Raw genomic sequence first — 71020 nt, forward strand, 5'->3', positions numbered from 1 at the left:
TCTCAGAGGGCTGAAAGGCAACCACGGACAAGGCCTGTTTTCCAGGAGGAAGCCGACATGAAGGAACAGGCGGCGTTGGAGGCGGAAGGCTGGAAGGTTGACGGATAGAGAAAGGAAAAGAGGGACAAGAGGGACGGGTGGACACCTGGGTGGCTCAGTGGTTGGGCGGCTGCCTTCCTCTCAGGGTGTGATGCGGGGGCGGCGGGGGGTTGGGGAGGTGGAAGGGATACCCTGGGGTCCTGTGCCCGCATCCGGTTCCCTGCCTGCGTGGAGCCTGCTTCTCCCTCTGCCTGTGTCTCTGTCTGCCTCTCTCTGTGTCTCTCAGGAGTAAATAAAGAAATCCTTAAAAAAAAAAAGGAATAAAATAAAAACCTTTAAATCTGTCTCAGTCCTGGCGGGGGCGGGGACTGCCTGGCCGCCTCTGCGCCTCAGCCTCCCCCGCGGCCCCCGCACCCCCCCCCATTTCTGCAACACTCCTGTGGATGGAGTGGTCAACTCCTCTGCCATCATCCCGGGTGCCTCCAACGCCATCGCCGCCCCCCCCTCCTCATCCCGCCGCCCCCCTGTAAGGAGCAAAAATCACCCGAGCCGTTGGGCCACCACGGGAGCCTGACAGTGGGAGTGGGGAACACATAGATTGAGTTTTTAGAGGACGCGGGGCGGCGGGGCGGAGGGGCGGCGGGGGGGGGCGGCTGGGGCGACATCTACGCCTTTGGAGCCAATGCATGGTTGTTGGTTTCCTTTATTTTTTGGAGGGGGGGTGCGGTGGAGTTTGAAGATATTTCTTTATTAGGATGCTCACCAGAATGACAGGCTGGCACTGTCCGTCTGATGTGATAAAGGATACATACATCTGATCCGATTCTGGCAGGAAACAGGCATAAGGCCTCTCAGACCTGGTACCGAGCGTCCGTGAAAGACGACTCCATTCACCAGAGAGCATGTTTCCTTGATTCCGAGGTCTCTGCTGTAGCTTCCGGTCACGTCCCGTGACTTGCTCAGACTTCATTCCGGCATCATCAGTGGACCCTCTCTTTCTTTCTTTCTTTCTTTCTTTCTTTCTTTCTTTCTTTCTTTTTCTTTTCTTTTTTTTCCCTAGCCACTTCTCAACTCCTTACGTCAGCTGCCGCCTGTCTGACTCACCCAGGTAGCCTCGAATTCTGCAGCACATCTCTTTGGTAGGCTGCTGCCCTGCCACCCTCAGGGGCATGGGTTGGGATTTGGGGGGGGAAGGGGAACGACGTCACGTTACCGAAGCAGACGGCAGGAGCGTATTGGCAAATGACACTAGGACACCCGGACACCCCGCAGGCCCGCCCGAGGGCCTGCTTGGAGCGCACGAACACACGTAGGGCACGTTCTTCTCTTCACGCGGCGCGGCGCGGCAGGCAGCGGAAGGTGCGGGATGACCTCCAGGGGCTCGGCGTCTGCAGCCAGCCATCAGGATGAACTCAGGGATGCCTCCGTGGAGGGTTTTGGTGGCTCCGTGAGCTCCTTTCCGAAGCTGCTTGTAGTTACAGGACTGCTGAACAAGCGTCCAGGAGTTTCTTGGTGAGGTGGGCATCTGCCACGGGGTAGGCCTTCGGATTTACATCGGCCTCAGTCATCTCTGCGTATCCGCGGTCCCTGTGGGTTTCCTGTAAAAAGACGTGTCCTGGGAGCTATCACCGTCACACTTCATACGGATGACCAGCTTTGCCCCCACCCACCCCCACCCCCGCCGACCTTGGGGTTGGGGTGGGCGGTGGGATGCGCTGTGCTCCCGTCACAGTTTGTGGGCCCTGGAATGGTGGTGATCGAGATACACCCCTCCGCCACCTCATTACAAAGAAACAAGACACTGTGGTGTCTTGCTAGACCCCACAGGCACAGCAAAGAAAAGGAGAACTACTTATCCCCTTGTTCCACCGGGACCGACCCGGATGGATGCCCGAGGGTCCAGGCCCCGAGGGACGGGCGTACTCAACTTTTGCTGTAAACTCAACGGATTAGTTAAGTTGTGCCTCTGAGGATTTGTCCACGGAAACTACTCCAAATGATCGATTTTGTCTGTCTCGTGTACTTTTCCTTGTTACGAGCAAGCAGGTAAAAGAAAGAAAGAAAGAAAGAAAGAAAGAAAGAAAGAAAGAAAGAAAGAAAGAAAGAGAGAAAGAAAGAAAGAAAAAGATGAAAAAAGGTCTATAGGTTAAACTTTTACAATACCTTCCCAAATCTTTGGTGACCTGGAACTTTGAAGGTGTAACTAGCTTAATTGATAAATTGGGTTCAGTTCACCGGATACCTGGCATCTGTCTTTCCAACAGAAGGTAAAATACTAGAGTGTGAGTCAATGAGACACCCAAGGTGGTTTTTTTTGTTCGGTGGTGTTGTGTTTTCCTCCTCCACCCCTTGCCCTTTTCTTCCTTCCCCCCCTCCCCCCACCTCAGTTTTTGTGTTTCTCTTTTGTCTGATTCAGGAAACCTGCCGATACCTGGGTGTGTTAGTAAACGTGTTTCAGGTTTGTTTGTTTCTTTTTTCCTTCCTCTTTTTTTTAAATTTTAATTCACAATTCATGAGACATACATACACACACACACACACACACACACACAGGAAGAGACACAGGCAGAGGGAGAAGCGGGCTCCCTGCAGGAACCCCCGATGTAGGACTCGATCCCGGGACTCCAGGATCGCGCTCTGGGCCAAAAGCAGGCGCTAAACCGCTGAGCCACCCAGGGATCCCCTTGCGGACATTTCTACAACCGATCGGGAACGACGCCCGCCGTCCGGTGTCCCGGATCTTTGGGGGTGAGGGCTCCAGGACGCCTCGGATGACGTTTCCAAGTGCGCCCTTCCCGGGGGCTGGAACCGGAACCGGAACCGGAACCGGGGCGGCATGGGTAGTTCGGAAGACGCTGCCGCCGCCGGCGGCGGCCGGTGCGCCCCCTAGCGGAGAAGATGTCCCCGTCCCGGGGAGGGGGAGGGGGAGCGAAACATCCCTAAGGAAGGCCCCGCTTGGGCGCCCGACGTTTTCCTGAGTCGGGAAACGCTACTGGACCTGGGTGGATCCGGACCAGGCTGTGTCCCAGCTGCCCTGCGATCCCATATGCCTCACACCTGGACTCCCCGGGCGGGCGAGCCAGCTTTCTGGCCCTGCCTGCCTGAGCCTACCTCTCTATCTCTGGCATCCAACTTGCAACTTCAAGTCCCTGAGGTCGAGACCTTCGGCTCTCTGGGTCCTGCTAGTAACCCAAACAGACAGACACGTTTGCCATGCCATGCCATGCCATGCCATGCCATTCCATTCCATTCCATTCCATTCCATTCCATTCCATTCCATACCACTTGCAATCAGGCATCTGCGAAATGAATATTGAGCAAGGGAATTCTCAGCCTTGAACGTTTCTGGGCCCCGCTCCCTTGGCTTTCGCACCGGCCAAAGGTCCAAAGGGCTCCGAGAAACCTCAGCACACGGGCTCTGTTTCCGTCCCTCTGAACACACGTTGCCTGTCTGTCTCCCTTATAATACAGAAACGGGGACGCTTGGGTGGCTCCGTGTGGAGCATCTGCCTTAGGGGCACGTCGTGATCACAGGATCCGGGGATCCAGGCGACATCGAGCTCCTTGCATTGGAGCCTGCTTCTCCCTCTGCCTAGGTCTCTGCCCCTTTCTCTCTCTCTCTCTCTCTCTCTCTCTCTCTCTCTCTCTCTCAAAATCCGGTAAAAATAGAAAGGAAAGAAAGAAAGAAAGAAAGAAAGAAAGAAGAAAGAAAGAAAGAAAGAAAGAAAGAAAAGAAAATTCCCTACGTTCGGACTTCCAGGTCACCCCATCAGAAAGATGCCTCGTGGGATGGGACCCAAGAGGTGGTCCAGAGAAATAAGGACCCGACTCCCCCCCCCACACACACACACACTTCCCATGAGTCCAAATCATGAAGAAGACGGGGAAAGCAGGCCAGGCAGGCAGACAACAGAAATCCGAAGTCCGCACGCACGCACGCACGCACGAGCACCAGAACCGATGCCCAACCCACTGCCTGCGTCTCCACCTCTCTCAGAGGGCTGAAAGGCAACCACGGACAAGGCCTGTTTTCCAGGAGGAAGCCGACATGAAGGAACAGGCGGCGTTGGAGGCGGAAGGCTGGAAGGTTGACGGATAGAGAAAGGAAAAGAGGGACAAGAGGGACGGGTGGACACCTGGGTGGCTCAGTGGTTGGGCGGCTGCCTTCCTCTCAGGGTGTGATGCGGGGGGGGCGGGGGGTTGGGGAGGTGGAAGGGATACCCTGGGGTCCTGTGCCCGCATCCGGTTCCCTGCCTGCGTGGAGCCTGCTTCTCCCTCTGCCTGTGTCTCTGTCTGCCTCTCTCTGTGTCTCTCAGGAGTAAATAAAGAAATCCTTAAAAAAAAAAAGGAATAAAATAAAAACCTTTAAATCTGTCTCAGTCCTGGCGGGGGCGGGGACTGCCTGGCCGCCTCTGCGCCTCAGCCTCCCCCGCGGCCCCCGCACCCCCCCCCCATTTCTGCAACACTCCTGTGGATGGAGTGGTCAACTCCTCTGCCATCATCCCGGGTGCCTCCAACGCCATCGCCGCCCCCCCCTCCTCATCCCGCCGCCCCCCTGTAAGGAGCAAAAATCACCCGAGCCGTTGGGCCACCACGGGAGCCTGACAGTGGGAGTGGGGAACACATAGATTGAGTTTTTAGAGGACGCGGGGCGGCGGGGCGGAGGGGCGGCGGGGGGGGGCGGCTGGGGCGACATCTACGCCTTTGGAGCCAATGCATGGTTGTTGGTTTCCTTTATTTTTTGGAGGGGGGGTGCGGTGGAGTTTGAAGATATTTCTTTATTAGGATGCTCACCAGAATGACAGGCTGGCACTGTCCGTCTGATGTGATAAAGGATACATACATCTGATCCGATTCTGGCAGGAAACAGGCATAAGGCCTCTCAGACCTGGTACCGAGCGTCCGTGAAAGACGACTCCATTCACCAGAGAGCATGTTTCCTTGATTCCGAGGTCTCTGCTGTAGCTTCCGGTCACGTCCCGTGACTTGCTCAGACTTCATTCCGGCATCATCAGTGGACCCTCTCTTTCTTTCTTTCTTTCTTTCTTTCTTTCTTTCTTTCTTTCTTTTTCTTTTCTTTTTTTTCCCTAGCCACTTCTCAACTCCTTACGTCAGCTGCCGCCTGTCTGACTCACCCAGGTAGCCTCGAATTCTGCAGCACATCTCTTTGGTAGGCTGCTGCCCTGCCACCCTCAGGGGCATGGGTTGGGATTTGGGGGGGGAAGGGGAACGACGTCACGTTACCGAAGCAGACGGCAGGAGCGTATTGGCAAATGACACTAGGACACCCGGACACCCCGCAGGCCCGCCCGAGGGCCTGCTTGGAGCGCACGAACACACGTAGGGCACGTTCTTCTCTTCACGCGGCGCGGCGCGGCAGGCAGCGGAAGGTGCGGGATGACCTCCAGGGGCTCGGCGTCTGCAGCCAGCCATCAGGATGAACTCAGGGATGCCTCCGTGGAGGGTTTTGGTGGCTCCGTGAGCTCCTTTCCGAAGCTGCTTGTAGTTACAGGACTGCTGAACAAGCGTCCAGGAGTTTCTTGGTGAGGTGGGCATCTGCCACGGGGTAGGCCTTCGGATTTACATCGGCCTCAGTCATCTCTGCGTATCCGCGGTCCCTGTGGGTTTCCTGTAAAAAGACGTGTCCTGGGAGCTATCACCGTCACACTTCATACGGATGACCAGCTTTGCCCCCACCCACCCCCACCCCCGCCGACCTTGGGGTTGGGGTGGGCGGTGGGATGCGCTGTGCTCCCGTCACAGTTTGTGGGCCCTGGAATGGTGGTGATCGAGATACACCCCTCCGCCACCTCATTACAAAGAAACAAGACACTGTGGTGTCTTGCTAGACCCCACAGGCACAGCAAAGAAAAGGAGAACTACTTATCCCCTTGTTCCACCGGGACCGACCCGGATGGATGCCCGAGGGTCCAGGCCCCGAGGGACGGGCGTACTCAACTTTTGCTGTAAACTCAACGGATTAGTTAAGTTGTGCCTCTGAGGATTTGTCCACGGAAACTACTCCAAATGATCGATTTTGTCTGTCTCGTGTACTTTTCCTTGTTACGAGCAAGCAGGTGAAAGAAAGAAAGAAAGAAAGAAAGAAAGAAAGAAAGAAAGAGAGAAAGAAAGAAAGAAAAAGATGAAAAAAGGTCTATAGGTTAAACTTTTACAATACCTTCCCAAATCTTTGGTGACCTGGAACTTTGAAGGTGTAACTAGCTTAATTGATAAATTGGGTTCAGTTCACCGGATACCTGGCATCTGTCTTTCCAACAGAAGGTAAAATACTAGAGTGTGAGTCAATGAGACACCCAAGGTGGTTTTTTTTGTTCGGTGGTGTTGTGTTTTCCTCCTCCACCCCTTGCCCTTTTCTTCCTTCCCCCCCTCCCCCCACCTCAGTTTTTGTGTTTCTCTTTTGTCTGATTCAGGAAACCTGCCGATACCTGGGTGTGTTAGTAAACGTGTTTCAGGTTTGTTTGTTTCTTTTTTCCTTCCTCTTTTTTTTAAATTTTAATTCACAATTCATGAGACATACATACACACACACACACACACACACACACAGGAAGAGACACAGGCAGAGGGAGAAGCGGGCTCCCTGCAGGAACCCCCGATGTAGGACTCGATCCCGGGACTCCAGGATCGCGCTCTGGGCCAAAAGCAGGCGCTAAACCGCTGAGCCACCCAGGGATCCCCTTGCGGACATTTCTACAACCGATCGGGAACGACGCCCGCCGTCCGGTGTCCCGGATCTTTGGGGGTGAGGGCTCCAGGACGCCTCGGATGACGTTTCCAAGTGCGCCCTTCCCGGGGGCTGGAACCGGAACCGGAACCGGAACCGGGGCGGCATGGGTAGTTCGGAAGACGCTGCCGCCGCCGGCGGCGGCCGGTGCTCCCCCTAGCGGTGCAGATGTCCCCGTCCCGGGGAGGGGGAGGGGGAGCGAAACATCCCTAAGGAAGGCCCCGCTTGGGCGCCCGACGTTTTCCTGAGTCGGGAAACGCTACTGGACCTGGGTGGATCCGGACCAGGCTGTGTCCCAGCTGCCCTGCGATCCCATATGCCTCACACCTGGACTCCCCGGGCGGGCGAGCCAGCTTTCTGGCCCTGCCTGCCTGAGCCTACCTCTCTATCTCTGGCATCCAACTTGCAACTTCAAGTCCCTGAGGTCGAGACCTTCGGCTCTCTGGGTCCTGCTAGTAACCCAAACAGACAGACACGTTTGCCATGCCATGCCATGCCATGCCATGCCATGCCATGCCATTCCATTCCATTCCATTCCATTCCATTCCATTCCATTCCATACCACTTGCAATCAGGCATCTGCGAAATGAATATTGAGCAAGGGAATTCTCAGCCTTGAACGTTTCTGGGCCCCGCTCCCTTGGCTTTCGCACCGGCCAAAGGTCCAAAGGGCTCCGAGAAACCTCAGCACACGGGCTCTGTTTCCGTCCCTCTGAACACACGTTGCCTGTCTGTCTCCCTTATAATACAGAAACGGGGACGCTTGGGTGGCTCCGTGTGGAGCATCTGCCTTAGGGGCACGTCGTGATCACAGGATCCGGGGATCCAGGCCCACATCGAGCTCCTTGCATTGGAGCCTGCTTCTCCCTCTGCCTAGGTCTCTGCCCCTTTCTCTCTCTCTCTCTCTCTCTCTCTCTCAAAATCCGGTAAAAATAGAAAGGAAAGAAAGAAAGAAAGAAAGAAAGAAAGAAAGAAAGAAAGAAGAAAGAAAGAAAGAAGAGAGAGAGAGAAAGAAAGAAAGAAAGAAAGAAAGAAAGAAAGAAAGAAAGAAAGAAAAGAAAATTCCCTACGTTCGGACTTCCAGGTCACCCCATCAGAAAGATGCCTCGTGGGATGGGACCGAAGAGGTGGTCCAGAGAAATAAGGACCCGACTCCCCCCCCCACACACACACACACTTCCCATGAGTCCAAATCATGAAGAAGACGGGGAAAGCAGGCCAGGCAGGCAGACAACAGAAATCCGAAGTCCGCACGCACGCACGCACGAGCACCAGAACCGATGCCCAACCCACTGCCTGCGTCTCCACCTCTCTCAGAGGGCTGAAAGGCAACCACGGACAAGGCCTGTTTTCCAGGAGGAAGCCGACATGAAGGAACAGGCGGCGTTGGAGGCGGAAGGCTGGAAGGTTGACGGATAGAGAAAGGAAAAGAGGGACAAGAGGGACGGGTGGACACCTGGGTGGCTCAGTGGTTGGGCGGCTGCCTTCCTCTCAGGGTGTGATGCGGGGGGGGCGGGGGGTTGGGGAGGTGGAAGGGATACCCTGGGGTCCTGTGCCCGCATCCGGTTCCCTGCCTGCGTGGAGCCTGCTTCTCCCTCTGCCTGTGTCTCTGTCTGCCTCTCTCTGTGTCTCTCAGGAGTAAATAAAGAAATCCTTAAAAAAAAAAAGGAATAAAATAAAAACCTTTAAATCTGTCTCAGTCCTGGCGGGGGCGGGGACTGCCTGGCCGCCTCTGCGCCTCAGCCTCCCCCGCGGCCCCCGCACCCCCCCCCATTTCTGCAACACTCCTGTGGATGGAGTGGTCAACTCCTCTGCCATCATCCCGGGTGCCTCCAACGCCATCGCCGCCCCCCCCTCCTCATCCCGCCGCCCCCCTGTAAGGAGCAAAAATCACCCGAGCCGTTGGGCCACCACGGGAGCCTGACAGTGGGAGTGGGGAACACATAGATTGAGTTTTTAGAGGACGCGGGGCGGCGGGGCGGAGGGGCGGCGGGGGGGGGCGGCTGGGGCGACATCTACGCCTTTGGAGCCAATGCATGGTTGTTGGTTTCCTTTATTTTTTGGAGGGGGGGTGCGGTGGAGTTTGAAGATATTTCTTTATTAGGATGCTCACCAGAATGACAGGCTGGCACTGTCCGTCTGATGTGATAAAGGATACATACATCTGATCCGATTCTGGCAGGAAACAGGCATAAGGCCTCTCAGACCTGGTACCGAGCGTCCGTGAAAGACGACTCCATTCACCAGAGAGCATGTTTCCTTGATTCCGAGGTCTCTGCTGTAGCTTCCGGTCACGTCCCGTGACTTGCTCAGACTTCATTCCGGCATCATCAGTGGACCCTCTCTTTCTTTCTTTCTTTCTTTCTTTCTTTCTTTCTTTCTTTCTTTCTTTCTTTTTCTTTTCTTTTTTTTCCCTAGCCACTTCTCAACTCCTTACGTCAGCTGCCGCCTGTCTGACTCACCCAGGTAGCCTCGAATTCTGCAGCACATCTCTTTGGTAGGCTGCTGCCCTGCCACCCTCAGGGGCATGGGTTGGGATTTGGGGGGGGAAGGGGAACGACGTCACGTTACCGAAGCAGACGGCAGGAGCGTATTGGCAAATGACACTAGGACACCCGGACACCCCGCAGGCCCGCCCGAGGGCCTGCTTGGAGCGCACGAACACACGTAGGGCACGTTCTTCTCTTCACGCGGCGCGGCGCGGCAGGCAGCGGAAGGTGCGGGATGACCTCCAGGGGCTCGGCGTCTGCAGCCAGCCATCAGGATGAACTCAGGGATGCCTCCGTGGAGGGTTTTGGTGGCTCCGTGAGCTCCTTTCCGAAGCTGCTTGTAGTTACAGGACTGCTGAACAAGCGTCCAGGAGTTTCTTGGTGAGGTGGGCATCTGCCACGGGGTAGGCCTTCGGATTTACATCGGCCTCAGTCATCTCTGCGTATCCGCGGTCCCTGTGGGTTTCCTGTAAAAAGACGTGTCCTGGGAGCTATCACCGTCACACTTCATACGGATGACCAGCTTTGCCCCCACCCACCCCCACCCCCGCCGACCTTGGGGTTGGGGTGGGCGGTGGGATGCGCTGTGCTCCCGTCACAGTTTGTGGGCCCTGGAATGGTGGTGATCGAGATACACCCCTCCGCCACCTCATTACAAAGAAACAAGACACTGTGGTGTCTTGCTAGACCCCACAGGCACAGCAAAGAAAAGGAGAACTACTTATCCCCTTGTTCCACCGGGACCGACCCGGATGGATGCCCGAGGGTCCAGGCCCCGAGGGACGGGCGTACTCAACTTTTGCTGTAAACTCAACGGATTAGTTAAGTTGTGCCTCTGAGGATTTGTCCACGGAAACTACTCCAAATGATCGATTTTGTCTGTCTCGTGTACTTTTCCTTGTTACGAGCAAGCAGGTAAAAGAAAGAAAGAAAGAAAGAAAGAAAGAAAGAAAGAAAGAAAGAGAGAAAGAAAGAAAGAAAAAGATGAAAAAAGGTCTATAGGTTAAACTTTTACAATACCTTCCCAAATCTTTGGTGACCTGGAACTTTGAAGGTGTAACTAGCTTAATTGATAAATTGGGTTCAGTTCACCGGATACCTGGCATCTGTCTTTCCAACAGAAGGTAAAATACTAGAGTGTGAGTCAATGAGACACCCAAGGTGGTTTTTTTTGTTCGGTGGTGTTGTGTTTTCCTCCTCCACCCCTTGCCCTTTTCTTCCTTCCCCCCCTCCCCCCACCTCAGTTTTTGTGTTTCTCTTTTGTCTGATTCAGGAAACCTGCCGATACCTGGGTGTGTTAGTAAACGTGTTTCAGGTTTGTTTGTTTATTTTTTCCTTCCTCTTTTTTTTAAATTTTAATTCACAATTCATGAGACATACATACACACACACACACACACACACACACAGGAAGAGACACAGGCAGAGGGAGAAGCGGGCTCCCTGCAGGAACCCCCGATGTAGGACTCGATCCCGGGACTCCAGGATCGCGCTCTGGGCCAAAAGCAGGCGCTAAACCGCTGAGCCACCCAGGGATCCCCTTGCGGACATTTCTACAACCGATCGGGAACGACGCCCGCCGTCCGGTGTCCCGGATCTTTGGGGGTGAGGGCTCCAGGACGCCTCGGATGACGTTTCCAAGTGCGCCCTTCCCGGGGGCTGGAACCGGAACCGGAACCGGAACCGGGGCGGCATGGGTAGTTCGGAAGACGCTGCCGCCGCCGGCGGCGGCCGGTGCGCCCCCTAGCGGAGAAGATGTCCCCGTCCCGGGGAGGGGGAGGGGGAGCGAAACATCCCTAAGGAAGGCCCCGCTTGGGCGCCCGACGTTTTCCTGAGTCGGGAAACGCTACTGGACCTGGGTGGATCCGGACCAGGCTGTGTCCCAGCTGCCCTGCGATCCCATATGCCTCACACCTGGACTCCCCGGGCGGGCGAGCCAGCTTTCTGGCCCTGCCTGCCTGAGCCTACCTCTCTATCTCTGGCATCCAACTTGCAACTTCAAGTCCCTGAGGTCGAGACCTTCGGCTCTCTGGGTCCTGCTAGTAACCCAAACAGACAGACACGTTTGCCATGCCATGCCATGCCATGCCATGCCATTCCATTCCATTCCATTCCATTCCATTCCATTCCATACCACTTGCAATCAGGCATCTGCGAAATGAATATTGAGCAAGGGAATTCTCAGCCTTGAACGTTTCTGGGCCCCGCTCCCTTGGCTTTCGCACCGGCCAAAGGTCCAAAGGGCTCCGAGAAACCTCAGCACACGGGCTCTGTTTCCGTCCCTCTGAACACACGTTGCCTGTCTGTCTCCCTTATAATACAGAAACGGGGACGCTTGGGTGGCTCCGTGTGGAGCATCTGCCTTAGGGGCACGTCGTGATCACAGGATCCGGGGATCCAGGCGACATCGAGCTCCTTGCATTGGAGCCTGCTTCTCCCTCTGCCTAGGTCTCTGCCCCTTTCTCTCTCTCTCTCTCTCTCTCTCTCTCTCTCTCTCTCTCAAAATCCGGTAAAAATAGAAAGGAAAGAAAGAAAGAAAGAAAGAAAGAAAGAAGAAAGAAAGAAAGAAAGAAAGAAAGAAAGAAAGAAAAGAAAATTCCCTACGTTCGGACTTCCAGGTCACCCCATCAGAAAGATGCCTCGTGGGATGGGACCCAAGAGGTGGTCCAGAGAAATAAGGACCCGACTCCCCCCCCCACACACACACACACTTCCCATGAGTCCAAATCATGAAGAAGACGGGGAAAGCAGGCCAGGCAGGCAGACAACAGAAATCCGAAGTCCGCACGCACGCACGCACGCACGAGCACCAGAACCGATGCCCAACCCACTGCCTGCGTCTCCACCTCTCTCAGAGGGCTGAAAGGCAACCACGGACAAGGCCTGTTTTCCAGGAGGAAGCCGACATGAAGGAACAGGCGGCGTTGGAGGCAGAAGGCTGGAAGGTTGACGGATAGAGAAAGGAAAAGAGGGACAAGAGGGACGGGTGGACACCTGGGTGGCTCAGTGGTTGGGCGGCTGCCTTCCTCTCAGGGTGTGATGCGGGGGGGGCGGGGGGTTGGGGAGGTGGAAGGGATACCCTGGGGTCCTGTGCCCGCATCCGGTTCCCTGCCTGCGTGGAGCCTGCTTCTCCCTCTGCCTGTGTCTCTGTCTGCCTCTCTCTGTGTCTCTCAGGAGTAAATAAAGAAATCCTTAAAAAAAAAAAGGAATAAAATAAAAACCTTTAAATCTGTCTCAGTCCTGGCGGGGGCGGGGACTGCCTGGCCGCCTCTGCGCCTCAGCCTCCCCCGCGGCCCCCGCACCCCCCCCCCATTTCTGCAACACTCCTGTGGATGGAGTGGTCAACTCCTCTGCCATCATCCCGGGTGCCTCCAACGCCATCGCCGCCCCCCCCTCCTCATCCCGCCGCCCCCCTGTAAGGAGCAAAAATCACCCGAGCCGTTGGGCCACCACGGGAGCCTGACAGTGGGAGTGGGGAACACATAGATTGAGTTTTTAGAGGACGCGGGGCGGCGGGGCGGAGGGGCGGCGGGGGGGGGCGGCTGGGGCGACATCTACGCCTTTGGAGCCAATGCATGGTTGTTGGTTTCCTTTATTTTTTGGAGGGGGGGTGCGGTGGAGTTTGAAGATATTTCTTTATTAGGATGCTCACCAGAATGACAGGCTGGCACTGTCCGTCTGATGTGATAAAGGATACATACATCTGATCCGATTCTGGCAGGAAACAGGCATAAGGCCTCTCAGACCTGGTACCGAGCGTCCGTGAAAGACGACTCCATTCACCAGAGAGCATGTTTCCTTGATTCCGAGGTCTCTGCTGTAGCTTCCGGTCACGTCCCGTGACTTGCTCAGACTTCATTCCGGCATCATCAGTGGACCCTCTCTTTCTTTCTTTCTTTCTTTCTTTCTTTCTTTCTTTCTTTCTTTCTTTTTCTTTTCTTTTTTTTCCCTAGCCACTTCTCAACTCCTTACGTCAGCTGCCGCCTGTCTGACTCACCCAGGTAGCCTCGAATTCTGCAGCACATCTCTTTGGTAGGCTGCTGCCCTGCCACCCTCAGGGGCATGGGTTGGGATTTGGGGGGGGAAGGGGAACGACGTCACGTTACCGAAGCAGACGGCAGGAGCGTATTGGCAAATGACACTAGGACACCCGGACACCCCGCAGGCCCGCCCGAGGGCCTGCTTGGAGCGCACGAACACACGTAGGGCACGTTCTTCTCTTCACGCGGCGCGGCGCGGCAGGCAGCGGAAGGTGCGGGATGACCTCCAGGGGCTCGGCGTCTGCAGCCAGCCATCAGGATGAACTCAGGGATGCCTCCGTGGAGGGTTTTGGTGGCTCCGTGAGCTCCTTTCCGAAGCTGCTTGTAGTTACAGGACTGCTGAACAAGCGTCCAGGAGTTTCTTGGTGAGGTGGGCATCTGCCACGGGGTAGGCCTTCGGATTTACATCGGCCTCAGTCATCTCTGCGTATCCGCGGTCCCTGTGGGTTTCCTGTAAAAAGACGTGTCCTGGGAGCTATCACCGTCACACTTCATACGGATGACCAGCTTTGCCCCCACCCACCCCCACCCCCGCCGACCTTGGGGTTGGGGTGGGCGGTGGGATGCGCTGTGCTCCCGTCACAGTTTGTGGGCCCTGGAATGGTGGTGATCGAGATACACCCCTCCGCCACCTCATTACAAAGAAACAAGACACTGTGGTGTCTTGCTAGACCCCACAGGCACAGCAAAGAAAAGGAGAACTACTTATCCCCTTGTTCCACCGGGACCGACCCGGATGGATGCCCGAGGGTCCAGGCCCCGAGGGACGGGCGTACTCAACTTTTGCTGTAAACTCAACGGATTAGTTAAGTTGTGCCTCTGAGGATTTGTCCACGGAAACTACTCCAAATGATCGATTTTGTCTGTCTCGTGTACTTTTCCTTGTTACGAGCAAGCAGGTGAAAGAAAGAAAGAAAGAAAGAAAGAAAGAAAGAAAGAAAGAGAGAAAGAAAGAAAGAAAAAGATGAAAAAAGGTCTATAGGTTAAACTTTTACAATACCTTCCCAAATCTTTGGTGACCTGGAACTTTGAAGGTGTAACTAGCTTAATTGATAAATTGGGTTCAGTTCACCGGATACCTGGCATCTGTCTTTCCAACAGAAGGTAAAATACTAGAGTGTGAGTCAATGAGACACCCAAGGTGGTTTTTTTTGTTCGGTGGTGTTGTGTTTTCCTCCTCCACCCCTTGCCCTTTTCTTCCTTCCCCCCCTCCCCCCACCTCAGTTTTTGTGTTTCTCTTTTGTCTGATTCAGGAAACCTGCCGATACCTGGGTGTGTTAGTAAACGTGTTTCAGGTTTGTTTGTTTCTTTTTTCCTTCCTCTTTTTTTTAAATTTTAATTCACAATTCATGAGACATACATACACACACACACACACACACACACACAGGAAGAGACACAGGCAGAGGGAGAAGCGGGCTCCCTGCAGGAACCCCCGATGTAGGACTCGATCCCGGGACTCCAGGATCGCGCTCTGGGCCAAAAGCAGGCGCTAAACCGCTGAGCCACCCAGGGATCCCCTTGCGGACATTTCTACAACCGATCGGGAACGACGCCCGCCGTCCGGTGTCCCGGATCTTTGGGGGTGAGGGCTCCAGGACGCCTCGGATGACGTTTCCAAGTGCGCCCTTCCCGGGGGCTGGAACCGGAACCGGAACCGGAACCGGGGCGGCATGGGTAGTTCGGAAGACGCTGCCGCCGCCGGCGGCGGCCGGTGCGCCCCCTAGCGGAGAAGATGTCCCCGTCCCGGGGAGGGGGAGGGGGAGCGAAACATCCCTAAGGAAGGCCCCGCTGGGGCGCCCGACGTTTTCCTGAGTCGGGAAACGCTACTGGACCTGGGTGGATCCGGACCAGGCTGTGTCCCAGCTGCCCTGCGATCCCATATGCCTCACACCTGGACTCCCCGGGCGGGCGAGCCAGCTTTCTGGCCCTGCCTGCCTGAGCCTACCTCTCTATCTCTGGCATCCAACTTGCAACTTCAAGTCCCTGAGGTCGAGACCTTCGGCTCTCTGGGTCCTGCTAGTAACCCAAACAGACAGACACGTTTGCCATGCCATGCCATGCCATGCCATGCCATGCCATGCCATGCCATGCCATTCCATTCCATTCCATTCCATTCCATTCCATTCCATACCACTTGCAATCAGGCATCTGCGAAATGAATATTGAGCAAGGGAATTCTCAGCCTTGAACGTTTCTGGGCCCCGCTCCCTTGGCTTTCGCACCGGCCAAAGGTCCAAAGGGCTCCGAGAAACCTCAGCACACGGGCTCTGTTTCCGTCCCTCTGAACACACGTTGCCTGTCTGTCTCCCTTATAATACAGAAACGGGGACGCTTGGGTGGCTCCGTGTGGAGCATCTGCCTTAGGGGCACGTCGTGATCACAGGATCCGGGGATCCAGGCGACATCGAGCTCCTTGCATTGGAGCCTGCTTCTCCCTCTGCCTAGGTCTCTGCCCCTTTCTCTCTCTCTCTCTCTCTCTCTCTCTCTCTCTCAAAATCCGGTAAAAATAGAAAGGAAAGAAAGAAAGAAAGAAAGAAAGAAAGAAAGAAAGAAAGAAAGAAAGAAGAAAGAAAGAAAGAAAGAGAGAAAGAAAGAAAGAAAGAAAGAAAGAAAGAAAGAAAGAAAGAAAGAAAAGAAAATTCCCTACGTTCGGACTTCCAGGTCACCCCATCAGAAAGATGCCTCGTGGGATGGGACCCAAGAGGTGGTCCAGAGAAATAAGGACCCGACTCCCCCCCCCCCACACACACACACTTCCCATGAGTCCAAATCATGAAGAAGACGGGGAAAGCAGGCCAGGCAGGCAGACAACAGAAATCCGAAGTCCGCACGCACGCACGCACGCACGAGCACCAGAACCGATGCCCAACCCACTGCCTGCGTCTCCACCTCTCTCAGAGGGCTGAAAGGCAACCACGGACAAGGCCTGTTTTCCAGGAGGAAGCCGACATGAAAGAACAGGCGGCGTTGGAGGCGGAAGGCTGGAAGGTTGACGGATAGAGAAAGGAAAAGAGGGACAAGAGGGACGGGTGGACACCTGGGTGGCTCAGTGGTTGGGCGGCTGCCTTCCTCTCAGGGTGTGATGCGGGGGGGGGCGGGGGGTTGGGGAGGTGGAAGGGATACCCTGGGGTCCTGTGCCCGCATCCGGTTCCCTGCCTGCGTGGAGCCTGCTTCTCCCTCTGCCTGTGTCTCTGTCTGCCTCTCTCTGTGTCTCTCAGGAGTAAATAAAGAAATCCTTAAAAAAAAAAAGGAATAAAATAAAAACCTTTAAATCTGTCTCAGTCCTGGCGGGGGCGGGGACTGCCTGGCCGCCTCTGCGCCTCAGCCTCCCCCGCGGCCCCCGCACCCCCCCCCATTTCTGCAACACTCCTGTGGATGGAGTGGTCAACTCCTCTGCCATCATCCCGGGTGCCTCCAACGCCATCGCCGCCCCCCCCTCCTCATCCCGCCGCCCCCCTGTAAGGAGCAAAAATCACCCGAGCCGTTGGGCCACCACGGGAGCCTGACAGTGGGAGTGGGGAACACATAGATTGAGTTTTTAGAGGACGCGGGGCGGCGGGGCGGAGGGGCGGCGGGGGGGGGCGGCTGGGGCGACATCTACGCCTTTGGAGCCAATGCATGGTTGTTGGTTTCCTTTATTTTTTGGAGGGGGGGTGCGGTGGAGTTTGAAGATATTTCTTTATTAGGATGCTCACCAGAATGACAGGCTGGCACTGTCCGTCTGATGTGATAAAGGATACATACATCTGATCCGATTCTGGCAGGAAACAGGCATAAGGCCTCTCAGACCTGGTACCGAGCGTCCGTGAAAGACGACTCCATTCACCAGAGAGCATGTTTCCTTGATTCCGAGGTCTCTGCTGTAGCTTCCGGTCACGTCCCGTGACTTGCTCAGACTTCATTCCGGCATCATCAGTGGACCCTCTCTTTCTTTCTTTCTTTCTTTCTTTCTTTCTTTCTTTCTTTCTTTTTCTTTTCTTTTTTTTCCCTAGCCACTTCTCAACTCCTTACGTCAGCTGCCACCTGTCTGACTCACCCAGGTAGCCTCGAATTCTGCAGCACATCTCTTTGGTAGGCTGCTGCCCTGCCACCCTCATGGGCATGGGTTGGGATTTGGGGGGGGAAGGGGAACGACGTCACGTTACCGAAGCAGACGGCAGGAGCGTATTGGCAAATGACACTAGGACACCCGGACACCCCGCAGGCCCGCCCGAGGGCCTGCTTGGAGCGCACGAACACACGTAGGGCACGTTCTTCTCTTCACGCGGCGCGGCGCGGCAGGCAGCAGAAGGTGCGGGATGACCTCCAGGGGCTCGGCGTCTGCAGCCAGCCATCAGGATGAACTCAGGGATGCCTCCGTGGAGGGTTTTGGTGGCTCCGTGAGCTCCTTTCCGAAGCTGCTTGTAGTTACAGGACTGCTGAACAAGCGTCCAGGAGTTTCTTGGTGAGGTGGGCATCTGCCACGGGGTAGGCCTTCGGATTTACATCGGCCTCAGTCATCTCTGCGTATCCGCGGTCCCTGTGGGTTTCCTGTAAAAAGACGTGTCCTGGGAGCTATCACCGTCACACTTCATACGGATGACCAGCTTTGCCCCCACCCACCCCCACCCCCGCCGACCTTGGGGTTGGGGTGGGCGGTGGGATGCGCTGTGCTCCCGTCACAGTTTGTGGGCCCTGGAATGGTGGTGATCGAGATACACCCCTCCGCCACCTCATTACAAAGAAACAAGACACTGTGGTGTCTTGCTAGACCCCACAGGCACAGCAAAGAAAAGGAGAACTACTTATCCCCTTGTTCCACCGGGACCGACCCGGATGGATGCCCGAGGGTCCAGGCCCCGAGGGACGGGCGTACTCAACTTTTGCTGTAAACTCAACGGATTAGTTAAGTTGTGCCTCTGAGGATTTGTCCACGGAAACTACTCCAAATGATCGATTTTGTCTGTCTCGTGTACTTTTCCTTGTTACGAGCAAGCAGGTGAAAGAAAGAAAGAAAGAAAGAAAGAAAGAAAGAAAGAAAGAGAGAAAGAAAGAAAGAAAAAGATGAAAAAAGGTCTATAGGTTAAACTTTTACAATACCTTCCCAAATCTTTGGTGACCTGGAACTTTGAAGGTGTAACTAGCTTAATTGATAAATTGGGTTCAGTTCACCGGATACCTGGCATCTGTCTTTCCAACAGAAGTTAAAATACTAGAGTGTGAGTCAATGAGACACCCAAGGTGGTTTTTTTTGTTCGGTGGTGTTGTGTTTTCCTCCTCCACCCCTTGCCCTTTTCTTCCTTCCCCCCCTCCCCCCACCTCAGTTTTTGTGTTTCTCTTTTGTCTGATTCAGGAAACCTGCCGATACCTGGGTGTGTTAGTAAACGTGTTTCAGGTTTGTTTGTTTCTTTTTTCCTTCCTCTTTTTTTTAAATTTTAATTCACAATTCATGAGACATACATACACACACACACACACACACACACACACAGGAAGAGACACAGGCAGAGGGAGAAGCGGGCTCCCTGCAGGAACCCCCGATGTAGGACTCGATCCCGGGACTCCAGGATCGCGCTCTGGGCCAAAAGCAGGCGCTAAACCGCTGAGCCACCCAGGGATCCCCTTGCGGACATTTCTACAACCGATCGGGAACGACGCCCGCCGTCCGGTGTCCCGGATCTTTGGGGGTGAGGGCTCCAGGACGCCTCGGATGACGTTTCCAAGTGCGCCCTTCCCGGGGGCTGGAACCGGAACCGGAACCGGAACCGGGGCGGCATGGGTAGTTCGGAAGACGCTGCCGCCGCCGGCGGCGGCCGGTGCGCCCCCTAGCGGAGAAGATGTCCCCGTCCCGGGGAGGGGGAGGGGGAGCGAAACATCCCTAAGGAAGGCCCCGCTTGGGCGCCCGACGTTTTCCTGAGTCGGGAAACGCTACTGGACCTGGGTGGATCCGGACCAGGCTGTGTCCCAGCTGCCCTGCGATCCCATATGCCTCACACCTGGACTCCCCGGGCGGGCGAGCCAGCTTTCTGGCCCTGCCTGCCTGAGCCTACCTCTCTATCTCTGGCATCCAACTTGCAACTTCAAGTCCCTGAGGTCGAGACCTTCGGCTCTCTGGGTCCTGCTAGTAACCCAAACAGACAGACACGTTTGCCATGCCATGCCATGCCATGCCATGCCATGCCATGCCATTCCATTCCATTCCATTCCATTCCATTCCATACCACTTGCAATCAGGCATCTGCGAAATGAATATTGAGCAAGGGAATTCTCAGCCTTGAACGTTTCTGGGCCCCGCTCCCTTGGCTTTCGCACCGGCCAAAGGTCCAAAGGGCTCCGAGAAACCTCAGCACACGGGCTCTGTTTCCGTCCCTCTGAACACACGTTGCCTGTCTGTCTCCCTTATAATACAGAAACGGGGACGCTTGGGTGGCTCCGTGTGGAGCATCTGCCTTAGGGGCACGTCGTGATCACAGGATCCGGGGATCCAGGCCCACATCGAGCTCCTTGCATTGGAGCCTGCTTCTCCCTCTGCCTAGGTCTCTGCCCCTTTCTCTCTCTCTCTCTCTCTCTCTCTCTCTCTCTCAAAATCCGGGAAAAATAGAAAGGAAAGAAAGAAAGAAAGAAAGAAAGAAAGAAAGAAAGAAAGAAAGAAAGAAAGAAAGAAAGAAAAGAAAATTCCCTACGTTCGGACTTCCAGGTCACCCCATCAGAAAGATGCCTCGTGGGATGGGACCCAAGAGGTGGTCCAGAGAAATAAGGACCCGACTCCCCCCCACACACACACACACTTCCCATGAGTCCAAATCATGAAGAAGACGGGGAAAGCAGGCCAGGCAGGCAGACACCAGAAATCCGAAGTCCGCACGCACGCACGCACGCACGAGCACCAGAACCGATGCCCAACCCAATGCCTGCGTCTCCACCTCTCTCAGAGGGCTGAAAGGCAACCACGGACAAGGCCTGTTTTCCAGGAGGAAGCCGACATGAAGGAACAGGCGGCGTTGGAGGCGGAAGGCTGGAAGGTTGACGGATAGAGAAAGGAAAAGAGGGACAAGAGGGACGGGTGGACACCTGGGTGGCTCAGTGGTTGGGCGGCTGCCTTCCTCTCAGGGTGTGATGCGGGGGGGGCGGGGGGTTGGGGAGGTGGAAGGGATACCCTGGGGTCCTGTGCCCGCATCCGGTTCCCTGCCTGCGTGGAGCCTGCTTCTCCCTCTGCCTGTGTCTCTGTCTGCCTCTCTCTGTGTCTCTCAGGAGTAAATAAAGAAATCCTTAAAAAAAAAAAAGGAATAAAATAAAAACCTTTAAATCTGTCTCAGTCCTGGCGGGGGCGGGGACTGCCTGGCCGCCTCTGCGCCTCAGCCTCCCCCGCGGCCCCCGCACCACCCCCCCCGTTTCTGCAACACTCCTGTGGATGGAGTGGTCAACTCCTCTGCCATCATCCCGGGTGCCTCCAACGCCATCGCCGCCCCCCCTCCTCATCCCGCCGCCCCCCTGTAAGGAGCAAAAATCACCCGAGCCATTGGGCCACCACGGGAGCCTGACAGTGGGAGTGGGGAACACATAGATTGAGTTTTTAGAGGACGCGGGGCGGCGGGGCGGAGGGGCGGCGGGGGGGGGGCGGCGGCTGGGGCGACATCTACGCCTTTGGAGCCAATGCATGGTTGTTGGTTTCCTTTATTTTTTGGAGGGGGGGTGCGGTGGAGTTTGAAGATATTTCTTTATTAGGATGCTCACCAGAATGACAGGCTGGCACTGTCCGTCTGATGTGATAAAGGATACATACCTCTGATCCGATTCTGGCAGGAAACAGGCATAAGGCCTCTCAGACCTGGTACCGAGCGTCCGTGAAAGACGACTCCATTCACCAGAGAGCATGTTTCCTTGATTCCGAGGTCTCTGCTGTAGCTTCCGGTCACGTCCCGTGACTTGCTCAGACTTCATTCCAGCATCATCAGTGGACCCTCTCTTTCTTTCTTTCTTTCTTTCTTTCTTTCTTTCTTTCTTTCTTTCTTTTTCTTTTCTTTTTTTTCCCTAGCCACTTCTCAACTCCTTACGTCAGCTGCCGCCTGTCTGACTCACCCAGGTAGCCTCGAATTCTGCAGCACATCTCTTTGGTAGGCTGCTGCCCTGCCACCCTCAGGGGCATGGGTTGGGATTTGGGGGGGGAAGGGGAACGACGTCACGTTACCGAAGCAGACGGCAGGAGCGTATTGGCAAATGACACTAGGACACCCGGACACCCCGCAGGCCCGCCCGAGGGCCTGCTTGGAGCGCACGAACACACGTAGGGCACGTTCTTCTCTTCACGCGGCGCGGCGCGGCAGGCAGCGGAAGGTGCGGGATGACCTCCAGGGGCTCGGCGTCTGCAGCCAGCCATCAGGATGAACTCAGGGATGCCTCCGTGGAGGGTTTTGGTGGCTCCGTGAGCTCCTTTCCGAAGCTGCTTGTAGTTACAGGACTGCTGAACAAGCGTCCAGGAGTTTCTTGGTGAGGTGGGCATCTGCCACGGGGTAGGCCTTCGGATTTACATCGGCCTCAGTCATCTCTGCGTATCCGCGGTCCCTGTGGGTTTCCTGTAAAAAGACGTGTCCTGGGAGCTATCACCGTCACACTTCATACGGATGACCAGCTTTGCCCCCACCCACCCCCACCCCCGCCGACCTTGGGGTTGGGGTGGGCGGTGGGATGCGCTGTGCTCCCGTCACAGTTTGTGGGCCCTGGAATGGTGGTGATCGAGATACACCCCTCCGCCACCTCATTACAAAGAAACAAGACACTGTGGTGTCTTGCTAGACCCCACAGGCACAGCAAAGAAAAGGAGAACTACTTATCCCCTTGTTCCACCGGGACCGACCCGGATGGATGCCCGAGGGTCCAGGCCCCGAGGGACGGGCGTACTCAACTTTTGCTGTAAACTCAACGGATTAGTTAAGTTGTGCCTCTGAGGATTTGTCCACGGAAACTACTCCAAATGATCGATTTTGTCTGTCTCGTGTACTTTTCCTTGTTACGAGCAAGCAGGTAAAAGAAAGAAAGAAAGAAAGAAAGAAAGAAAGAAAGAAAGAAAGAAAGAAAGAAAGAGAGAGAGAAAGAAAGAAAGAAAAAGATGAAAAAAGGTCTATAGGTTAAACTTTTACAATACCTTCCCAAATCTTTGGTGACCTGGAACTTTGAAGGTGTAACTAGCTTAATTGATAAATTGGGTTCAGTTCACCGGATACCTGGCATCTGTCTTTCCAACAGAAGGTAAAATACTAGAGTGTGAGTCAATGAGACACCCAAGGTGGTTTTTTTTGTTCGGTGGTGTTGTGTTTTCCTCCTCCACCCCTTGCCCTTTTCTTCCTTCCCCCCCTCCCCCCACCTCAGTTTTTGTGTTTCTCTTTTGTCTGATTCAGGAAACCTGCCGATACCTGGGTGTGTTAGTAAACGTGTTTCAGGTTTGTTTGTTTCTTTTTTCCTTCCTCTTTTTTTTAAATTTTAATTCACAATTCATGAGACATACATATACACACACACACACACAGGAAGAGACACAGGCAGAGGGAGAAGCGGGCTCCCTGCAGGAACCCCCGATGTAGGACTCGATCCTGGGACTCCAGGATCGCGCTCTGGGCCAAAAGCAGGCGCTAAACCGCTGAGCCACCCAGGGATCCCCTTGCGGACATTTCTACAACCGATCGGGAACGACGCCCAAGTGCGCCCTTCCCGGGGGCTGGAACCGGAACCGGAACCGGAACCGGGGCGGCATGGGTAGTTCGGCAGACGCTGCCGCCGCCGGCGGCGGCCGGTGCGCCCCCTAGCGGTGCAGATGTCCCCGTCCCGGGGAGGGGGAGGGGGAGCGAAACATCCCTAAGGAAGGCCCCGCTTGGGCGCCCGACGTTTTCCTGAGTCGGGAAACGCTACTGGACCTGGGTGGATCCGGACCAGGCTGTGTCCCAGCTGCCCTGCGATCCCATAAGACTCACACCTGGACTCCCCGGGCGGGCGAGCCAGCTTTCTGGCCCTGCCTGCCTGAGCCTACCTCTCTATCTCTGGCATCCAACTTGCAACTTCAAGTCCCTGAGGTCGAGACCTTCGGCTCTCTGGGTCCTGCTAGTAACCCAAACAGACAGACACGTTTGCCATGCCATGCCATGCCATGCCATGCCATGCCATGCCATTCCATTCCATTCCATTCCATACCATACCACTTGCAATCAGGCATCTGCGAAATGAATATTGAGCAAGGGAATTCTCAGCCTTGAACGTTTCTGGGCCCCGCTCCCTTGGCTTTCGCACCGGCCAAAGGTCCAAAGGGCTCCGAGAAACCTCAGCACACGGGCTCTGTTTCCGTCCCTCTGAACACACGTTGCCTGTCTGTCTCCCTTATAATACAGAAACGGGGACGCTTGGGTGGCTCCGTGTGGAGCATCTGCCTTAGGGGCACGTCGTGATCACAGGATCCGGGGATCCAGGCCCACATCGAGCTCCTTGCATTGGAGCCTGCTTCTCCCTCTGCCTAGGTCTCTGCCCCTTTCTCTCTCTCTCTCTCTCTCTCTCTCTCTCTCTCTCTCTCAAAATCCGGTAAAAATAGAAAGGGAAGAAAGAAAGAAAGAAAGAAAGAAGAAAGAAAGAAAGAAAGAAAGAAAGAAAGAAAGAAAGAAAGAAAGAAAAGAAAATTCCCTACGTTCGGACTTCCAGGTCACCCCATTAGAAAGATGCCTCGTGGGATGGGACCCAAGAGGTGGTCCAGAGAAATAAGGACCCGACTCCCCCCCCCCCACACACACACTTCCCATGAGTCCAAATCATGAAGAAGACGGGGAAAGCAGGCCAGGCAGGCAGACACCAGAAATCCGAAGTCCGCACGCACGCACGCACGCACGAGCACCAGAACCGATGCCCAACCCACTGCCTGCGTCTCCACCTCTCTCAGAGGGCTGAAAGGCAACCACGGACAAGGCCTGTTTTCCAGGAGGAAGCCGACATGAAGGAACAGGCGGCGTTGGAGGCGGAAGGCTGGAAGGTTGACGGATAGAGAAAGGAAAAGAGGGACAAGAGGGACGGGTGGACACCTGGGTGGCTCAGTGGTTGGGCGGCTGCCTTCCTCTCAGGGTGTGATGCGGGGGGGGGCGGGGGGTTGGGGAGGTGGAAGGGATACCCTGGGGTCCTGTGCCCGCATCCGGTTCCCTGCCTGCGTGGAGCCTGCTTCTCCCTCTGCCTGTGTCTCTGTCTGCCTCTCTCTGTGTCTCTCAGGAGTAAATAAAGAAATCCTTAAAAAAAAAAGGAATAAAATAAAAACCTTTAAATCTGTCTCAGTCCTGGCGGGGGCGGGGACTGCCTGGCCGCCTCTGCGCCTCAGCCTCCCCCGCGGCCCCCGCACCCCCCCCCCGTTTCTGCAACACTCCTGTGGATGGAGTGGTCAACTCCTCTGCCATCATCCCGGGTGCCTCCAACGCCATCGCCGCCCCCCCTCCTCATCCCGCCGCCCCCCTGTAAGGAGCAAAAATCACCCGAGCCATTGGGCCACCACGGGAGCCTGACAGTGGGAGTGGGGAACACATAGATTGAGTTTTTAGAGGACGCGGGGCGGCGGGGCGGAGGGGCGGCGGGGGGGGGCGGCGGCTGGGGCGACATCTACGCCTTTGGAGCCAATGCATGGTTGTTGGTTTCCTTTATTTTTTGGAGGGGGGGTGCGGTGGAGTTTGAAGATATTTCTTTATTAGGATGCTCACCAGAATGACAGGCTGGCACTGTCCGTCTGATGTGATAAAGGATACATACATCTGATCCGATTCTGGCAGGAAACAGGCGTAAGGCCTCTCAGACCTGGTACCGAGCGTCCGTGAAAGACGACTCCATTCACCAGAGAGCATGTTTCCTTGATTCCGAGGTCTCTGCTGTAGCTTCCGGTCACGTCCCGTGACTTGCTCAGACTTCATTCCGGCATCATCAGTGGACCCTCTCTTTCTTTCTTTCCTTCTTTCTTTCTTTCTTTCTTTCTTTCTTTCTTTCTTTCTTTTTCTTTTCTTTTTTTTCCCTAGCCACTTCTCAACTCCTTACGTCAGCTGCCGCCTGTCTGACTCACCCAGGTAGCCTCGAATTCTGCAGCACATCTCTTTGGTAGGCTGCTGCCCTGCCACCCTCAGGGGCATGGGTTGGGATTTGGGGGGGGAAGGGGAACGACGTCACGTTACCGAAGCAGACGGCAGGAGCGTATTGGCAAATGACACTAGGACACCCGGACACCCCGCAGGCCCGCCCGAGGGCCTGCTTGGAGCGCACGAACACACGTAGGGCACGTTCTTCTCTTCACGCGGCGCGGCGCGGCAGGCAGCGGAAGGTGCGGGATGACCTCCAGGGGCTCGGCGTCTGCAGCCAGCCATCAGGATGAACTCAGGGATGCCTCCGTGGAGGGTTTTGGTGGCTCCGTGAGCTCCTTTCCGAAGCTGCTTGTAGTTACAGGACTGCTGAACAAGCGTCCAGGAGTTTCTTGGTGAGGTGGGCATCTGCCACGGGGTAGGCCTTCGGATTTACATCGGCCTCAGTCATCTCTGCGTATCCGCGGTCCCTGTGGGTTTCCTGTAAAAAGACGTGTCCTGGGAGCTATCACCGTCACACTTCATACGGATGACCAGCTTTGCCCCCACCCACCCCCACCCCCGCCGACCTTGGGGTTGGGGTGGGCGGTGGGATGCGCTGTGCTCCCGTCACAGTTTGTGGGCCCTGGAATGGTGGTGATCGAGATACACCCCTCCGCCACCTCATTACAAAGAAACAAGACACTGTGGTGTCTTGCTAGACCCCACAGGCACAGCAAAGAAAAGGAGAACTACTTATCCCCTTGTTCCACCGGGACCGACCCGGATGGATGCCCGAGGGTCCAGGCCCCGAGGGACGGGCGTACTCAACTTTTGCTGTAAACTCAACGGATTAGTTAAGTTGTGCCTCTGAGGATTTGTCCACGGAAACTACTCCAAATGATCGATTTTGTCTGTCTCGTGTACTTTTCCTTGTTACGAGCAAGCAGGTAAAAGAAAGAAAGAAAGAAAGAAAGAAAGAAAGAAAGAAAGAAAGAAAGAAAGAGAGAGAGAAAGAAAGAAAGAAAAAGATGAAAAAAGGTCTATAGGTTAAACTTTTACAATACCTTCCCAACTCTTTGGTGACCTGGAACTTTGAAGGTGTAACTAGCTTAATTGATAAATTGGGTTCAGTTCACCGGATACCTGGCATCTGTCTTTCCAACAGAAGGTAAAATACTAGAGTGTGAGTCAATGAGACACCCAAGGTGGTTTTTTTTGTTCGGTGGTGTTGTGTTTTCCTCCTCCACCCCTTGCCCTTTTCTTCCTTCCCCCCCTCCCCCCACCTCAGTTTTTGTGTTTCTCTTTTGTCTGATTCAGGAAACCTGCCGATACCTGGGTGTGTTAGTAAACGTGTTTCAGGTTTGTTTGTTTCTTTTTTCCTTCCTCTTTTTTTTAAATTTTAATTCACAATTCATGAGACATACATATATACACACACACACACACACACAGGAAGAGACACAGGCAGAGGGAGAAGCGGGCTCCCTGCAGGAACCCCCGATGTAGGACTCGATCCCGGGACTCCAGGATCGCGCTCTGGGCCAAAAGCAGGCGCTAAACCGCTGAGCCACCCAGGGATCCCCTTGCGGACATTTCTACAACCGATCGGGAACGACGCCCGCCGTCCGGTGTCCCGGATCTTTGGGGGTGAGGGCTCCAGGACGCCTCGGATGACGTTTCCAAGTGCGCCCTTCCCGGGGGCTGGAACCGGAACCGGAACCGGAACCGGGGCGGCATGGGTAGTTCGGAAGACGCTGCCGCCGCCGGCGGCGGCCGGTGCGCCCCCTAGCGGTGCAGATGTCCCCGTCCCGGGGAGGGGGAGGGGGAGCGAAACATCCCTAAGGAAGGCCCCGCTTGGGCGCCCGACGTTTTCCTGAGTCGGGAAACGCTACTGGACCTGGGTGGATCCGGACCAGGCTGTGTCCCAGCTGCCCTGCGATCCCATAAGACTCACACCTGGACTCCCCGGGCGGGCGAGCCAGCTTTCTGGCCCTGCCTGCCTGAGCCTACCTCTCTATCTCTGGCATCCAACTTGCAACTTCAAGTCCCTGAGGTCGAGACCTTCGGCTCTCTGGTTCCTGCTAGTAACCCAAACAGACAGACACGTTTGCCATGCCATGCCATGCCATGCCATGCCATGCCATGCCATGCCATTCCATTCCATTCCATTCCATTCCATACCATACCACTTGCAATCAGGCATCTGCGAAATGAATATTGAGCAAGGGAATTCTCAGCCTTGAACGTTTCTGGGCCCCGCTCCCTTGGCTTTCGCACCGGCCAAAGGTCCAAAGGGCTCCGAGAAACCTCAGCACACGGGCTCTGTTTCCGTCCCTCTGAACACACGTTGCCTGTCTGTCTCCATTATAATACAGAAACGGGGACGCTTGGGTGGCTCCGTGTGGAGCATCTGCCTTAGGGGCACGTCGTGATCACAGGATCCGGGGATCCAGGCCCACATCGAGCTCCTTGCATTGGAGCCTGCTTCTCCCTCTGCCTAGGTCTCTGCCCCTTTCTCTCTCTCTCTCTCTCTCTCTCTCTCTCTCTCTCAAAATCCAGTAAAAATAGAAAGGAAAGAAAGAAAGAAAGAAAGAAGAAAGAAAGAAATAAAGAAAGAAAGAAAGAAAGAAAGAAAGAAAGAAAAGAAAATTCCCTACGTTCGGACTTCCAGGTCACCCCATCAGAAAGATGCCTCGTGGGATGGGACCCAAGAGGTGGTCCAGAGAAATAAGGACCCGACTCCCCCCCCACACACACACACACTTCCCATGAGTCCAAATCATGAAGAAGACGGGGAAAGCAGGCCAGGCAGGCAGGCACCAGAAATCCGAAGTCCGCACGCACGCACACACGCACGAGCACCAGAACCGATGCCCAACCCACTGCCTGCGTCTCCACCTCTCTCAGAGGGCTGAAAGGCAACCACGGACAAGGCCTGTTTTCCAGGAGGAAGCCGACATGAAGGAACAGGCGGCGTTGGAGGCGGAAGGCTGGAAGGTTGACGGATAGAGAAAGGAAAAGAGGGACAAGAGGGACGGGTGGACACCTGGGTGGCTCAGTGGTTGGGCGGCTGCCTTCCTCTCAGGGTGTGATGCGGGGGGGCGGGGGGTTGGGGAGGTGGAAGGGATACCCTGGGGCCCTGTGCCCGCATCCGGTTCCCTGCCTGCGTGGAGCCTGCTTCTCCCTCTGCCTGTGTCTCTGTCTGCCTCTCTCTGTGTCTCTCAGGAGTAAATAAAGAAATCCTTAAAAAAAAAAAGGAATAAAATAAAAACCTTTAAATCTGTCTCAGTCCTGGCGGGGGCGGGGACTGCCTTGCCGCCTCTGCGCCTCAGCCTCCCCCGCGGCCCCCGCACCCCCCCCCCCCCCCGTTTCTGCAACACTCCTGTGGATGGAGTGGTCAACTCCTCTGCCATCATCCCGGGTGCCTCCAACGCCATCGCCGCCCCCCCTCCTCATCCCGCCGCCCCCCTGTAAGGAGCAAAAATCACCCGAGCCATTGGGCCACCACGGGAGCCTGACAGTGGGAGTGGGGAACACATAGATTGAGTTTTTAGAGGACGCGGGGCGGCGGGGCGGAGGGGCCGCGGGGGGGGGGGCTGGGGCGACATCTACGCCTTTGGAGCCAATGCATGGTTGTTGGTTTCCTTTATTTTTTGGAGGGGGGGTGCGGTGGAGTTTGAAGATATTTCTTTATTAGGATGCTCACCAGAATGACAGGCTGGCACTGTCCGTCTGATGTGATAAAGGATACATACATCTGATCCGATTCTGGCAGGAAACAGGCGTAAGGCCTCTCAGACCTGGTACCGAGCGTCCGTGAAAGACGACTCCATTCACCAGAGAGCATGTTTCCTTGATTCCGAGGTCTCTGCTGTAGCTTCCGGTCACGTCCCGTGACTTGCTCAGACTTCATTCCGGCATCATCAGTGGACCCTCTCTCTCTTTCTTTCTTTCTTTCTTTCTTTCTTTCTTTCTTTCTTTCTTTCTTTTTCTTTTCTTTTCTTTTTTTTCCCTAGCCTCTTCTCAACTCCTTACGTCAGCTGCCGCCTGTCTGACTCACCCAGGTAGCCTCGAATTCTGCAGCACATCTCTTTGGTAGGCTGCTGCCCTGCCACCCTCAGGGGCATGGGTTGGGATTTGGGGGGGGAAGGGGAACGACGTCACGTTACCGAAGCAGACGGCAGGAGCGTATTGGCAAATGACACTAGGACACCCGGACACCCCGCAGGCCCGCCCGAGGGCCTGCTTGGAGCGCACGAACACACGTAGGGCACGTTCTTCTCTTCACGCGGCGCGGCGCGGCAGGCAGTGGAAGGTGCGGGATGACCTCCAGGGGCTCGGCGTCTGCAGCCAGCCATCAGGATGAACTCAGGGATGCCTCCGTGGAGGGTTTTGGTGGCTCCGTGAGCTCCTTTCCGAAGCTGCTTGTAGTTACAGGACTGCTGAACAAGCGTCCAGGAGTTTCTTGGTGAGGTGGGCATCTGCCACGGGGTAGGCCTTCGGATTTACATCGGCCTCAGTCATCTCTGCGTATCCGCGGTCCCTGTGGGTTTCCTGTAAAAAGACGTGTCCTGGGAGCTATCACCGTCACACTTCATACGGATGACCAGCTTTGCCCCCACCCACCCCCACCCCCGCCGACCTTGGGGTTGGGGTGGGCGGTGGGATGCGCTGTGCTCCCGTCACAGTTTGTGGGCCCTGGAATGGTGGTGATCGAGATACACCCCTCCGCCACCTCATTACAAAGAAACAAGACACTGTGGTGTCTTGCTAGACCCCACAGGCACAGCAAAGAAAAGGAGAACTACTTATCCCCTTGTTCCACCGGGACCGACCCGGATGGATGCCCGAGGGTCCAGGCCCCGAGGGACGGGCGTACTCAACTTTTGCTGTAAACTCAACGGATTAGTTAAGTTGTGCCTCTGAGGATTTGTCCACGGAAACTACTCCAAATGATCGATTTTGTCTGTCTCGTGTACTTTTCCTTGTTACGAGCAAGCAGGTAAAAGAAAGAAAGAAAGAAAGAAAGAAAGAAAGAAAGAAAGAAAGAAAGAAAGAGAGAAAGAAAGAAAGAAAAAGATGAAAAAAGGTCTATAGGTTAAACTTTTACAATACCTTCCCAAATCTTTGGTGACCTGGAACTTTGAAGGTGTAACTAGCTTAATTGATAAATTGGGTTCAGTTCACCGGATACCTGGCATCTGTCTTTCCAACAGAAGGTAAAATACTAGAGTGTGAGTCAATGAGACACCCAAGGTGGTTTTTTTTGTTCGGTGGTGTTGTGTTTTCCTCCTCCACCCCTTGCCCTTTTCTTCCTTCCCCCCCTCCCCCCACCTCAGTTTTTGTGTTTCTCTTTTGTCTGATTCAGGAAACCTGCCGATACCTGGGTGTGTTAGTAAACGTGTTTCAGGTTTGTTTGTTTCTTTTTTCCTTCCTCTTTTTTTTAAATTTTAATTCACAATTCATGAGACATACATATACACACACACACACACACACACAGGAAGAGACACAGGCAGAGGGAGAAGCGGGCTCCCTGCAGGAACCCCCGATGTAGGACTCGATCCCGGGACTCCAGGATCGCGCTCTGGGCCAAAAGCAGGCGCTAAACCGCTGAGCCACCCAGGGATCCCCTTGCGGACATTTCTACAACCGATCGGGAACGACGCCCGCCGTCCGGTGTCCCGGATCTTTGGGGGTGAGGGCTCCAGGACGCCTCGGATGACGTTTCCAAGTGCGCCCTTCCCGGGGGCTGGAACCGGAACCGGAACCGGAACCGGGGCGGCATGGGTAGTTCGGAAGACGCTGCCGCCGCCGGCGTCGGCCGGTGCGCCCCCTAGCGGTGCAGATGTCCCCGTCCCGGGGAGGGGGAGGGGGAGGGGGAGCGAAACATCCCTAAGGAAGGCCCCGCTTGGGCGCCCGACGTTTTCCTGAGTCGGGAAACGCTACTGGACCTGGGTGGATCCGGACCAGGCTGTGTCCCAGCTGCCCTGCGATCCCATATGCCTCACACCTGGACTCCCCGGGCGGGCGAGCCAGCTTTCTGGCCCTGCCTGCCTGAGCCTACCTCTCTATCTCTGGCATCCAACTTGCAACTTCAAGTCCCTGAGGTCGAGACCTTCGGCTCCCTGGGTCCTGCTAGTAACCCAAACAGACAGACACGTTTGCCATGCCATGCCATGCCATGCCATGCCATGCCATTCCATTCCATTCCATTCCATTCCATTCCATTCCATACCATACCACTTGCAATCAGGCATCTGCGAAATGAATATTGAGCAAGGGAATTCTCAGCCTTGAACGTTTCTGGGCCCCGCTCCCTTGGCTTTCGCACCGGCCAAAGGTCCAAAGGGCTCCGAGAAACCTCAGCACACGGGCTCTGTTTCCGTCCCTCTGAACACACGTTGCCTGTCTGTCTCCCTTATAATACAGAAACGGGGACGCTTGGGTGGCTCCGTGTGGAGCATCTGCCTTAGGGGCACGTCGTGATCACAGGATCCGGGGATCCAGGCCCACATCGAGCTCCTTGCATTGGAGCCTGCTTCTCCCTCTGCCTAGGTCTCTGCCCCTTTCTCTCTCTCTCTCTCTCTCTCTCTCTCAAAATCCGGTAAAAATAGAAAGGAAAGAAAGAAAGAAAGAAAGAAAGAAAGAAAGAAAGAAAGAAGAAAGAAAGAAAGAAAGAAAGAAAGAAAGAAAGAAAGAAAGAAAGAAAGAAAGAAAAGAAAATTCCCTACGTTCGGACTTCCAGGTCACCCCATCAGAAAGATGCCTCGTGGGATGGGACCCAAGAGGTGGTTCAGAGAAATAAGGACCCGACTCCCCCCACACACACACACACTTCCCATGAGTCCAAATCATGAAGAAGACGGGGAAAGCAGGCCAGGCAGGCAGACACCAGAAATCCGAAGTCCGCACGCACGCACGCACGCACGCACGCACGAGCACCAGAACCGATGCCCAACCCACTGCCTGCGTCTCCACCTCTCTCAGAGGGCTGAAAGGCAACCACGGACAAGGCCTGTTTTCCAGGAGGAAGCCGACATGAAGGAACAGGCGGCGTTGGAGGCGGAAGGCTGGAAGGTTGACGGATAGAGAAAGGAAAAGAGGGACAAGAGGGACGGGTGGACACCTGGGTGGCTCAGTGGTTGGGCGGCTGCCTTCCTCTCAGGGTGTGATGCGGGGGGGGCGGGGGGTTGGGGAGGTGGAAGGGATACCCTGGGGTCCTGTGCCCGCATCCGGTTCCCTGCCTGCGTGGAGCCTGCTTCTCCCTCTGCCTGTGTCTCTGTCTGCCTCTCTCTGTGTCTCTCAGGAGTAAATAAAGAAATCCTTAAAAAAAAAAAGGAATAAAATAAAAACCTTTAAATCTGTCTCAGTCCTGGCGGGGGCGGGGACTGCCTTGCCGCCTCTGCGCCTCAGCCTCCCGCGCGGCCCCCGCACCCCCCCCCCGTTTCTGCAACACTCCTGTGGATGGAGTGGTCAACTCCTCTGCCATCATCCCGGGTGCCTCCAACGCCATCGCCGCCCCCCCTCCTCATCCCGTCGCCCCCCTGTAAGGAGCAAAAATCACCCGAGCCATTGAGCCACCACGGGAGCCTGACAGTGGGAGTGGGGAACACATAGATTGAGTTTTTAGAGGACGCGGGGCGGCGGGGCAGAGGGGCGGCGGGGGGGGGCGGCTGGGGCGACATCTACGCCTTTGGAGCCAATGCATGGTTGTTGGTTTCCTTTATTTTTTGGAGGGGGGGTGCGGTGGAGTTTGAAGATATTTCTTTATTAGGATGCTCACCAGAATGACAGGCTGGCACTGTCCGTCTGATGTGATAAAGGATACATACATCTGATCCGATTCTGGCAGGAAACAGGCGTAAGGCCTCTCAGACCTGGTACCGAGCGTCCGTGAAAGACGACTCCATTCACCAGAGAGCATGTTTCCTTGATTCCGAGGTCTCTGCTGTAGCTTCCGGTCACGTCCCGTGACTTGCTCAGACTTCATTCCGGCATCATCAGTGGACCCTCTCTTTCTTTCTTTCTTTCTTTCTTTCTTTCTTTCTTTCTTTCTTTCTTTTTCTTTTCTTTTCTTTTTTTTCCCTAGCCACTTCTCAACTCCTTACGTCAGCTGCCGCCTGTCTGACTCACCCAGGTAGCCTCGAATTCTGCAGCACATCTCTTTGGTAGGCTGCTGCCCTGCCACCCTCAGGGGCATGGGTTGGGATTTGGGGGGGGAAGGGGAACGACGTCACGTTACCGAAGCAGACGGCAGGAGCGTATTGGCAAATGACACTAGGACACCCGGACACCCCGCAGGCCCGCCCGAGGGCCTGCTTGGAGCGCACGAACACACGTAGGGCACGTTCTTCTCTTCACGCGGCGCGGCGCGGCAGGCAGCGGAAGGTGCGGGATGACCTCCAGGGGCTCGCGTCTGCAGCCAGCCATCAGGATGAACTCAGGGATGCCTCCGTGGAGGGTTTTGGTGGCTCCGTGAGCTCCTTTCCGAAGCTGCTTGTAGTTACAGGACTGCTGAACAAGCGTCCAGGAGTTTCTTGGTGAGGTGGGCATCTGCCACGGGGTAGGCCTTCGGATTTACATCGGCCTCAGTCATCTCTGCGTATCCGCGGTCCCTGTGGGTTTCCTGTAAAAAGACGTGTCCTGGGAGCTATCACCGTCACACTTCATACGGATGACCAGCTTTGCCCCCACCCACCCCCACCCCCGCCGACCTTGGGGTTGGGGTGGGCGGTGGGATGCGCTGTGCTCCCGTCACAGTTTGTGGGCCCTGGAATGGTGGTGATCGAGATACACCCCTCCGCCACCTCATTACAAAGAAACAAGACACTGTGGTGTCTTGCTAGACCCCACAGGCACAGCAAAGAAAAGGAGAACTACTTATCCCCTTGTTCCACCGGGACCGACCCGGATGGATGCCCGAGGGTCCAGGCCCCGAGGGACGGGCGTACTCAACTTTTGCTGTAAACTCAACGGATTAGTTAAGTTGTGCCTCTGAGGATTTGTCCACGGAAACTACTCCAAATGATCGATTTTGTCTGTCTCGTGTACTTTTCCTTGTTACGAGCAAGCAGGTAAAAGAAAGAAAGAAAGAAAGAAAGAAAGAAAGAAAGAAAGAAAGAAAGAGAGAAAGAAAGAGAGAAAGAAAGAAAGAAAAAGATGAAAAAAGGTCTATAGGTTAAACTTTTACAATACCTTCCCAACTCTTTGGTGACCTGGAACTTTGAAGGTGTAACTAGCTTAATTGATAAATTGGGTTCAGTTCACCGGATACCTGGCATCTGTCTTTCCAACAGAAGGTAAAATACTAGAGTGTGAGTCAATGAGACACCCAAGGTGGTTTTTTTTGTTCGGTGGTGTTGTGTTTTCCTCCTCCACCCCTTGCCCTTTTCTTCCTTCCCCCCCTCCCCCCACCTCAGTTTTTGTGTTTCTCTTTTGTCTGATTCAGGAAACCTGCCGATACCTGGGTGTGTTAGTAAACGTGTTTCAGGTTTGTTTGTTTCTTTTTTCCTTCCTCTTTTTTTTAAATTTTAATTCACAATTCATGAGACATACATATACACACACACACACACACACACAGGAAGAGACACAGGCAGAGGGAGAAGCGGGCTCCCTGCAGGAACCCCCGATGTAGGACTCGATCCCGGGACTCCAGGATCGCGCTCTGGGCCAAAAGCAGGCGCTAAACCGCTGAGCCACCCAGGGATCCCCTTGCGGACATTTCTACAACCGATCGGGAACGACGCCCGCCGTCCGGTGTCCCGGATCTTTGGGGGTGAGGGCTCCAGGACGCCTCGGATGACGTTTCCAAGTGCGCCCTTCCCGGGGGCTGGAACCGGAACCGGAACCGGAACCGGGGCGGCATGGGTAGTTCGGAAGACGCTGCCGCCGCCGGCGGCGGCCGGTGCGCCCCCTAGCGGTGCAGATGTCCCCGTCCCGGGGAGGGGGAGGGGGAGCGAAACATCCCTAAGGAAGGCCCCGCTTGGGCGCCCGACGTTTTCCTGAGTCGGGAAACGCTACTGGACCTGGGTGGATCCGGACCAGGCTGTGTCCCAGCTGCCCTGCGATCCCATAAGACTCACACCTGGACTCCCCGGGCGGGCGAGCCAGCTTTCTGGCCCTGCCTGCCTGAGCCTACCTCTCTATCTCTGGCATCCAACTTGCAACTTCAAGTCCCTGAGGTCGAGACCTTCGGCTCTCTGGGTCCTGCTAGTAACCCAAACAGACAGACACGTTTGCCATGCCATGCCATGCCATGCCATGCCATGCCATGCCATTCCATTCCATTCCATTCCATTCCATACCATACCACTTGCAATCAGGCATCTGCGAAATGAATATTGAGCAAGGGAATTCTCAGCCTTGAACGTTTCTGGGCCCCGCTCCCTTGGCTTTCGCACCGGCCAAAGGTCCAAAGGGCTCCGAGAAACCTCAGCACACGGGCTCTGTTTCCGTCCCTCTGAACACACGTTGCCTGTCTGTCTCCCTTATAATACAGAAACGGGGACGCTTGGGTGGCTCCGTGTGGAGCATCTGCCTTAGGGGCACGTCGTGATCACAGGATCCGGGGATCCAGGCCCACATCGAGCTCCTTGCATTGGAGCCTGCTTCTCCCTCTGCCTAGGTCTCTGCCCCTTTCTCTCTCTCTCTCTCTCTCTCTCTCTCTCTCTCAAAATCCAGTAAAAATAGAAAGGAAAGAAAGAAAGAAAGAAGAAAGAAAGAAAGAAAGAAAGAAAGAAAGAAAGAAAGAAAGAAAAGAAAATTCCCTACGTTCGGACTTCCAGGTCACCCCATCAGAAAGATGCCTCGTGGGATGGGACCCAAGAGGTGGTCCAGAGAAATAAGGACCCGACTCCCCCCCCCACACACACACACTTCCCATGAGTCCAAATCATGAAGAAGACGGGGAAAGCAGGCCAGGCAGGCAGACACCAGAAATCCGAAGTCCGCACGCACGCACGCACGCACGAGCACCAGAACCGATGCCCAACCCACTGCCTGCGTCTCCACCTCTCTCAGAGGGCTGAAAGGCAACCACGGACAAGGCCTGTTTTCCAGGAGGAAGCCGACATGAAGGAACAGGCGGCGTTGGAGGCGGAAGGCTGGAAGGTTGACGGATAGAGAAAGGAAAAGAGGGACAAGAGGGACGGGTGGACACCTGGGTGGCTCAGTGGTTGGGCGGCTGCTTTCCTCTCAGGGTGTGATGCGGGAGGGGGCGGGGGGTTGGGGAGGTGGAAGGGATACCCTGGGGTCCTGTGCCCGCATCCGGTTCCCTGCCTGCGTGGAGCCTGCTTCTCCCTCTGCCTGTGTCTCTGTCTGCCTCTCTCTGTGTCTCTCAGGAGTAAATAAAGAAATCCTTAAAAAAAAAAAGGAATAAAATAAAAACCTTTAAATCTGTCTCAGTCCTGGCGGGGGCGGGGACTGCCTTGCCGCCTCTGCGCCTCAGCCTCCCCCGCGGCCCCCGCACCCCCCCCCCGTTTCTGCAACACTCCTGTGGATGGAGTGGTCAACTCCTCTGCCATCATCCCGGGTGCCTCCAACACCATCGCCGCCCCCCCTCCTCATCCCGCCGCCCCCCTGTAAGGAGCAAAAATCACCCGAGCCATTGGGCCACCACGGGAGCCTGACAGTGGGAGTGGGGAACACATAGATTGAGTTTTTAGAGGACGCGGGGCGGCGGGGCGGAGGGGCGGCGGGGGGGGGGGCGGCTGGGGCGACATCTACGCCTTTGGAGCCAATGCATGGTTGTTGGTTTCCTTTATTTTTTGGAGGGGGGGTGCGGTGGAGTTTGAAGATATTTCTTTATTAGGATGCTCACCAGAATGACAGGCTGGCACTGTCCGTCTGATGTGATAAAGGATACATACATCTGATCCGATTCTGGCAGGAAACAGGCGTAAGGCCTCTCAGACCTGGTACCGAGCGTCCGTGAAAGACGACTCCATTCACCAGAGAGCATGTTTCCTTGATTCCGAGGTCTCTGCTGTAGCTTCCGGTCACGTCCCGTGACTTGCTCAGACTTCATTCCGGCATCATCAGTGGACCCTCTCTTTCTTTCTTTCTTTCTTTCTTTCTTTCTTTCTTTTTCTTTTCTTTTCTTTTTTTTCCCTAGCCACTTCTCAACTCCTTACGTCAGCTGCCGCCTGTCTGACTCACCCAGGTAGCCTCGAATTCTGCAGCACATCTCTTTGGTAGGCTGCTGCCCTGCCACCCTCAGGGGCATGGGTTGGGATTTGGGGGCGGAAGGGGAACGACGTCACGTTACCGAAGCAGACGGCAGGAGCGTATTGGCAAATGACACTAGGACACCCGGACACCCCGCAGGCCCGCCCGAGGGCCTGCTTGGAGCGCAGGAACACACGTAGGGCACGTTCTTCTCTTCACGCGGCGCGGCGCGGCAGGCAGCGGAAGGTGCGGGATGACCTCCAGGGGCTCGGCGTCTGCAGCCAGCCATCAGGATGAACTCAGGGATGCCTCCGTGGAGGGTTTTGGTGGCTCCGTGAGCTCCTTTCCGAAGCTGCTTGTAGTTACAGGACTGCTGAACAAGCGTCCAGGAGTTTCTTGGTGAGGTGGGCATCTGCCACGGGGTAGGCCTTCGGATTTACATCGGCCTCAGTCATCTCTGCGTATCCGCGGTCCCTGTGGGTTTCCTGTAAAAAGACGTGTCCTGGGAGCTATCACCGTCACACTTCATACGGATGACCAGCTTTGCCCCCACCCACCCCCACCCCCGCCGACCTTGGGGTTGGGGTGGGCGGTGGGATGCGCTGTGCTCCCGTCACAGTTTGTGGGCCCTGGAATGGTGGTGATCGAGATACACCCCTCCGCCACCTCATTACAAAGAAACAAGACACTGTGGTGTCTTGCTAGACCCCACAGGCACAGCAAAGAAAAGGAGAACTACTTATCCCCTTGTTCCACCGGGACCGACCCGGATGGATGCCCGAGGGTCCAGGCCCCGAGGGACGGGCGTACTCAACTTTTGCTGTAAACTCAACGGATTAGTTAAGTTGTGCCTCTGAGGATTTGTCCACGGAAACTACTCCAAATGATCGATTTTGTCTGTCTCGTGTACTTTTCCTTGTTACGAGCAAGCAGGTAAAAGAAAGAAAGAAAGAAAGAAAGAAAGAAAGAAAGAAAGAAAGAAAGAGAGAGAGAAAGAAAGAAAGAAAAAGATGAAAAAAGGTCTATAGGTTAAACTTTTACAATACCTTCCCAACTCTTTGGTGACCTGGAACTTTGAAGGTGTAACTAGCTTAATTGATAAATTGGGTTCAGTTCACCGGATACCTGGCATCTGTCTTTCCAACAGAAGGTAAAATACTAGAGTGTGAGTCAATGAGACACCCAAGGTGGTTTTTTTTGTTCGGTGGTGTTGTGTTTTCCTCCTCCACCCCTTGCCCTTTTCTTCCTTCCCCCCCTCCCCCCACCTCAGTTTTTGTGTTTCTCTTTTGTCTGATTCAGGAAACCTGCCGATACCTGGGTGTGTTAGTAAACGTGTTTCAGGTTTGTTTGTTTCTTTTTTCCTTCCTCTTTTTTTTAAATTTTAATTCACAATTCATGAGACATACATATACACACACACACACACACACACAGGAAGAGACACAGGCAGAGGGAGAAGCGGGCTCCCTGCAGGAACCCCCGATGTAGGACTCGATCCCGGGACTCCAGGATCGCGCTCTGGGCCAAAAGCAGGCGCTAAACCGCTGAGCCACCCAGGGATCCCCTTGCGGACATTTCTACAACCGATCGGGAACGACGCCCGCCGTCCGGTGTCCCGGATCTTTGGGGGTGAGGGCTCCAGGACGCCTCGGATGACGTTTCCAAGTGCGCCCTTCCCGGGGGCTGGAACCGGAACCGGAACCGGAACCGGGGCGGCATGGGTAGTTCGGAAGACGCTGCCGCCGGCGGCGGCGGCCGGTGCGCCCCCTAGCGGTGCAGATGTCCCCGTCCCGGGGAGGGGGACGGGGAGCGAAACATCCCTAAGGAAGGCCCCGCTTGGGCGCCCGACGTTTTCCTGAGTCGGGAAACGCTACTGGACCTGGGTGGATCCGGACCAGGCTGTGTCCCAGCTGCCCTGCGATCCCATATGCCTCACACCTGGACTCCCCGGGCGGGCGAGCCAGCTTTCTGGCCTTGCCTGCCTGAGCCTACCTCTCTATCTCTGGCATCCAACTTGCAACTTCAAGTCCCTGAGGTCGAGACCTTCGGCTCTCTGGGTCCTGCTAGTAACCCAAACAGACAGACACGTTTGCCATGCCATGCCATGCCATGCCATGCCATGCCATGCCATTCCATTCCATTCCATTCCATTCCATACCATACCACTTGCAATCAGGCATCTGCGAAATGAATATTGAGCAAGGGAATTCTCAGCCTTGAACGTTTCTGGGCCCCGCTCCCTTGGCTTTCGCACCGGCCAAAGGTCCAAAGGGCTCCGAGAAACCTCAGCACACGGGCTCTGTTTCCGTCCCTCTGAACACACGTTGCCTGTCTGTCTCCCTTATAATACAGAAACGGGGACGCTTGGGTGGCTCCGTGTGGAGCATCTGCCTTAGGGGCACGTCGTGATCACAGGATCCGGGGATCCAGGCCCACATCGAGCTCCTTGCATTGGAGCCTGCTTCTCCCTCTGCCTAGGTCTCTGCCCCTTTCTCTCTCTCTCTCTCTCTCTCTCTCTCTCTCAAAATCCAGTAAAAATAGAAAGGAAAGAAAGAAAGAAAGAAGAAAGAAAGAAAGAAAGAAAGAAAGAAAGAAAGAAAGAAAGAAAGAAAGAAAAGAAAATTCCCTACGTTCGGACTTCCAGGTCACCCCATCAGAAAGATGCCTCGTGGGATGGGACCCAAGAGGTGGTCCAGAGAAATAAGGACCCGACTCCCCCCCCACACACACACACACTTCCCATGAGTCCAAATCATGAAGAAGACGGGGAAAGCAGGCCAGGCAGGCAGGCACCAGAAATCCGAAGTCCGCACGCACGCACACACGCACGAGCACCAGAACCGATGCCCAACCCAATGCCTGCGTCTCCACCTCTCTCAGAGGGCTGAAAGGCAACCATGGACAAGGCCTGTTTTCCAGGAGGAAGCCGACATGAAGGAACAGGCGGCGTTGGAGGCGGAAGGCTGGAAGGTTGACGGATAGAGAAAGGAAAAGAGGGACAAGAGGGACGGGTGGACACCTGGGTGGCTCAGTGGTTGGGTGGCTGCCTTCCTCTCAGGGTGTGATGCGGGGGGGCGGGGGGTTGGGGAGGTGGAAGGGATACCCTGGGGCCCTGTGCCCGCATCCGGTTCCCTGCCTGCGTGGAGCCTGCTTCTCCCTCTGCCTGTGTCTCTGTCTGCCTCTCTCTGTGTCTCTCAGGAGTAAATAAAGAAATCCTTAAAAAAAAAAAAGGAATAAAATAAAAACCTTTAAATCTGTCTCAGTCCTGGCGGGGGCGGGGACTGCCTTGCCGCCTCTGCGCCTCAGCCTCCCCCGCGGCCCCCGCACCCCCCCCCCCCGGTTCTGCAACACTCCTGTGGATGGAGTGGTCAACTCCTCTGCCATCATCCCGGGTGCCTCCAACGCCATCGCCGCCCCCCCTCCTCATCCCGCCGCCCCCCTGTAAGGAGCAAAAATCACCCGAGCCATTGGGCCACCACGGGAGCCTGACAGTGGGAGTGGGGAACACATAGATTGAGTTTTTAGAGGACGCGGGGCGGCGGGGCGGAGGGGCGGCGGGGGGGGGCGGCTGGGGCGACATCTACGCCTTTGGAGCCAATGCATGGTTGTTGGTTTCCTTTATTTTTTGGAGGGGGGGTGCGGTGGAGTTTGAAGATATTTCTTTATTAGGATGCTCACCAGAATGACAGGCTGGCACTGTCCGTCTGATGTGATAAAGGATACATACATCTGATCCGATTCTGGCAGGAAACAGGCGTAAGGCCTCTCAGACCTGGTACCGAGCGTCCGTGAAAGACGACTCCATTCACCAGAGAGCATGTTTCCTTGATTCCGAGGTCTCTGCTGTAGCTTCCGGTCACGTCCCGTGACTTGCTCAGACTTCATTCCGGCATCATCAGTGGACCCTCTCTTTCTTTCTTTCTTTCTTTCTTTCTTTCTTTCTTTCTTTCTTTCTTTCTTTTTCTTTTCTTTTCTTTTTTTTCCCTAGCCACTTCTCAACTCCTTACGTCAGCTGCCGCCTGTCTGACTCACCCAGGTAGCCTCGAATTCTGCAGCACATCTCTTTGGTAGGCTGCTGCCCTGCCACCCTCAGGGGCATGGGTTGGGATTTGGGGGGGGGAAGGGGAACGACGTCACGTTACCGAAGCAGACGGCAGGAGCGTATTGGCAAATGACACTAGGACACCCGGACACCCCGCAGGCCCGCCCGAGGGCCTGCTTGGAGCGCACGAACACACGTAGGGCACGTTCTTCTCTTCACGCGGCGCGGCGCGGCAGGCAGCGGAAGGTGCGGGATGACCTCCAGGGGCTCGGCGTCTGCAGCCAGCCATCAGGATGAACTCAGGGATGCCTCCGTGGAGGGTTTTGGTGGCTCCGTGAGCTCCTTTCCGAAGCTGCTTGTAGTTACAGGACTGCTGAACAAGCGTCCAGGAGTTTCTTGGTGAGGTGGGCATCTGCCACGGGGTAGGCCTTCGGATTTACATCGGCCTCAGTCATCTCTGCGTATCCGCGGTCCCTGTGGGTTTCCTGTAAAAAGACGTGTCCTGGGAGCTATCACCGTCACACTTCATACGGATGACCAGCTTTGCCCCCACCCACCCCCACCCCCGCCGACCTTGGGGTTGGGGTGGGCGGTGGGATGCGCTGTGCTCCCGTCACAGTTTGTGGGCCCTGGAATGGTGGTGATCGAGATACACCCCTCCGCCACCTCATTACAAAGAAACAAGACACTGTGGTGTCTTGCTAGACCCCACAGGCACAGCAAAGAAAAGGAGAACTACTTATCCCCTTGTTCCACCGGGACCGACCCGGATGGATGCCCGAGGGTCCAGGCCCCGTGGGACGGGCGTACTCAACTTTTGCTGTAAACTCAACGGATTAGTTAAGTTGTGCCTCTGAGGATTTGTCCACGGAAACTACTCCAAATGATCGATTTTGTCTGTCTCGTGTACTTTTCCTTGTTACGAGCAAGCAGGTAAAAGAAAGAAAGAAAGAAAGAAAGAAAGAAAGAAAGAAAGAAAGAAAGAGAGAGAGAAAGAAAGAAAGAAAAAGATGAAAAAAGGTCTATAGGTTAAACTTTTACAATACCTTCCCAACTCTTTGGTGACCTGGAACTTTGAAGGTGTAACTAGCTTAATTGATAAATTGGGTTCAGTTCACCGGATACCTGGCATCTGTCTTTCCAACAGAAGGTAAAATACTAGAGTGTGAGTCAATGAGACACCCAAGGTGGTTTTTTTTGTTCGGTGGTGTTGTGTTTTCCTCCTCCACCCCTTGCCCTTTTCTTCCTTCCCCCCCTCCCCCCACCTCAGTTTTTGTGTTTCTCTTTTGTCTGATTCAGGAAACCTGCCGATACCTGGGTGTGTTAGTAAACGTGTTTCAGGTTTGTTTGTTTCTTTTTTCCTTCCTCTTTTTTTTAAATTTTAATTCACAATTCATGAGACATACATATACACACACACACACACACACACAGGAAGAGACACAGGCAGAGGGAGAAGCGGGCTCCCTGCAGGAACCCCCGATGTAGGACTCGATCCCGGGACTCCAGGATCGCGCTCTGGGCCAAAAGCAGGCGCTAAACCGCTGAGCCACCCAGGGATCCCCTTGCGGACATTTCTACAACCGATCGGGAACGACGCCCGCCGTCCGGTGTCCCGGATCTTTGGGGGTGAGGGCTCCAGGACGCCTCGGATGACGTTTCCAAGTGCGCCCTTCCCGGGGGCTGGAACCGGAACCGGAACCGGAACCGGGGCGGCATGGGTAGTTCGGAAGACGCTGCCGCCGGCGGCGGCGGCCGGTGCGCCCCCTAGCGGTGCAGATGTCCCCGTCCCGGGGAGGGGGAGGGGGAGCGAAACATCCCTAAGGAAGGCCCCGCTTGGGCGCCCGACGTTTTCCTGAGTCGGGAAACGCTACTGGACCTGGGTGGATCCGGACCAGGCTGTGTCCCAGCTGCCCTGCGATCCCATATGCCTCACACCTGGACTCCCCGGGCGGGCGAGCCAGCTTTCTGGCCTTGCCTGCCTGAGCCTACCTCTCTATCTCTGGCATCCAACTTGCAACTTCAAGTCCCTGAGGTCGAGACCTTCGGCTCTCTGGGTCCTGCTAGTAACCCAAACAGACAGACACGTTTGCCATGCCATGCCATGCCATGCCATGCCATGCCATTCCATTCCATTCCATTCCATTCCATTCCATTCCATACCATACCACTTGCAATCAGGCATCTGCGAAATGAATATTGAGCAAGGGAATTCTCAGCCTTGAACGTTTCTGGGCCCCGCTCCCTTGGCTTTCGCACCGGCCAAAGGTCCAAAGGGCTCCGAGAAACCTCAGCACACGGGCTCTGTTTCCGTCCCTCTGAACACACGTTGCCTGTCTGTCTCCCTTATAATACAGAAACGGGGACGCTTGGGTGGCTCCGTGTGGAGCATCTGCCTTAGGGGCACGTCGTGATCACAGGATCCGGGGATCCAGGCCCACATCGAGCTCCTTGCATTGGAGCCTGCTTCTCCCTCTGCCTAGGTCTCTGCCCCTTTCTCTCTCTCTCTCTCTCTCTCTCTCTCTCTCAAAATCCAGTAAAAATAGAAAGGAAAGAAAGAAAGAAAGAAGAAAGAAAGAAAGAAAGAAAGAAAGAAAGAAAGAAAGAAAGAAAAGAAAATTCCCTACGTTCGGACTTCCAGGTCACCCCATCAGAAAGATGCCTCGTGGGATGGGACCCAAGAGGTGGTCCAGAGAAATAAGGACCCGACTCCCCCCCCACACACACACACACTTCCCATGAGTCCAAATCATGAAGAAGACGGGGAAAGCAGGCCAGGCAGGCAGGCACCAGAAATCCGAAGTCCGCACGCACGCACACACGCACGAGCACCAGAACCGATGCCCAACCCACTGCCTGCGTCTCCACCTCTCTCAGAGGGCTGAAAGGCAACCACGGACAAGGCCTGTTTTCCAGGAGGAAGCCGACATGAAGGAACAGGCGGCGTTGGAGGCGGAAGGCTGGAAGGTTGACGGATAGAGAAAGGAAAAGAGGGACAAGAGGGACGGGTGGACACCTGGGTGGCTCAGTGGTTGGGTGGCTGCCTTCCTCTCAGGGTGTGATGCGGGGGGGCGGGGGGTTGGGGAGGTGGAAGGGATACCCTGGGGCCCTGTGCCCGCATCCGGTTCCCTGCCTGCGTGGAGCCTGCTTCTCCCTCTGCCTGTGTCTCTGTCTGCCTCTCTCTGTGTCTCTCAGGAGTAAATAAAGAAATCCTTAAAAAAAAAAAAGGAATAAAATAAAAACCTTTAAATCTGTCTCAGTCCTGGCGGGGGCGGGGACTGCCTTGCCGCCTCTGCGCCTCAGCCTCCCCCGCGGCCCCCGCACCCCCCCCCCCCCGGTTCTGCAACACTCCTGTGGATGGAGTGGTCAACTCCTCTGCCATCATCCCGGGTGCCTCCAACGCCATCGCCGCCCCCCCTCCTCATCCCGCCGCCCCCCTGTAAGGAGCAAAAATCACCCGAGCCATTGGGCCACCACGGGAGCCTGACAGTGGGAGTGGGGAACACATAGATTGAGTTTTTAGAGGACGCGGGGCGGCGGGGCGGAGGGGCGGCGGGGGGGGGCGGCTGGGGCGACATCTACGCCTTTGGAGCCAATGCATGGTTGTTGGTTTCCTTTATTTTTTGGAGGGGGGGTGCGGTGGAGTTTGAAGATATTTCTTTATTAGGATGCTCACCAGAATGACAGGCTGGCACTGTCCGTCTGATGTGATAAAGGATACATACATCTGATCCGATTCTGGCAGGAAACAGGCGTAAGGCCTCTCAGACCTGGTACCGAGCGTCCGTGAAAGACGACTCCATTCACCAGAGAGCATGTTTCCTTGATTCCGAGGTCTCTGCTGTAGCTTCCGGTCACGTCCCGTGACTTGCTCAGACTTCATTCCGGCATCATCAGTGGACCCTCTCTTTCTTTCTTTCTTTCTTTCTTTCTTTCTTTCTTTCTTTCTTTCTTTCTTTTTCTTTTCTTTTCTTTTTTTTCCCTAGCCACTTCTCAACTCCTTACGTCAGCTGCCGCCTGTCTGACTCACCCAGGTAGCCTCGAATTCTGCAGCACATCTCTTTGGTAGGCTGCTGCCCTGCCACCCTCAGGGGCATGGGTTGGGATTTGGGGGGGGGAAGGGGAACGACGTCACGTTACCGAAGCAGACGGCAGGAGCGTATTGGCAAATGACACTAGGACACCCGGACACCCCGCAGGCCCGCCCGAGGGCCTGCTTGGAGCGCACGAACACACGTAGGGCACGTTCTTCTCTTCACGCGGCGCGGCGCGGCAGGCAGCGGAAGGTGCGGGATGACCTCCAGGGGCTCGGCGTCTGCAGCCAGCCATCAGGATGAACTCAGGGATGCCTCCGTGGAGGGTTTTGGTGGCTCCGTGAGCTCCTTTCCGAAGCTGCTTGTAGTTACAGGACTGCTGAACAAGCGTCCAGGAGTTTCTTGGTGAGGTGGGCATCTGCCACGGGGTAGGCCTTCGGATTTACATCGGCCTCAGTCATCTCTGCGTATCCGCGGTCCCTGTGGGTTTCCTGTAAAAAGACGTGTCCTGGGAGCTATCACCGTCACACTTCATACGGATGACCAGCTTTGCCCCCACCCACCCCCACCCCCGCCGACCTTGGGGTTGGGGTGGGCGGTGGGATGCGCTGTGCTCCCGTCACAGTTTGTGGGCCCTGGAATGGTGGTGATCGAGATACACCCCTCCGCCACCTCATTACAAAGAAACAAGACACTGTGGTGTCTTGCTAGACCCCACAGGCACAGCAAAGAAAAGGAGAACTACTTATCCCCTTGTTCCACCGGGACCGACCCGGATGGATGCCCGAGGGTCCAGGCCCCGTGGGACGGGCGTACTCAACTTTTGCTGTAAACTCAACGGATTAGTTAAGTTGTGCCTCTGAGGATTTGTCCACGGAAACTACTCCAAATGATCGATTTTGTCTGTCTCGTGTACTTTTCCTTGTTACGAGCAAGCAGGTAAAAGAAAGAAAGAAAGAAAGAAAGAAAGAAAGAAAGAAAGAAAGAAAGAGAGAGAGAAAGAAAGAAAGAAAAAGATGAAAAAAGGTCTATAGGTTAAACTTTTACAATACCTTCCCAACTCTTTGGTGACCTGGAACTTTGAAGGTGTAACTAGCTTAATTGATAAATTGGGTTCAGTTCACCGGATACCTGGCATCTGTCTTTCCAACAGAAGGTAAAATACTAGAGTGTGAGTCAATGAGACACCCAAGGTGGTTTTTTTTGTTCGGTGGTGTTGTGTTTTCCTCCTCCACCCCTTGCCCTTTTCTTCCTTCCCCCCCTCCCCCCACCTCAGTTTTTGTGTTTCTCTTTTGTCTGATTCAGGAAACCTGCCGATACCTGGGTGTGTTAGTAAACGTGTTTCAGGTTTGTTTGTTTCTTTTTTCCTTCCTCTTTTTTTTAAATTTTAATTCACAATTCATGAGACATACATATACACACACACACACACACACACAGGAAGAGACACAGGCAGAGGGAGAAGCGGGCTCCCTGCAGGAACCCCCGATGTAGGACTCGATCCCGGGACTCCAGGATCGCGCTCTGGGCCAAAAGCAGGCGCTAAACCGCTGAGCCACCCAGGGATCCCCTTGCGGACATTTCTACAACCGATCGGGAACGACGCCCGCCGTCCGGTGTCCCGGATCTTTGGGGGTGAGGGCTCCAGGACGCCTCGGATGACGTTTCCAAGTGCGCCCTTCCCGGGGGCTGGAACCGGAACCGGAACCGGAACCGGGGCGGCATGGGTAGTTCGGAAGACGCTGCCGCCGGCGGCGGCGGCCGGTGCGCCCCCTAGCGGTGCAGATGTCCCCGTCCCGGGGAGGGGGAGGGGGAGCGAAACATCCCTAAGGAAGGCCCCGCTTGGGCGCCCGACGTTTTCCTGAGTCGGGAAACGCTACTGGACCTGGGTGGATCCGGACCAGGCTGTGTCCCAGCTGCCCTGCGATCCCATATGCCTCACACCTGGACTCCCCGGGCGGGCGAGCCAGCTTTCTGGCCTTGCCTGCCTGAGCCTACCTCTCTATCTCTGGCATCCAACTTGCAACTTCAAGTCCCTGAGGTCGAGACCTTCGGCTCTCTGGGTCCTGCTAGTAACCCAAACAGACAGACACGTTTGCCATGCCATGCCATGCCATGCCATGCCATGCCATTCCATTCCATTCCATTCCATTCCATTCCATTCCATACCATACCACTTGCAATCAGGCATCTGCGAAATGAATATTGAGCAAGGGAATTCTCAGCCTTGAACGTTTCTGGGCCCCGCTCCCTTGGCTTTCGCACCGGCCAAAGGTCCAAAGGGCTCCGAGAAACCTCAGCACACGGGCTCTGTTTCCGTCCCTCTGAACACACGTTGCCTGTCTGTCTCCCTTATAATACAGAAACGGGGACGCTTGGGTGGCTCCGTGTGGAGCATCTGCCTTAGGGGCACGTCGTGATCACAGGATCCGGGGATCCAGGCCCACATCGAGCTCCTTGCATTGGAGCCTGCTTCTCCCTCTGCCTAGGTCTCTGCCCCTTTCTCTCTCTCTCTCTCTCTCTCTCTCTCTCTCAAAATCCAGTAAAAATAGAAAGGAAAGAAAGAAAGAAAGAAGAAAGAAAGAAAGAAAGAAAGAAAGAAAGAAAGAAAGAAAGAAAAGAAAATTCCCTACGTTCGGACTTCCAGGTCACCCCATCAGAAAGATGCCTCGTGGGATGGGACCCAAGAGGTGGTCCAGAGAAATAAGGACCCGACTCCCCCCCCACACACACACACACTTCCCATGAGTCCAAATCATGAAGAAGACGGGGAAAGCAGGCCAGGCAGGCAGGCACCAGAAATCCGAAGTCCGCACGCACGCACACACGCACGAGCACCAGAACCGATGCCCAACCCACTGCCTGCGTCTCCACCTCTCTCAGAGGGCTGAAAGGCAACCACGGACAAGGCCTGTTTTCCAGGAGGAAGCCGACATGAAGGAACAGGCGGCGTTGGAGGCGGAAGGCTGGAAGGTTGACGGATAGAGAAAGGAAAAGAGGGACAAGAGGGACGGGTGGACACCTGGGTGGCTCAGTGGTTGGGTGGCTGCCTTCCTCTCAGGGTGTGATGCGGGGGGGCGGGGGGTTGGGGAGGTGGAAGGGATACCCTGGGGCCCTGTGCCCGCATCCGGTTCCCTGCCTGCGTGGAGCCTGCTTCTCCCTCTGCCTGTGTCTCTGTCTGCCTCTCTCTGTGTCTCTCAGGAGTAAATAAAGAAATCCTTAAAAAAAAAAAAGGAATAAAATAAAAACCTTTAAATCTGTCTCAGTCCTGGCGGGGGCGGGGACTGCCTTGCCGCCTCTGCGCCTCAGCCTCCCCCGCGGCCCCCGCACCCCCCCCCCCGGTTCTGCAACACTCCTGTGGATGGAGTGGTCAACTCCTCTGCCATCATCCCGGGTGCCTCCAACGCCATCGCCGCCCCCCCTCCTCATCCCGCCGCCCCCCTGTAAGGAGCAAAAATCACCCGAGCCATTGGGCCACCACGGGAGCCTGACAGTGGGAGTGGGGAACACATAGATTGAGTTTTTAGAGGACGCGGGGCGGCGGGGCGGAGGGGCGGCGGGGGGGGGGCGGCTGGGGCGACATCTACGCCTTTGGAGCCAATGCATGGTTGTTGGTTTCCTTTATTTTTTGGAGGGGGGGTGCGGTGGAGTTTGAAGATATTTCTTTATTAGGATGCTCACCAGAATGACAGGCTGGCACTGTCCGTCTGATGTGATAAAGGATACATACATCTGATCCGATTCTGGCAGGAAACAGGCGTAAGGCCTCTCAGACCTGGTACCGAGCGTCCGTGAAAGACGACTCCATTCACCAGAGAGCATGTTTCCTTGATTCCGAGGTCTCTGCTGTAGCTTCCGGTCACGTCCCGTGACTTGCTCAGACTTCATTCCGGCATCATCAGTGGACCCTCTCTTTCTTTCTTTCTTTCTTTCTTTCTTTCTTTCTTTCTTTCTTTCTTTTTCTTTTCTTTTCTTTTTTTTCCCTAGCCACTTCTCAACTCCTTACGTCAGCTGCCGCCTGTCTGACTCACCCAGGTAGCCTCGAATTCTGCAGCACATCTCTTTGGTAGGCTGCTGCCCTGCCACCCTCAGGGGCATGGGTTGGGATTTGGGGGGGGGAAGGGGAACGACGTCACGTTACCGAAGCAGACGGCAGGAGCGTATTGGCAAATGACACTAGGACACCCGGACACCCCGCAGGCCCGCCCGAGGGCCTGCTTGGAGCGCACGAACACACGTAGGGCACGTTCTTCTCTTCACGCGGCGCGGCGCGGCAGGCAGCGGAAGGTGCGGGATGACCTCCAGGGGCTCGGCGTCTGCAGCCAGCCATCAGGATGAACTCAGGGATGCCTCCGTGGAGGGTTTTGGTGGCTCCGTGAGCTCCTTTCCGAAGCTGCTTGTAGTTACAGGACTGCTGAACAAGCGTCCAGGAGTTTCTTGGTGAGGTGGGCATCTGCCACGGGGTAGGCCTTCGGATTTACATCGGCCTCAGTCATCTCTGCGTATCCGCGGTCCCTGTGGGTTTCCTGTAAAAAGACGTGTCCTGGGAGCTATCACCGTCACACTTCATACGGATGACCAGCTTTGCCCCCACCCACCCCCACCCCCGCCGACCTTGGGGTTGGGGTGGGCGGTGGGATGCGCTGTGCTCCCGTCACAGTTTGTGGGCCCTGGAATGGTGGTGATCGAGATACACCCCTCCGCCACCTCATTACAAAGAAACAAGACACTGTGGTGTCTTGCTAGACCCCACAGGCACAGCAAAGAAAAGGAGAACTACTTATCCCCTTGTTCCACCGGGACCGACCCGGATGGATGCCCGAGGGTCCAGGCCCCGAGGGACGGGCGTACTCAACTTTTGCTGTAAACTCAACGGATTAGTTAAGTTGTGCCTCTGAGGATTTGTCCACGGAAACTACTCCAAATGATCGATTTTGTCTGTCTCGTGTACTTTTCCTTGTTACGAGCAAGCAGGTAAAAGAAAGAAAGAAAGAAAGAAAGAAAGAAAGAAAGAAAGAAAGAAAGAAAGAGAGAGAGAAAGAAAGAAAGAAAAAGATGAAAAAAGGTCTATAGGTTAAACTTTTACAATACCTTCCCAACTCTTTGGTGACCTGGAACTTTGAAGGTGTAACTAGCTTAATTGATAAATTGGGTTCAGTTCACCGGATACCTGGCATCTGTCTTTCCAACAGAAGGTAAAATACTAGAGTGTGAGTCAATGAGACACCCAAGGTGGTTTTTTTTGTTCGGTGGTGTTGTGTTTTCCTCCTCCACCCCTTGCCCTTTTCTTCCTTCCCCCCCTCCCCCCACCTCAGTTTTTGTGTTTCTCTTTTGTCTGATTCAGGAAACCTGCCGATACCTGGGTGTGTTAGTAAACGTGTTTCAGGTTTGTTTGTTTCTTTTTTCCTTCCTCTTTTTTTTAAATTTTAATTCACAATTCATGAGACATACATATATACACACACACACACACACACAGGAAGAGACACAGGCAGAGGGAGAAGCGGGCTCCCTGCAGGAACCCCCGATGTAGGACTCGATCCCGGGACTCCAGGATCGCGCTCTGGGCCAAAAGCAGGCGCTAAACCGCTGAGCCACCCAGGGATCCCCTTGCGGACATTTGTACAACCGATCGGGAACGACGCCCGCCGTCCGGTGTCCCGGATCTTTGGGGGTGAGGGCTCCAGGACGCCTCGGATGACGTTTCCAAGTGCGCCCTTCCCGGGGGCTGGAACCGGAACCGGAACCGGAACCGGGGCGGCATGGGTAGTTCGGAAGACGCTGCCGCCGCCGGCGGCGGCCGGTGCGCCCCCTAGCGGTGCAGATGTCCCCGTCCCGGGGAGGGGGACGGGGAGCGAAACATCCCTAAGGAAGGCCCCGCTTGGGCGCCCGACGTTTTCCTGAGTCGGGAAACGCTACTGGACCTGGGTGGATCCGGACCAGGCTGTGTCCCAGCTGCCCTGCGATCCCATATGCCTCACACCTGGACTCCCCGGGCGGGCGAGCCAGCTTTCTGGCCCTGCCTGCCTGAGCCTACCTCTCTATCTCTGGCATCCAACTTGCAACTTCAAGTCCCTGAGGTCGAGACCTTCGGCTCTCTGGGTCCTGCTAGTAACCCAAACAGACAGACACGTTTGCCATGCCATGCCATGCCATGCCATGCCATGCCATGCCATGCCATTCCATTCCATTCCATTCCATTCCATACCATACCACTTGCAATCAGGCATCTGCGAAATGAATATTGAGCAAGGGAATTCTCAGCCTTGAACGTTTCTGGGCCCCGCTCCCTTGGCTTTCGCACCGGCCAAAGGTCCAAAGGGCTCCGAGAAACCTCAGCACACGGGCTCTGTTTCCGTCCCTCTGAACACACGTTGCCTGTCTGTCTCCCTTATAATACAGAAACGGGGACGCTTGGGTGGCTCCGTGTGGAGCATCTGCCTTAGGGGCACGTCGTGATCACAGGATCCGGGGATCCAGGCCCACATCGAGCTCCTTGCATTGGAGCCTGCTTCTCCCTCTGCCTAGGTCTCTGCCCCTTTCTCTCTCTCTCTCTCTCTCTCTCTCTCTCTCTCAAAATCCAGTAAAAATAGAAAGGAAAGAAAGAAAGAAAGAAGAAAGAAAGAAAGAAAGAAAGAAAGAAAGAAAGAAAGAAAGAAAGAAAGAAAAGAAAATTCCCTACGTTCGGACTTCCAGGTCACCCCATCAGAAAGATGCCTCGTGGGATGGGACCCAAGAGGTGGTCCAGAGAAATAAGGACCCGACTCCCCCCCCACACACACACACACTTCCCATGAGTCCAAATCATGAAGAAGACGGGGAAAGCAGGCCAGGCAGGCAGGCACCAGAAATCCGAAGTCCGCACGCACGCACACACGCACGAGCACCAGAACCGATGCCCAACCCACTGCCTGCGTCTCCACCTCTCTCAGAGGGCTGAAAGGCAACCACGGACAAGGCCTGTTTTCCAGGAGGAAGCCGACATGAAGGAACAGGCGGCGTTGGAGGCGGAAGGCTGGAAGGTTGACGGATAGAGAAAGGAAAAGAGGGACAAGAGGGACGGGTGGACACCTGGGTGGCTCAGTGGTTGGGCGGCTGCCTTCCTCTCAGGGTGTGATGCGGGGGGGCGGGGGGTTGGGGAGGTGGAAGGGATACCCTGGGGCCCTGTGCCCGCATCCGGTTCCCTGCCTGCGTGGAGCCTGCTTCTCCCTCTGCCTGTGTCTCTGTCTGCCTCTCTCTGTGTCTCTCAGGAGTAAATAAAGAAATCCTTAAAAAAAAAAAGGAATAAAATAAAAACCTTTAAATCTGTCTCAGTCCTGGCGGGGGCGGGGACTGCCTTGCCGCCTCTGCGCCTCAGCCTCCCCCGCGGCCCCCGCACCCCCCCCCCCCCCGGTTCTGCAACACTCCTGTGGATGGAGTGGTCAACTCCTCTGCCATCATCCCGGGTGCCTCCAACGCCATCGCCGCCCCCCCTCCTCATCCCGCCGCCCCCCTGTAAGGAGCAAAAATCACCCGAGCCATTGGGCCACCACGGGAGCCTGACAGTGGGAGTGGGGAACACATAGATTGAGTTTTTAGAGGACGCGGGGCGGCGGGGCGGAGGGGCCGCGGGGGGGGGGGGGCTGGGGCGACATCTACGCCTTTGGAGCCAATGCATGGTTGTTGGTTTCCTTTATTTTTTGGAGGGGGGGTGCGGTGGAGTTTGAAGATATTTCTTTATTAGGATGCTCACCAGAATGACAGGCTGGCACTGTCCGTCTGATGTGATAAAGGATACATACATCTGATCCGATTCTGGCAGGAAACAGGCGTAAGGCCTCTCAGACCTGGTACCGAGCGTCCGTGAAAGACGACTCCATTCACCAGAGAGCATGTTTCCTTGATTCCGAGGTCTCTGCTGTAGCTTCCGGTCACGTCCCGTGACTTGCTCAGACTTCATTCCGGCATCATCAGTGGACCCTCTCTTTCTTTCTTTCTTTCTTTCTTTCTTTCTTTCTTTCTTTCTTTCTTTTTCTTTTCTTTTCTTTTTTTTCCCTAGCCTCTTCTCAACTCCTTACGTCAGCTGCCGCCTGTCTGACTCACCCAGGTAGCCTCGAATTCTGCAGCACATCTCTTTGGTAGGCTGCTGCCCTGCCACCCTCAGGGGCATGGGTTGGGATTTGGGGGGGGAAGGGGAACGACGTCACGTTACCGAAGCAGACGGCAGGAGCGTATTGGCAAATGACACTAGGACACCCGGACACCCCGCAGGCCCGCCCGAGGGCCTGCTTGGAGCGCACGAACACACGTAGGGCACGTTCTTCTCTTCACGCGGCGCGGCGCGGCAGGCAGCGGAAGGTGCGGGATGACCTCCAGGGGCTCGGCGTCTGCAGCCAGCCATCAGGATGAACTCAGGGATGCCTCCGTGGAGGGTTTTGGTGGCTCCGTGAGCTCCTTTCCGAAGCTGCTTGTAGTTACAGGACTGCTGAACAAGCGTCCAGGAGTTTCTTGGTGAGGTGGGCATCTGCCACGGGGTAGGCCTTCGGATTTACATCGGCCTCAGTCATCTCTGCGTATCCGCGGTCCCTGTGGGTTTCCTGTAAAAAGACGTGTCCTGGGAGCTATCACCGTCACACTTCATACGGATGACCAGCTTTGCCCCCACCCACCCCCACCCCCGCCGACCTTGGGGTTGGGGTGGGCGGTGGGATGCGCTGTGCTCCCGTCACAGTTTGTGGGCCCTGGAATGGTGGTGATCGAGATACACCCCTCCGCCACCTCATTACAAAGAAACAAGACACTGTGGTGTCTTGCTAGACCCCACAGGCACAGCAAAGAAAAGGAGAACTACTTATCCCCTTGTTCCACCGGGACCGACCCGGATGGATGCCCGAGGGTCCAGGCCCCGAGGGACGGGCGTACTCAACTTTTGCTGTAAACTCAACGGATTAGTTAAGTTGTGCCTCTGAGGATTTGTCCACGGAAACTACTCCAAATGATCGATTTTGTCTGTCTCGTGTACTTTTCCTTGTTACGAGCAAGCAGGTAAAAGAAAGAAAGAAAGAAAGAAAGAAAGAAAGAAAGAGAGAGAGAAAGAAAGAAAGAAAAAGATGAAAAAAGGTCTATAGGTTAAACTTTTACAATACCTTCCCAACTCTTTGGTGACCTGGAACTTTGAAGGTGTAACTAGCTTAATTGATAAATTGGGTTCAGTTCACCGGATACCTGGCATCTGTCTTTCCAACAGAAGGTAAAATACTAGAGTGTGAGTCAATGAGACACCCAAGGTGGTTTTTTTTGTTCGGTGGTGTTGTGTTTTCCTCCTCCACCCCTTGCCCTTTTCTTCCTTCCCCCCCTCCCCCCACCTCAGTTTTTGTGTTTCTCTTTTGTCTGATTCAGGAAACCTGCCGATACCTGGGTGTGTTAGTAAACGTGTTTCAGGTTTGTTTGTTTCTTTTTTCCTTCCTCTTTTTTTTAAATTTTAATTCACAATTCATGAGACATACATATACACACACACACACACACACACAGGAAGAGACACAGGCAGAGGGAGAAGCGGGCTCCCTGCAGGAACCCCCGATGTAGGACTCGATCCCGGGACTCCAGGATCGCGCTCTGGGCCAAAAGCAGGCGCTAAACCGCTGAGCCACCCAGGGATCCCCTTGCGGACATTTGTACAACCGATCGGGAACGACGCCCGCCGTCCGGTGTCCCGGATCTTTGGGGGTGAGGGCTCCAGGACGCCTCGGATGACGTTTCCAAGTGCGCCCTTCCCGGGGGCTGGAACCGGAACCGGAACCGGAACCGGGGCGGCATGGGTAGTTCGGAAGACGCTGCCGCCGCCGGCGGCGGCCGGTGCGCCCCCTAGCGGTGCAGATGTCCCCGTCCCGGGGAGGGGGAGGGGGAGCGAAACATCCCTAAGGAAGGCCCCGCTTGGGCGCCCGACGTTTTCCTGAGTCGGGAAACGCTACTGGACCTGGGTGGATCCGGACCAGGCTGTGTCCCAGCTGCCCTGCGATCCCATATGCCTCACACCTGGACTCCCCGGGCGGGCGAGCCAGCTTTCTGGCCTTGCCTGCCTGAGCCTACCTCTCTATCTCTGGCATCCAACTTGCAACTTCAAGTCCCTGAGGTCGAGACCTTCGGCTCTCTGGGTCCTGCTAGTAACCCAAACAGACAGACACGTTTGCCATGCCATGCCATGCCATGCCATGCCATGCCATTCCATTCCATTCCATTCCATTCCATTCCATTCCATTCCATACCATACCACTTGCAATCAGGCATCTGCGAAATGAATATTGAGCAAGGGAATTCTCAGCCTTGAACGTTTCTGGGCCCCGCTCCCTTGGCTTTCGCACCGGCCAAAGGTCCAAAGGGCTCCGAGAAACCTCAGCACACGGGCTCTGTTTCCGTCCCTCTGAACACACGTTGCCTGTCTGTCTCCCTTATAATACAGAAACGGGGACGCTTGGGTGGCTCCGTGTGGAGCATCTGCCTTAGGGGCACGTCGTGATCACAGGATCCGGGGATCCAGGCCCACATCGAGCTCCTTGCATTGGAGCCTGCTTCTCCCTCTGCCTAGGTCTCTGCCCCTTTCTCTCTCTCTCTCTCTCTCTCAAAATCCGGTAAAAATAGAAAGGAAAGAAAGAAAGAAAGAAAGAAAGAAAGAAAGAAAGAAAGAAAGAAGAAAGAAAGAAAGAAAGAAAGAAAGAAAGAAAGAAAGAAAGAAAGAAAGAAAGAAAGAAAAGAAAATTCCCTACGTTCGGACTTCCAGGTCACCCCATCAGAAAGATGCCTCGTGGGATGGGACCCAAGAGGTGGTTCAGAGAAATAAGGACCCGACTCCCCCCACACACACACACACTTCCCATGAGTCCAAATCATGAAGAAGACGGGGAAAGCAGGCCAGGCAGGCAGACACCAGAAATCCGAAGTCCGCACGCACGCACGCACGCACGAGCACCAGAACCGATGCCCAACCCACTGCCTGCGTCTCCACCTCTCTCAGAGGGCTGAAAGGCAACCACGGACAAGGCCTGTTTTCCAGGAGGAAGCCGACATGAAGGAACAGGCGGCGTTGGAGGCGGAAGGCTGGAAGGTTGACGGATAGAGAAAGGAAAAGAGGGACAAGAGGGACGGGTGGACACCTGGGTGGCTCAGTGGTTGGGCGGCTGCCTTCCTCTCAGGGTGTGATGCGGGGGGGGCGGGGGGTTGGGGAGGTGGAAGGGATACCCTGGGGTCCTGTGCCCGCATCCGGTTCCCTGCCTGCGTGGAGCCTGCTTCTCCCTCTGCCTGTGTCTCTGTCTGCCTCTCTCTGTGTCTCTCAGGAGTAAATAAAGAAATCCTTAAAAAAAAAAAGGAATAAAATAAAAACCTTTAAATCTGTCTCAGTCCTGGCGGGGGCGGGGACTGCCTTGCCGCCTCTGCGCCTCAGCCTCCCGCGCGGCCCCCGCACCCCCCCCCCCCGTTTCTGCAACACTCCTGTGGATGGAGTGGTCAACTCCTCTGCCATCATCCCGGGTGCCTCCAACGCCATCGCCGCCCCCCCTCCTCATCCCGCCGCCCCCCTGTAAGGAGCAAAAATCACCCGAGCCATTGAGCCACCACGGGAGCCTGACAGTGGGAGTGGGGAACACATAGATTGAGTTTTTAGAGGACGCGGGGCGGCGGGGCAGAGGGGCGGCGGGGGGGGGCGGCTGGGGCGACATCTACGCCTTTGGAGCCAATGCATGGTTGTTGGTTTCCTTTATTTTTTGGAGGGGGGGTGCGGTGGAGTTTGAAGATATTTCTTTATTAGGATGCTCACCAGAATGACAGGCTGGCACTGTCCGTCTGATGTGATAAAGGATACATACATCTGATCCGATTCTGGCAGGAAACAGGCGTAAGGCCTCTCAGACCTGGTACCGAGCGTCCGTGAAAGACGACTCCATTCACCAGAGAGCATGTTTCCTTGATTCCGAGGTCTCTGCTGTAGCTTCCGGTCACGTCCCGTGACTTGCTCAGACTTCATTCCGGCATCATCAGTGGACCCTCTCTTTCTTTCTTTCTTTCTTTCTTTCTTTCTTTCTTTCTTTCTTTTTCTTTTCTTTTCTTTTTTTTCCCTAGCCACTTCTCAACTCCTTACGTCAGCTGCCGCCTGTCTGACTCACCCAGGTAGCCTCGAATTCTGCAGCACATCTCTTTGGTAGGCTGCTGCCCTGCCACCCTCAGGGGCATGGGTTGGGATTTGGGGGGGGAAGGGGAACGACGTCACGTTACCGAAGCAGACGGCAGGAGCGTATTGGCAAATGACACTAGGACACCCGGACACCCCGCAGGCCCGCCCGAGGGCCTGCTTGGAGCGCACGAACACACGTAGGGCACGTTCTTCTCTTCACGCGGCGCGGCGCGGCAGGCAGCGGAAGGTGCGGGATGACCTCCAGGGGCTCGGCGTCTGCAGCCAGCCATCAGGATGAACTCAGGGATGCCTCCGTGGAGGGTTTTGGTGGCTCCGTGAGCTCCTTTCCGAAGCTGCTTGTAGTTACAGGACTGCTGAACAAGCGTCCAGGAGTTTCTTGGTGAGGTGGGCATCTGCCACGGGGTAGGCCTTCGGATTTACATCGGCCTCAGTCATCTCTGCGTATCCGCAGTCCCTGTGGGTTTCCTGTAAAAAGACGTGTCCTGGGAGCTATCACCGTCACACTTCATACGGATGACCAGCTTTGCCCCCACCCACCCCCACCCCCGCCGACCTTGGGGTTGGGGTGGGCGGTGGGATGCGCTGTGCTCCCGTCACAGTTTGTGGGCCCTGGAATGGTGGTGATCGAGATACACCCCTCCGCCACCTCATTACAAAGAAACAAGACACTGTGGTGTCTTGCTAGACCCCACAGGCACAGCAAAGAAAAGGAGAACTACTTATCCCCTTGTTCCACCGGGACCGACCCGGATGGATGCCCGAGGGTCCAGGCCCCGAGGGACGGGCGTACTCAACTTTTGCTGTAAACTCAACGGATTAGTTAAGTTGTGCCTCTGAGGATTTGTCCACGGAAACTACTCCAAATGATCGATTTTGTCTGTCTCGTGTACTTTTCCTTGTTACGAGCAAGCAGGTAAAAGAAAGAAAGAAAGAAAGAAAGAAAGAAAGAAAGAAAGAAAGAAAGAGAGAGAGAAAGAAAGAAAGAAAAAGATGAAAAAAGGTCTATAGGTTAAACTTTTACAATACCTTCCCAACTCTTTGGTGACCTGGAACTTTGAAGGTGTAACTAGCTTAATTGATAAATTGGGTTCAGTTCACCGGATACCTGGCATCTGTCTTTCCAACAGAAGGTAAAATACTAGAGTGTGAGTCAATGAGACACCCAAGGTGGTTTTTTTTGTTCGGTGGTGTTGTGTTTTCCTCCTCCACCCCTTGCCCTTTTCTTCCTTCCCCCCCTCCCCCCACCTCAGTTTTTGTGTTTCTCTTTTGTCTGATTCAGGAAACCTGCCGATACCTGGGTGTGTTAGTAAACGTGTTTCAGGTTTGTTTGTTTCTTTTTTCCTTCCTCTTTTTTTTAAATTTTAATTCACAATTCATGAGACATACATATATACACACACACACACACACACAGGAAGAGACACAGGCAGAGGGAGAAGCGGGCTCCCTGCAGGAACCCCCGATGTAGGACTCGATCCCGGGACTCCAGGATCGCGCTCTGGGCCAAAAGCAGGCGCTAAACCGCTGAGCCACCCAGGGATCCCCTTGCGGACATTTGTACAACCGATCGGGAACGACGCCCGCCGTCCGGTGTCCCGGATCTTTGGGGGTGAGGGCTCCAGGACGCCTCGGATGACGTTTCCAAGTGCGCCCTTCCCGGGGGCTGGAACCGGAACCGGAACCGGAACCGGGGCGGCATGGGTAGTTCGGAAGACGCTGCCGCCGCCGGCGGCGGCCGGTGCGCCCCCTAGCGGTGCAGATGTCCCCGTCCCGGGGAGGGGGAGGGGGAGCGAAACATCCCTAAGGAAGGCCCCGCTTGGGCGCCCGACGTTTTCCTGAGTCGGGAAACGCTACTGGACCTGGGTGGATCCGGACCAGGCTGTGTCCCAGCTGCCCTGCGATCCCATATGCCTCACACCTGGACTCCCCGGGCGGGCGAGCCAGCTTTCTGGCCCTGCCTGCCTGAGCCTACCTCTCTATCTCTGGCATCCAACTTGCAACTTCAAGTCCCTGAGGTCGAGACCTTCGGCTCTCTGGGTCCTGCTAGTAACCCAAACAGACAGACACGTTTGCCATGCCATGCCATGCCATGCCATGCCATGCCATGCCATTCCATTCCATTCCATTCCATTCCATACCATACCACTTGCAATCAGGCATCTGCGAAATGAATATTGAGCAAGGGAATTCTCAGCCTTGAACGTTTCTGGGCCCCGCTCCCTTGGCTTTCGCACCGGCCAAAGGTCCAAAGGGCTCCGAGAAACCTCAGCACACGGGCTCTGTTTCCGTCCCTCTGAACACACGTTGCCTGTCTGTCTCCCTTATAATACAGAAACGGGGACGCTTGGGTGGCTCCGTGTGGAGCATCTGCCTTAGGGGCACGTCGTGATCACAGGATCCGGGGATCCAGGCCCACATCGAGCTCCTTGCATTGGAGCCTGCTTCTCCCTCTGCCTAGGTCTCTGCCCCTTTCTCTCTCTCTCTCTCTCTCTCTCTCTCTCTCTCTCTCAAAATCCAGTAAAAATAGAAAGGAAAGAAAGAAAGAAAGAAGAAAGAAAGAAAGAAAGAAAGAAAGAAAGAAAGAAAGAAAGAAAGAAAGAAAGAAAAGAAAATTCCCTACGTTCGGACTTCCAGGTCACCCCATCAGAAAGATGCCTCGTGGGATGGGACCCAAGAGGTGGTCCAGAGAAATAAGGACCCGACTCCCCCCCCACACACACACACACTTCCCATGAGTCCAAATCATGAAGAAGACGGGGAAAGCAGGCCAGGCAGGCAGGCACCAGAAATCCGAAGTCCGCACGCACGCACACACGCACGAGCACCAGAACCGATGCCCAACCCACTGCCTGCGTCTCCACCTCTCTCAGAGGGCTGAAAGGCAACCACGGACAAGGCCTGTTTTCCAGGAGGAAGCCGACATGAAGGAACAGGCGGCGTTGGAGGCGGAAGGCTGGAAGGTTGACGGATAGAGAAAGGAAAAGAGGGACAAGAGGGACGGGTGGACACCTGGGTGGCTCAGTGGTTGGGCGGCTGCCTTCCTCTCAGGGTGTGATGCGGGGGGGCGGGGGGTTGGGGAGGTGGAAGGGATACCCTGGGGCCCTGTGCCCGCATCCGGTTCCCTGCCTGCGTGGAGCCTGCTTCTCCCTCTGCCTGTGTCTCTGTCTGCCTCTCTCTGTGTCTCTCAGGAGTAAATAAAGAAATCCTTAAAAAAAAAAAAGGAATAAAATAAAAACCTTTAAATCTGTCTCAGTCCTGGCGGGGGCGGGGACTGCCTTGCCGCCTCTGCGCCTCAGCCTCCCCCGCGGCCCCCGCACCCCCCCCCCCCGGTTCTGCAACACTCCTGTGGATGGAGTGGTCAACTCCTCTGCCATCATCCCGGGTGCCTCCAACGCCATCGCCGCCCCCCCTCCTCATCCCGCCGCCCCCCTGTAAGGAGCAAAAATCACCCGAGCCATTGGGCCACCACGGGAGCCTGACAGTGGGAGTGGGGAACACATAGATTGAGTTTTTAGAGGACGCGGGGCGGCGGGGCGGAGGGGCCGCGGGGGTGGGGGGCTGGGGCGACATCTACGCCTTTGGAGCCAATGCATGGTTGTTGGTTTCCTTTATTTTTTGGAGGGGGGGTGCGGTGGAGTTTGAAGATATTTCTTTATTAGGATGCTCACCAGAATGACAGGCTGGCACTGTCCGTCTGATGTGATAAAGGATACATACATCTGATCCGATTCTGGCAGGAAACAGGCGTAAGGCCTCTCAGACCTGGTACCGAGCGTCCGTGAAAGACGACTCCATTCACCAGAGAGCATGTTTCCTTGATTCCGAGGTCTCTGCTGTAGCTTCCGGTCACGTCCCGTGACTTGCTCAGACTTCATTCCGGCATCATCAGTGGACCCTCTCTTTCTTTCTTTCTTTCTTTCTTTCTTTCTTTCTTTCTTTCTTTCTTTCTTTCTTTTTCTTTTCTTTTCTTTTTTTTCCCTAGCCTCTTCTCAACTCCTTACGTCAGCTGCCGCCTGTCTGACTCACCCAGGTAGCCTCGAATTCTGCAGCACATCTCTTTGGTAGGCTGCTGCCCTGCCACCCTCAGGGGCATGGGTTGGGATTTGGGGGGGGAAGGGGAACGACGTCACGTTACCGAAGCAGACGGCAGGAGCGTATTGGCAAATGACACTAGGACACCCGGACACCCCGCAGGCCCGCCCGAGGGCCTGCTTGGAGCGCACGAACACACGTAGGGCACGTTCTTCTCTTCACGCGGCGCGGCGCGGCAGGCAGCGGAAGGTGCGGGATGACCTCCAGGGGCTCGGCGTCTGCAGCCAGCCATCAGGATGAACTCAGGGATGCCTCCGTGGAGGGTTTTGGTGGCTCCGTGAGCTCCTTTCCGAAGCTGCTTGTAGTTACAGGACTGCTGAACAAGCGTCCAGGAGTTTCTTGGTGAGGTGGGCATCTGCCACGGGGTAGGCCTTCGGATTTACATCGGCCTCAGTCATCTCTGCGTATCCGCGGTCCCTGTGGGTTTCCTGTAAAAAGACGTGTCCTGGGAGCTATCACCGTCACACTTCATACGGATGACCAGCTTTGCCCCCACCCACCCCCACCCCCGCCGACCTTGGGGTTGGGGTGGGCGGTGGGATGCGCTGTGCTCCCGTCACAGTTTGTGGGCCCTGGAATGGTGGTGATCGAGATACACCCCTCCGCCACCTCATTACAAAGAAACAAGACACTGTGGTGTCTTGCTAGACCCCACAGGCACAGCAAAGAAAAGGAGAACTACTTATCCCCTTGTTCCACCGGGACCGACCCGGATGGATGCCCGAGGGTCCAGGCCCCGAGGGACGGGCGTACTCAACTTTTGCTGTAAACTCAACGGATTAGTTAAGTTGTGCCTCTGAGGATTTGTCCACGGAAACTACTCCAAATGATCGATTTTGTCTGTCTCGTGTACTTTTCCTTGTTACGAGCAAGCAGGTAAAAGAAAGAAAGAAAGAAAGAAAGAAAGAAAGAAAGAAAGAAAGAAAGAAAGAGAGAAAGAAAGAAAGAAAAAGATGAAAAAAGGTCTATAGGTTAAACTTTTACAATACCTTCCCAACTCTTTGGTGACCTGGAACTTTGAAGGTGTAACTAGCTTAATTGATAAATTGGGTTCAGTTCACCGGATACCTGGCATCTGTCTTTCCAACAGAAGGTAAAATACTAGAGTGTGAGTCAATGAGACACCCAAGGTGGTTTTTTTTGTTCGGTGGTGTTGTGTTTTCCTCCTCCACCCCTTGCCCTTTTCTTCCTTCCCCCCCTCCCCCCACCTCAGTTTTTGTGTTTCTCTTTTGTCTGATTCAGGAAACCTGCCGATACCTGGGTGTGTTAGTAAACGTGTTTCAGGTTTGTTTGTTTCTTTTTTCCTTCCTCTTTTTTTTAAATTTTAATTCACAATTCATGAGACATACATATACACACACACACACACACACACAGGAAGAGACACAGGCAGAGGGAGAAGCGGGCTCCCTGCAGGAACCCCCGATGTAGGACTCGATCCCGGGACTCCAGGATCGCGCTCTGGGCCAAAAGCAGGCGCTAAACCGCTGAGCCACCCAGGGATCCCCTTGCGGACATTTCTACAACCGATCGGGAACGACGCCCGCCGTCCGGTGTCCCGGATCTTTGGGGGTGAGGGCTCCAGGACGCCTCGGATGACGTTTCCAAGTGCGCCCTTCCCGGGGGCTGGAACCGGAACCGGAACCGGAACCGGGGCGGCATGGGTAGTTCGGAAGACGCTGCCGCCGGCGGCGGCGGCCGGTGCGCCCCCTAGCGGTGCAGATGTCCCCGTCCCGGGGAGGGGGAGGGGGAGCGAAACATCCCTAAGGAAGGCCCCGCTTGGGCGCCCGACGTTTTCCTGAGTCGGGAAACGCTACTGGACCTGGGTGGATCCGGACCAGGCTGTGTCCCAGCTGCCCTGCGATCCCATATGCCTCACACCTGGACTCCCCGGGCGGGCGAGCCAGCTTTCTGGCCTTGCCTGCCTGAGCCTACCTCTCTATCTCTGGCATCCAACTTGCAACTTCAAGTCCCTGAGGTCGAGACCTTCGGCTCTCTGGGTCCTGCTAGTAACCCAAACAGACAGACACGTTTGCCATGCCATGCCATGCCATGCCATGCCATGCCATGCCATTCCATTCCATTCCATTCCATTCCATACCATACCACTTGCAATCAGGCATCTGCGAAATGAATATTGAGCAAGGGAATTCTCAGCCTTGAACGTTTCTGGGCCCCGCTCCCTTGGCTTTCGCACCGGCCAAAGGTCCAAAGGGCTCCGAGAAACCTCAGCACACGGGCTCTGTTTCCGTCCCTCTGAACACACGTTGCCTGTCTGTCTCCCTTATAATACAGAAACGGGGACGCTTGGGTGGCTCCGTGTGGAGCATCTGCCTTAGGGGCACGTCGTGATCACAGGATCCGGGGATCCAGGCCCACATCGAGCTCCTTGCATTGGAGCCTGCTTCTCCCTCTGCCTAGGTCTCTGCCCCTTTCTCTCTCTCTCTCTCTCTCTCTCTCTCAAAATCCGGTAAAAATAGAAAGGAAAGAAAGAAAGAAAGAAAGAAAGAAAGAAGAAAGAAAGAAAGAAAAAAGAAAGAAAGAAAGAAAGAAAGAAAGAAAGAAAGAAAGAAAGAAAGAAAGAAGAAAGAAAATTCCCTACGTTCGGACTTCCAGGTCACCCCATCAGAAAGATGCCTCGTGGGATGGGACCCAAGAGGTGGTCCAGAGAAATAAGGACCCGACTCCCCCCCACACACACACACACTTCCCATGAGTCCAAATCATGAAGAAGACGGGGAAAGCAGGCCAGGCAGGCAGACACCAGAAATCCGAAGTCCGCACGCACGCACGCACGCACGAGCACCAGAACCGATGCCCAACCCACTGCCTGCGTCTCCACCTCTCTCAGAGGGCTGAAAGGCAACCACGGACAAGGCCTGTTTTCCAGGAGGAAGCCGACATGAAGGAACAGGCGGCGTTGGAGGCGGAAGGCTGGAAGGTTGACGGATAGAGAAAGGAAAAGAGGGACAAGAGGGACGGGTGGACACCTGGGTGGCTCAGTGGTTGGGCGGCTGCTTTCCTCTCAGGGTGTGATGCGGGGGGGGGGGGCGGGGGGTTGGGGAGGTGGAAGGGATACCCTGGGGTCCTGTGCCCGCATCCGGTTCCCTGCCTGCGTGGAGCCTGCTTCTCCCTCTGCCTGTGTCTCTGTCTGCCTCTCTCTGTGTCTCTCAGGAGTAAATAAAGAAATCCTTAAAAAAAAAAGGAATAAAATAAAAACCTTTAAATCTGTCTCAGTCCTGGCGGGGGCGGGGACTGCCTTGCCGCCTCTGCGCCTCAGCCTCCCCCGCGGCCCCCGCACCCCCCCCCGTTTCTGCAACACTCCTGTGGATGGAGTGGTCAACTCCTCTGCCATCATCCCGGGTGCCTCCAACACCATCGCCGCCCCCCCTCCTCATCCCGCCGCCCCCCTGTAAGGAGCAAAAATCACCCGAGCCATTGGGCCACCACGGGAGCCTGACAGTGGGAGTGGGGAACACATAGATTGAGTTTTTAGAGGACGCGGGGCGGCGGGGCGGAGGGGCGGCGGGGGGGGGGGCGGCTGGGGCGACATCTACGCCTTTGGAGCCAATGCATGGTTGTTGGTTTCCTTTATTTTTTGGAGGGGGGGTGCGGTGGAGTTTGAAGATATTTCTTTATTAGGATGCTCACCAGAATGACAGGCTGGCACTGTCCATCTGATGTGATAAAGGATACATACATCTGATCCGATTCTGGCAGGAAACAGGCGTAAGGCCTCTCAGACCTGGTACCGAGCGTCCGTGAAAGACGACTCCATTCACCAGAGAGCATGTTTCCTTGATTCCGAGGTCTCTGCTGTAGCTTCCGGTCACGTCCCGTGACTTGCTCAGACTTCATTCCGGCATCATCAGTGGACCCTCTCTTTCTTTCTTTCTTTCTTTCTTTCTTTCTTTCTTTCTTTCTTTTTCTTTTCTTTTCTTTTTTTTCCCTAGCCACTTCTCAACTCCTTACGTCAGCTGCCGCCTGTCTGACTCACCCAGGTAGCCTCGAATTCTGCAGCACATCTCTTTGGTAGGCTGCTGCCCTGCCACCCTCAGGGGCATGGGTTGGGATTTGGGGGGGGAAGGGGAACGACGTCACGTTACCGAAGCAGACGGCAGGAGCGTATTGGCAAATGACACTAGGACACCCGGACACCCCGCAGGCCCGCCCGAGGGCCTGCTTGGAGCGCACGAACACACGTAGGGCACGTTCTTCTCTTCACGCGGCGCGGCGCGGCAGGCAGCGGAAGGTGCGGGATGACCTCCAGGGGCTCGGCGTCTGCAGCCAGCCATCAGGATGAACTCAGGGATGCCTCCGTGGAGGGTTTTGGTGGCTCCGTGAGCTCCTTTCCGAAGCTGCTTGTAGTTACAGGACTGCTGAACAAGCGTCCAGGAGTTTCTTGGTGAGGTGGGCATCTGCCACGGGGTAGGCCTTCGGATTTACATCGGCCTCAGTCATCTCTGCGTATCCGCGGTCCCTGTGGGTTTCCTGTAAAAAGACGTGTCCTGGGAGCTATCACCGTCACACTTCATACGGATGACCAGCTTTGCCCCCACCCACCCCCACCCCCGCCGACCTTGGGGTTGGGGTGGGCGGTGGGATGCGCTGTGCTCCCGTCACAGTTTGTGGGCCCTGGAATGGTGGTGATCGAGATACACCCCTCCGCCACCTCATTACAAAGAAACAAGACACTGTGGTGTCTTGCTAGACCCCACAGGCACAGCAAAGAAAAGGAGAACTACTTATCCCCTTGTTCCACCGGGACCGACCCGGATGGATGCCCGAGGGTCCAGGCCCCGAGGGACGGGCGTACTCAACTTTTGCTGTAAACTCAACGGATTAGTTAAGTTGTGCCTCTGAGGATTTGTCCACGGAAACTACTCCAAATGATCGATTTTGTCTGTCTCGTGTACTTTTCCTTGTTACGAGCAAGCAGGTAAAAGAAAGAAAGAAAGAAAGAAAGAAAGAAAGAAAGAAAGAAAGAGAGAGAGAAAGAAAGAAAGAAAAAGATGAAAAAAGGTCTATAGGTTAAACTTTTACAATACCTTCCCAACTCTTTGGTGACCTGGAACTTTGAAGGTGTAACTAGCTTAATTGATAAATTGGGTTCAGTTCACCGGATACCTGGCATCTGTCTTTCCAACAGAAGGTAAAATACTAGAGTGTGAGTCAATGAGACACCCAAGGTGGTTTTTTTTGTTCGGTGGTGTTGTGTTTTCCTCCTCCACCCCTTGCCCTTTTCTTCCTTCCCCCCCTCCCCCCACCTCAGTTTTTGTGTTTCTCTTTTGTCTGATTCAGGAAACCTGCCGATACCTGGGTGTGTTAGTAAACGTGTTTCAGGTTTGTTTGTTTCTTTTTTCCTTCCTCTTTTTTTTAAATTTTAATTCACAATTCATGAGACATACATATATACACACACACACACACACACAGGAAGAGACACAGGCAGAGGGAGAAGCGGGCTCCCTGCAGGAACCCCCGATGTAGGACTCGATCCCGGGACTCCAGGATCGCGCTCTGGGCCAAAAGCAGGCGCTAAACCGCTGAGCCACCCAGGGATCCCCTTGCGGACATTTGTACAACCGATCGGGAACGACGCCCGCCGTCCGGTGTCCCGGATCTTTGGGGGTGAGGGCTCCAGGACGCCTCGGATGACGTTTCCAAGTGCGCCCTTCCCGGGGGCTGGAACCGGAACCGGAACCGGAACCGGGGCGGCATGGGTAGTTCGGAAGACGCTGCCGCCGCCGGCGGCGGCCGGTGCGCCCCCTAGCGGTGCAGATGTCCCCGTCCCGGGGAGGGGGAGGGGGAGCGAAACATCCCTAAGGAAGGCCCCGCTTGGGCGCCCGACGTTTTCCTGAGTCGGGAAACGCTACTGGACCTGGGTGGATCCGGACCAGGCTGTGTCCCAGCTGCCCTGCGATCCCATATGCCTCACACCTGGACTCCCCGGGCGGGCGAGCCAGCTTTCTGGCCCTGCCTGCCTGAGCCTACCTCTCTATCTCTGGCATCCAACTTGCAACTTCAAGTCCCTGAGGTCGAGACCTTCGGCTCTCTGGGTCCTGCTAGTAACCCAAACAGACAGACACGTTTGCCATGCCATGCCATGCCATGCCATGCCATGCCATGCCATTCCATTCCATTCCATTCCATTCCATACCATACCACTTGCAATCAGGCATCTGCGAAATGAATATTGAGCAAGGGAATTCTCAGCCTTGAACGTTTCTGGGCCCCGCTCCCTTGGCTTTCGCACCGGCCAAAGGTCCAAAGGGCTCCGAGAAACCTCAGCACACGGGCTCTGTTTCCGTCCCTCTGAACACACGTTGCCTGTCTGTCTCCCTTATAATACAGAAACGGGGACGCTTGGGTGGCTCCGTGTGGAGCATCTGCCTTAGGGGCACGTCGTGATCACAGGATCCGGGGATCCAGGCCCACATCGAGCTCCTTGCATTGGAGCCTGCTTCTCCCTCTGCCTAGGTCTCTGCCCCTTTCTCTCTCTCTCTCTCTCTCTCTCTCTCTCTCTCTCAAAATCCAGTAAAAATAGAAAGGAAAGAAAGAAAGAAAGAAGAAAGAAAGAAAGAAAGAAAGAAAGAAAGAAAGAAAGAAAGAAAGAAAAGAAAATTCCCTACGTTCGGACTTCCAGGTCACCCCATCAGAAAGATGCCTCGTGGGATGGGACCCAAGAGGTGGTCCAGAGAAATAAGGACCCGACTCCCCCCCCACACACACACACACTTCCCATGAGTCCAAATCATGAAGAAGACGGGGAAAGCAGGCCAGGCAGGCAGGCACCAGAAATCCGAAGTCCGCACGCACGCACACACGCACGAGCACCAGAACCGATGCCCAACCCACTGCCTGCGTCTCCACCTCTCTCAGAGGGCTGAAAGGCAACCACGGACAAGGCCTGTTTTCCAGGAGGAAGCCGACATGAAGGAACAGGCGGCGTTGGAGGCGGAAGGCTGGAAGGTTGACGGATAGAGAAAGGAAAAGAGGGACAAGAGGGACGGGTGGACACCTGGGTGGCTCAGTGGTTGGGCGGCTGCCTTCCTCTCAGGGTGTGATGCGGGGGGGCGGGGGGTTGGGGAGGTGGAAGGGATACCCTGGGGCCCTGTGCCCGCATCCGGTTCCCTGCCTGCGTGGAGCCTGCTTCTCCCTCTGCCTGTGTCTCTGTCTGCCTCTCTCTGTGTCTCTCAGGAGTAAATAAAGAAATCCTTAAAAAAAAAAAGGAATAAAATAAAAACCTTTAAATCTGTCTCAGTCCTGGCGGGGGCGGGGACTGCCTTGCCGCCTCTGCGCCTCAGCCTCCCCCGCGGCCCCCGCACCCCCCCCCCCCCGGTTCTGCAACACTCCTGTGGATGGAGTGGTCAACTCCTCTGCCATCATCCCGGGTGCCTCCAACGCCATCGCCGCCCCCCCTCCTCATCCCGCCGCCCCCCTGTAAGGAGCAAAAATCACCCGAGCCATTGGGCCACCACGGGAGCCTGACAGTGGGAGTGGGGAACACATAGATTGAGTTTTTAGAGGACGCGGGGCGGCGGGGCGGAGGGGCCGCGGGGGGGGGGGGCTGGGGCGACATCTACGCCTTTGGAGCCAATGCATGGTTGTTGGTTTCCTTTATTTTTTGGAGGGGGGGTGCGGTGGAGTTTGAAGATATTTCTTTATTAGGATGCTCACCAGAATGACAGGCTGGCACTGTCCGTCTGATGTGATAAAGGATACATACATCTGATCCGATTCTGGCAGGAAACAGGCGTAAGGCCTCTCAGACCTGGTACCGAGCGTCCGTGAAAGACGACTCCATTCACCAGAGAGCATGTTTCCTTGATTCCGAGGTCTCTGCTGTAGCTTCCGGTCACGTCCCGTGACTTGCTCAGACTTCATTCCGGCATCATCAGTGGACCCTCTCTTTCTTTCTTTCTTTCTTTCTTTCTTTCTTTCTTTCTTTCTTTTTCTTTTCTTTTCTTTTTTTTCCCTAGCCTCTTCTCAACTCCTTACGTCAGCTGCCGCCTGTCTGACTCACCCAGGTAGCCTCGAATTCTGCAGCACATCTCTTTGGTAGGCTGCTGCCCTGCCACCCTCAGGGGCATGGGTTGGGATTTGGGGGGGGAAGGGGAACGACGTCACGTTACCGAAGCAGACGGCAGGAGCGTATTGGCAAATGACACTAGGACACCCGGACACCCCGCAGGCCCGCCCGAGGGCCTGCTTGGAGCGCACGAACACACGTAGGGCACGTTCTTCTCTTCACGCGGCGCGGCGCGGCAGGCAGCGGAAGGTGCGGGATGACCTCCAGGGGCTCGGCGTCTGCAGCCAGCCATCAGGATGAACTCAGGGATGCCTCCGTGGAGGGTTTTGGTGGCTCCGTGAGCTCCTTTCCGAAGCTGCTTGTAGTTACAGGACTGCTGAACAAGCGTCCAGGAGTTTCTTGGTGAGGTGGGCATCTGCCACGGGGTAGGCCTTCGGATTTACATCGGCCTCAGTCATCTCTGCGTATCCGCGGTCCCTGTGGGTTTCCTGTAAAAAGACGTGTCCTGGGAGCTATCACCGTCACACTTCATACGGATGACCAGCTTTGCCCCCACCCACCCCCACCCCCGCCGACCTTGGGGTTGGGGTGGGCGGTGGGATGCGCTGTGCTCCCGTCACAGTTTGTGGGCCCTGGAATGGTGGTGATCGAGATACACCCCTCCGCCACCTCATTACAAAGAAACAAGACACTGTGGTGTCTTGCTAGACCCCACAGGCACAGCAAAGAAAAGGAGAACTACTTATCCCCTTGTTCCACCGGGACCGACCCGGATGGATGCCCGAGGGTCCAGGCCCCGAGGGACGGGCGTACTCAACTTTTGCTGTAAACTCAACGGATTAGTTAAGTTGTGCCTCTGAGGATTTGTCCACGGAAACTACTCCAAATGATCGATTTTGTCTGTCTCGTGTACTTTTCCTTGTTACGAGCAAGCAGGTAAAAGAAAGAAAGAAAGAAAGAAAGAAAGAAAGAAAGAAAGAAAGAGAGAGAGAAAGAAAGAAAGAAAAAGATGAAAAAAGGTCTATAGGTTAAACTTTTACAATACCTTCCCAACTCTTTGGTGACCTGGAACTTTGAAGGTGTAACTAGCTTAATTGATAAATTGGGTTCAGTTCACCGGATACCT

Source organism: Vulpes vulpes, chromosome 8 (genome assembly GCF_048418805.1).
Source record: "Vulpes vulpes isolate BD-2025 chromosome 8, VulVul3, whole genome shotgun sequence".
NCBI classification, from domain to species: Eukaryota; Metazoa; Chordata; class Mammalia; order Carnivora; family Canidae; genus Vulpes; species Vulpes vulpes.